This window comes from Eleutherodactylus coqui, chromosome 3 (genome assembly GCF_035609145.1).
Source record: "Eleutherodactylus coqui strain aEleCoq1 chromosome 3, aEleCoq1.hap1, whole genome shotgun sequence".
Classification (NCBI taxonomy): Eukaryota; Metazoa; Chordata; class Amphibia; order Anura; family Eleutherodactylidae; genus Eleutherodactylus; species Eleutherodactylus coqui.
Genome location: NC_089839.1, coordinates 289,440,011 through 289,498,849, shown reverse-complemented (window position 1 = coordinate 289,498,849; position 58,839 = coordinate 289,440,011). Strand labels below are relative to the sequence as shown.

The 58,839-nt window shown below is 44.3% G+C and overlaps 1 pseudogene; it reads left to right on the top strand.

Moving 5' to 3' along the window:
- The first annotated feature begins 12,279 nt into the window (after positions 1-12,279).
- On the top strand, positions 12,280-56,663 carry LOC136620317 (methylcrotonoyl-CoA carboxylase beta chain, mitochondrial-like; annotated as a pseudogene).
- Positions 56,664-58,839: the final 2,176 nt, after the last annotated feature.

The window sequence follows — 58,839 nt, the reverse complement described above, 5'->3', positions numbered from 1 at the left end:
CTGAAAAGTCCAAAAGTATTTCTGACAGTTGCAGACTCGCAGAAGATAATAAATATCCTGCCCGTTGCGGACGTGGCAGAAGGGACTGAAAAGTCCAAAAGTATTTCTGACAGTTGCGGACTTGCAGAAGAAGAAATATCCTGCCAATACTTGGCAGGAGGGCCCTCAAATATCCTGCCCCGTTGCGGACGTAGGCAGAAGGGACTTAAAAGTCCATAGTATCCTGCCAGTTGCGGACTCGGCAGTAGGGACAATAGTGGTAAATCGAGAAGTAAGTCCATAGCTAGAATGGGGTCTCAGACTTTCCTGACACCCATTGAGATAATAAGATTGGGGGAAGGGAAGGACATCTGTAGGCAAGCCTATAAAATATATAAACAGATAGGTTAAACGGCGGGAACCTTTAACTATGAGTTCTGGCAATAGTACGGGAGAAAGCAAGTTAGCCGTGGGGAGAGAATCTAGCAAGTTGTTGAGAAAAGCAGGTTAGAATTTTGGGAATCTTAGACCAACAAGTTTCGAAAAGATTCAGAGATAAGCAAAGGTTGGATAAAGTATGTTAGATAAATGAATTGAGGCACGTGTAGATACGGCAGTTATCAGAGAAAGGGAATCCTTTATAGTTTGTGTTCCTTTGGGACATAAAGCAAGTTCATGCAGAATCTGTGGATAATTATGTGTCAAATAACCAATATTGTTTGTCTTATTGTCATGTAATCTAATCTTTGTTATACGTCTTAGTCTTTTTTGTCCTTTTTTTTATGTGTTTAACTATTCCTCTGCCGTCTGGGTTTGATAGTCTGTGCAGAGAAATATACCTTTGTTGTTGCTAATGATTGGTGTTGTTTGAAGTCTGAATGTTCTGGCTGCTTTACAAAAATCTGTTTCATAAGAGAGGTAAAATTCAAAGTCATAGAAGAAAGACAGACGTTGAATATATTATGTGAATTATGTGGTTTTAAAAATAGAATATATATATAGGGATTTTAAGATATATATTTTTGCTTTTTATGTAAATGTCAGTTCCGTGATTGGTTGGACGTGTGCATGATTGCAAAATGTGTGTTCCTTTTTTCTTTTTTGGACAAACAGTTAAAGTTTGACTGATTCCAGGGGGAGGTAGGAGTGATTGAATGCATTTGTTTGCAAGATGAGGACAGTTGCATCATACGCGTTATGTCCTGTGTGAACTCTTACTAACATTTGAATGAGACTTGACCGCATGAACGAATGAGAATTAATGACCCGTGTTCAGACTGTAATGAATGTAAAATGTGTGATGTAGGCGCTGTGTGCTGATAATTTGGAAGCCTGCCAACAAGCCACAATTATACTGTTTCTGAGAGAATGTTCTGTAGAAGAAACGCGCAAACAGCCATACCTGTACTTACACCTGCTGCCAAACTCCGCACCTTTCTGGGCCTTGTTTTCATACTGCCGGCCATGGGTCCACTCTGTTTCCGCTCTTATACAACTACTCTATGACTGTCTTTCAATCATTCTTTACTCTCTCTCACCCCTGAAGCTCATTTCTCACCCTTTTACACTTTATCCTTTATTCTTTTCTGTACTGAATTTTCTGGCCAGGGGACGACAGTATTGACACAAAGGCACGGAGGACAACCACGGCCACCTGGATGCTACTCCATGAAGCTGTATCCAGTGGCTCGAGGAGCTCCCTCATGTGTTTGTGCGGTGGCAGCAGTACAGGCAATGGTTAACAAATCTTCGGAGTTGGTATTGAACCAACCCCCCCTAGTGGTCCTCACCCCCCCCCATGACATCCGGAGTATATACACGCAAGTGCAACCCAAGTATTTATTTCTGGCCCGTCAAATCCAGCTACAATGTGCTCTTGTCATTCTTCTCACTGTTGCTACTACCTTGAACTCGGTTACTCTTCCAATTAAGTACCCTAGTTCAAAGGGCGGGGGAGGGAAGATATAGGTGATCTAGGTATTGCAGGTCAGCTATTTTTAAATTTTTACAAATTTTTCTTTTTCCTTCTTGCAACAAGGTTATGATCTATTTGAAATAGAATACCAGCCTGATTGTCTAGCGGTAATCGGTGCAAGGGGTTTCAGAAGTGCCAATTCAGCTGGCAGAAACTGAACCGCTTGAGGTAATGTTTAAAGGGTCGCGATGCCTCACGCGCTTCCTTGTGCTGGAAGGTCCTGAAAGCATATTGGGAACTGACGTGATGGGACCCTTGGGATGTTGTATCAAACTTCACCCGTCCGGTGAGGCTCGTATACACCCCGGGTCTGAAAGTCACCCGACCTTCTGTCGGATGGCAGCAGACCAAGCGACACCTCTCCCTGTCCTCACTCTTACGCACGCAGAGGAACAAGCTCTTAGCCCCCTTGGTCCGTCAGTACCCCCTGGCACATGTCCAGGAAGATGCAATTGCAGACACTGTCTCTTCTTTATGTTAACTGAAAGCCCTTGTTAACAATGCATAGTTTTAGTTTTTTTGTTATAGATGGTACCAGGGGTGATTGACGACTCCACACTGGAGATGCAGTGGTCACACAACAAGATGTCCTAAAAGCAGAAGCTCTGCCTCCGCATGTTTCAGGACAAGAAGCGGAACTGAAGGCCCTCACTGAGGCGTGTAGAGTGGTAGAAGGTAAGACGGCAAACATTTACACTGACTCCCGGTATGCATTTGGCATAGCTCATGATTACGGCCCAACATTGAAGGCCAGACAGCTTGTTACCTCAGCAGGACAGCCAATTAAGAATGGTGCAGCGGTGCAGAGTCTCACGGAGGCCCTACTTACTTCTACCTGACAAAGTGGAAAGCTCACACCAATTCCTACACCAGAGAAACAAGAGGCAACGCCATCACAGACCACACAGCAAAGGCAGCGGCCCTCAAGCCATGGAAGAAAAGAAGAAAAGAAGAATTTAACAATAACTTTGGACTTTGACTAAACCTTGGACTTTGATATGAACTTGGACTTTGATAAAAAACCTTGGACTTTGATATGCTAAAGACTTTACAGTTACAAGCCAGCAAGAAAGAAAAAGACAAATGGACTAAATATGGGAGCAGCAGAAATAGGACGGCGTATGGCGAACAGTCAACAGCACTTGCCTACAGAGGTCCCTGTCCCCCATGATGGCCCAGCTGATGCACGGAAAGACACACCTATCAAAGCAGCAATGATGTCGACGCTTGAACGAGGACGGGTGGCTCCTGGGTTTTCTGTAGCTGCTGCATCATCATTTGTCCAATTTTGCATGATCTTTGTCGTAAGCAACAGGGCAGAAGTAAATTTGCCACATAACACTTGCCTAGACCACTCTACCCATTTCAGGGATTGCAAATTGACTACACTCAGCTCCCACTTGTTGGGAAGTATGAATACGTGCTTGTTTTTGTTGGTGTCTTTTCAGGTCAGAGACCTACCCTGTTACCAAAGTAAATAAGCAGGTAATCGCACAGGAGCTCATGAATGAGGTAAACTGCAGATATGGGGCACTGGAAGTGATTGACTCAAACAAAGGTACACACTTCACACCTGCAGAGTTTAGGCAAAGTTAAAAGACTAAATGGTACACTTAAGTTAAAAGAAGTGTTGTTTGGCTCTATGCCAAGATTGGGGCTGTATCATCCACAGGCCCTACAGCAGGGCTATGACATAGTAGCCGGATATGTAAAGCACCTGTGTGACCAACTAATGGTAACCCAGAATCTAGTCTTTTTCTCCCATTCCAGGCCTAGACAACTTAGAGGGATCACACTCTCTGCAACCTGGAGACTGGGTGGTCGTAAAGAGGCTTGTCCGGAAATCTCTAGAGCCCAGACTCGAGGGGCCCTATCGAGTCCTGCTGATCACACCTACTTCAGTAAAGTTGAAGGAACTGTTGCTTGTCTTGAGACTAATGAGACTTTTCACGCCCTACTTTGCCCCCCCATGAGAAGGAAAACTAAGGACATTTTGTTTATTGATGGACTTTTTGGACTCCTCACTCCATGCTTTGCCCTTGTGAGAGGGTACAAGAGGACAATGCCCAGAACCACCTTGTTAGACACCACCAAATACTGCTTGCATGGACAACTGAAAACTCAGAAACCAGGGATAGCTGGTGGGGTAACACATTTAGTTCTTTGAACCCTGCCAATTGGTTCTCTGGTTTAGGAGGGTGGTTCACGGGAATATTACAAAGTATGCTTTAAGTAGTGATGATTTTGTTCGTCATATATATATATATATATATATATTGCTTTACAGTTAATCATGTCTTGTACCACACGTTGTAGTGAAAAAGGCTTTTGCTAAACTTCAACCCAGATGGACTTTGGGACCACCACATGACTCTAGGGAATCGGTTGTAGTACCAAGCATGATGGTGGACCCTATGTCCAAACGGGGGGATGTGGGGGGGTTAATTCAGGTTTATGCCTTTAAATAGAGAATGATAAGTGTATTTCACAGAATACTTATGTGTTTATAATTTGCGTCTTCTTCTGCTAAAGGTTTAAGCTTATACGTGTAAGGGCTGACGCTTTAAAAATAGACTACAGAGACTCCATTTTGCCTCTTTGCTTGTCTGCTTTAATACATATATATATATATATCTCTATTAATTTCAACTTTCACCTAGAAATATGTTAGATCTCAGTCTGAATAATCCACCTGGAAATATTAATTGGAATATAACAAGGTTTCTGTCCTGTTCTTATCTTTAAACAACTCTAGTTGAAATTTACTAACAAGCTCATAGGAATGTACCTCCCGATTAACACCCACCTGAGGAGGACATACTGATAAGAGGCTGAGATATTTTAAATCAATATATGTGCTTATTAATTTTAATTGTATCTGGCATAAAGCCACTCGCTTCGTAGAAATGTATAAAGATTGAATACATTGTACATTAAACAGGCATTTCTTTGGTTAGCACATACGGTGTGGTGTCCATTGATCTCCTCCGAGTATACTCGCATGTTCAACTGATTGGGAAGCAGACAGCATCAGCTGACGGGTCCCCTTGTGACCCCCCTAACACAAGAGAAGTCAGTTAGTCTGGGAACTCTGAGACACAACAGAGAGGCTGCCAGGTCGGTCTTTGTGTGAAGCATGGAGGAAGCCGAGCGATTGCCTGATGCCCAGCCTGGGCCTGTTCAACCCAGGAATACTCCGTACTACTGCTGAGTACTGAGAGAATAGAACTGCTTATTAGCAAGAAGAAAGCAAACGCGAGTGTTTTGCCGGTGGAGAAAGTGATTGCCGGGAGTGAAAGAACCTGCAGAGATAACTTGGCCTGTGGATTGTTCCAATACCCCGTGAGTTCCACCGAGATATAATTCTTGTATGCTGTGATTTCTGTAACTATTATTGACTTTCTTAAGAAGTTTAAGTAAATGGACAAGATCGATCGTTCCTGGTTTTGTTCCAAAATATACTTTTCTGGTGTTGGACTATTTTATTTGTCTACAAGATTCATTCCAGGAGAAGGAACAGTTGCATCACGAGTGACAACTGGACTTAAGGTAACCCCCGGTTACTACCCTGTGATATTCCCCAGTAGTAACGAGGTTAGGTCCTGAGGTACCCTTAGGGAGGAGATGGTAGAGCCTGTGACAAGGTTAACATCTATACCCTGCTGTCTCCTCGGCTGAGGGCCTGCTCCTCAGACGCTGCAATACAAGATGTGATACTGCGGGCATGGAGGCTCTAGTACTCTGTTGTACCGCCTCTAGCTTGGATACAAGATGTGATATGGTTGGGCATGGAGGCTCTAGTAATCTGTTGTACCGCGTCTAGCTTGGGTACAAGATGTAACATGGGCGGGCACTGGCATAACTATAGGGGATGCAGTTGCACCTGGGCTCAGGAGCTTTAGGGGGCCCATAAGACCTTTCTTCTCCATATAGGGAGCCCAGTACTATGAATAAAGCATTATAGTTGGGGGCCCCATTACAGGTTTTGCATTGGGGCCCAGGAGCTTCAAATTACGCCACTGTGGGCGGGCATGGAGGCTCTAGTACTCTGTTGTATCACCTCTAGCTTGGATACAAAATGTGATACACGTGGGCATCGAGACTGGGGCAAGTTGGAGTCACTTGCCTAAGGGATTGCTGTCTTTGTCTTTTAGCAGAAATGAACACCACATGCATAAAGTTTCCAGAGTTGTGAATTTCTTTAAACCCGTCTCCTGCCAGCATGTTTTCCATATCATAGCAAACAAGTCTATAGCATACAATGCTCAGAGTTCACAACCCACAGGGTCTCCGTCACCACCCCTCATCTGAAGAGTATAGAGGCATCCTCTGTCAGACTTGGGAAGAGCTCTGACTTGGTCTTTGCAGACCTCAGGCTCCTAGTTCCTGATGCAGCATCTTCACACCACCTCTCACACCGACTCTCAGTCAACTTTCCCCTATGAGTGTGGTAGGAACTCACAGACACAGAAGGCTGTAATGATGGGGCCACCTGTCTCTGTATGCTGGACAACAAAACAGTTGGAGTTGCTCGTGCTTGTCAGGTGATGATCCTCTCTACTGGTGGTCTGTCGAGGGCGTCCTGAGCCGGGTCATCTTGTGTGCCCTCACACATCCAATAGTCCCAACACCTACTAACAGTCTGCTCAGAACAGCCCCAGTGGCGGCAATTCAGCGTTACGACCGTCCAGCTTCTCACATTCCAATAATGCGCCCCGCTCAAACTGGCTGACATCTCTTTGATTGCATTAAAAGAGCCATGTATAGTAGGCAACAAGCGGAAAAAGAAGTACATTACACACAAAGAGCCAATGAAAGACTTTTTAAAGGCCAAAGGTGGAACCACTATTAGGGCCTCCAGTGACAAGACCATTCATCTAATCACACCCCAACTCTTATCATTTGTATATCTGCCTGAGATGTTACTGCATGCCGAGTTTTGCAAGAAAACAACCACTTCTTTTAGGGATGTGATTTTTTTTTTAGACAAAAAGCGTATTAAAACAATATATTTGGGTGATACTCCACTAAGATAAGCAGAAGTAGTAAGACTTAGGTTTTGTTATAGGGGGAAAGGCAATAGAGGTGACGATTTAGGCTGGCTTCAGATGGGCGGATTCTTATTGCCGCGTCTTCTCGGAGGATTCGCAGCAAAATACATGCATTGAAAGGCACGTGAAATCAATATTGCGCTCACGGATGCGAATTGTGTATTCCACGAGTGAAGGAAATAAGCGCACCATGCTGCATTTTTCTGTGGATTCTGCACAGATGCCTGTCCAACCCGCAGCCAATATGCAATTACATTGCGTATGGGCTACGGGTACCCGCATCATCGCTAAGCAACTCGTGGGAAATACAAACATTAAAAGAAAAAAACTATACTGCACATGACCAACGGCGAGACACTGCAGTCATCCGCTATACAGAAAAATCCAGGTACACAGGGTGACCGTTATCCGCTGTGGGCCTTCCATATGAAACCGATCTTAGGAACTTTTCACATGGGACGGAATTATATATGGATTTTGTCAATTAGTGCGAATTTTGTTGTGTTTTTATTAGTGGAATGCATTTATTTGTAAAATTAGATTACTTGCATGTTAGAAATCCGCAACAACAATTCCACATGACATCCTACATTCAGAAGAAAGCTGAAATAAACGAATGAAAGGTTTCTCCCTATCCCTGGGCAGGTGTGCCCCCCAGACTTCTGATGTCCTATGTGTGTGTCAGATGGGTGATGCCTGACACTGCTCCCTATGTCAGAACGGTGGCTGATTCTCTATTCCCCTGGTTTGAAGACACTTGGACTACCTATGGTATTCCATCTGTATGCATGTGAGCTCTGGGTGGGGCTCCTGTTATATGCTGTATGCATAACCTGGTATGTTGGTGTGAACAGTGACGTGTGTGATATGTCTGTGAAGATGGCCAGACATGTGCTTTATGTGCAGTCCTGTTCTGTGTACAGTGTGTGAACAGTGTCGTGTCCTGTGGGTTTAGTGCATCTCTCCAGGTCCCTATTTAGGGAAAACCAGGTCCTAGATTAAGACAGTGGGGCTGGCCTTATCAGGACGATTACCCTGCTTTTAGGCAAGGGTGCCCAACTTTCCCTGATTAGAATGAGAGAGGAGTCCTTCAATCATTGCCTAGAGAGGTGCAAGTGGTAAGTGCAAATGCTGTGAGTGTTTGCGGTTTTAAAAGGACACAATCCGGCGCCCGTTCGGAGACGTGGTGCTTTAGTGCGCTGAGCGAACGTAACATCTGGAGTCAGTCTGATTGGAGTGAAATCTATCTATATACTGGGGATCTCTCTACATTGAAAGGGGTAAAATCTGCTGTGACAATCCAGATCAGAAATTGACATCCTACGGATTTATAAGTCCCTGTCAATTTTCGTGTGGATTTTCCATCTACAAATCCGCATAAAAAATCTGCAGCTTCTCTGCCATGAGTGCAGCTGTCCTAGAGGAACAGGAGAAAAAATAAATAAGAAGAAGAAATACATCTTGTATCTTATACATGAATAACATGTGACATCTTTACCTTCTGTCTTGATATTCTTGTTTGTTGTTGAAAGGGGAAAACTCTACCCATTGACTTGTAGCACTTGTCTTCTACGCATGCAGGACCCTGATTACACGATCTGTCAGACTGTCTGCCATGTAGAGCCACAGTTTTGCATACTAACTGGATAAGCCATAAAAGTCTAATCAGCCGCGGCCGACGACCGGGACCCCAAAGACCGGACCAAATATTGAGAACTATCTGGATTCAGCATCTGGGATGTGAAATTCTAAATGCTGTGGAGAGCTATCAGTGCATCCTCCTAGTCCAGTGCATGATGGACATGACCTAGCCCACCAAACCCCATCGACTTGTGATGCAGTTCTGGTGTCTGGAGTTTTACTGGTAAGAATGTATTCTACTACTTTCCCCACAAACTATGATGGAATCTGCAACAGAGGTGCTAACACAGATGTTAATAGAGCCCTACATGAACGTCAGAATAGTCCTAATGTTGGCATCTAGAGTAGTTCCTTGTGGAGATGCTGCAGAGAATTCCTTCCTGCCACAGATGCCCCCTGAGTTCCTGCTACAAGGATGCCACCATATAATGCCACAGATGCCACAGAGTTCCTGCTACAAGGATGCCACCATATAATGCCACAGATGCCCCCTGAGTTCCTGCTACAAGGATGCCACCATATAATGTCACAGATGCCCCCCGAAATTCCTGCTATAAAGATGTCACCATATAATGCCACACATACCCTCTGAGTTCCTGCTACAAATGTAGTTGCCCAGAGTTAATGGGACCCCTCCATAAGTCTAAATGCATTTGTCTTGTGCCTACGTGTTGTCAGTGTTTTATATGTTGCATGAATATGGTTCGTATTGCACCTCTGCAGCACTGAGTGGGTTAACTTCTGGGTTATGTCTGAAAAATGTACCATGTTGTATGTCATGTGATTGTGCTTCGTATATATGTTTGTGCAAGGTGTCTGGAAAGTGTTCTGCTTCTGACTTGCGCCACACACACAGACACCATTTGCTTTGTGTGGTCCCGAATGGAAAAGGGTGAAATGTATCCACCAGCCTGCCCTGGGCCTGCTTTGCCCAGGAGATGCCAGTTTTACCCGTAAATGCTGTGAGAGAGAGAGAGGAGCCGCCATGCATCATAGAGTGAGTCCCAGTGGGAATGAATGGGATGGAGCCGCTCCTATGTGACTGATGCACATCAGTACTTTAGTTCCAGAAAACCCCTGTCTTTCAAATGTGAGTGCTGACCGGTAGAGAGCTGGAGCGAGTGAAGGAGATTGGCCGGCAACGAAACCCCGCAGATAACGTGGACTGTGGACTCATATGTGATCCTATGAATCCTCCCTATCACACCACTTTGTGTTTTTGTAGCATTTTTCCTGCTGGCGTGTATATTTCTGTTGAACCGTTATGTTCAAGTAAAGGAGCACTGTTGACTGTTCCCGGCTTTGCTTTAACCGTTTCTCTGTATGTGGACTACTTAGTTTTCTACCATCTGGATTCAGCACAGAGGACGGAACAGTGGCGTCACGAGTGACAAAGGAACCTTCAGGTAATCCACATCTTGGGTTGCCCCCATGAAACTCCCCTAGCAGTAACTTGGACGGGTCATGTGCTACCCCCATGGAGTAGATGGTAGAGCCCCATGACAAGGCCGCAATTTACCCTGCTATCTCCTTAGCTGTGGGCCCGCTCCTCGGACGCTGCACAAAGATGCCACCATATACACTAATAGCACAGGTGCCCCCAGAGTTCCTGCTACAAAGATGCCACCATTAAATGCCACAGGTGCCCCCAGAGTTCCTGTCATAAAGATGCCACAATATAATGCCACAGATACCCCCTGAGTTCCTGCTATAAAGATGCCACAATATAATGCCACAGATACCCCCTGAGTTCCTGCTACAAAGATGCTACCATATAATGCCATAGGTGCCCTCAGGGTTCCTGCTATAAAGATGCCACCATATAACGCCACAGATGCCCCCTGAGTTCCTCTTACAGAGATGCCACCATATAGTGCCAGTGTGCCACCTCCTACCTCCAGGGTTTCTCCGTGTTTGATAGGCAGCGCTTGTAACGGCACAACTGCCATAGTAGCTGACATTGGCTCAAACATTGGTTACTTTGAGGCCCATGTCACACAAGCGCATTTGCACGTGTATTCGCACACTCAATACACAGAAAACAGAACCCATTGACTTCAATGGATTCGTTCACATGAGCGTATTTTCTGTGCACATTTCAATCCCGCAAACAAAAACAACCCAGCATGCACTATGTTCCTGAGCACTTGCACAGGAAAGGAAGACATCTTGAACTCAATAAACAAATTGCTTGTTTCAAAGGCTGAGAGCATCAGTGCGTGCGCAAAAATGTGGCGCAAATACGCATACGCTGATGAGACAAACACAATATCGGCAAAACGCCGCCGTTCTCTTGCGCAGGTTACTGCCTCTGACTGCCGTTTTTAACGCACCCCATCATTGTGATGGGTGATGAGGTGAGTTAATCGTGGTAAAATAGAGCAGACAGCACTCGAAAATTGCAGCGCCAGAAAGCACCGCGTTCGAGCGCATATCTGCGAGGCCCCATTGAAATCAATAAGAGTGTTTGACGGTAAAAAACGGATGCGTGAGAGTAGCATAAGGGTGCGTTCACATGTTGCGTAAACGCTGCAGAAGAACCGCAGCGGGACCTTTACTATTAAAGTGAAAGCGATTAAAGCTAATTCTGTTCAGATGTAGAGAAAAAAAACGCTGCAGATCTGCTGCCGTAAGGCCGCGTTCAAGATGGCGGATTGGCTGTTTTTTTTTTGTACGGAAAATCTCCAGCATTTATAGTATCAGCAAAGCGGATGAGATTTTGAAACCCGCACAAACCCCGGCGAAAATTGACATGCGGTGCAGAATTTAAATCCGCAGCCTGTTAATTTTATCGCCGTTTACGCTGCCGAAACCACGTCTTCTCAATGAGGGGGTAAATTCCGAAACCAGAATTCGCGTTAAAAACCGCATTAAAATTCCCACCAAATGTTGCGGGTTTTGATGCAGACTTTCAGCTGCAGGACGTCGGCCCCGGGTTAACACGGCCCAACGGTACCGTAACGCTAACCTGTGGTTTTGCTGTGGAGATTCTGCAGTTTAAGGCCTCTCTCACACAGGCGCTTTTTACCACGACTAACGCGGCGTTTTAAATGTCTCGTTAATCGCGGTATAACGCGCCATTGAAATCAATGGCGTCTTGCAGACATGCGCTGAACGGAGCTTTCCAGCGCCATTTTAGAGCAGAGCCTGTTCTATATTTGTGGGAGCTGCGGCCAAAAGCCAAAGTAAAATAGCGGCAAAGCACTGTTTGAAATCACAGCGCTTTGGCGCGTTCATGTGAGAGCGGCCTAATAGCAGCATTTGCGCAACATTTGAACACACCCTAAAGGGGTTTTCTGGGACTAAAGTACTGATGTTCATCGGTCACATAAGAGCGGCTCCGTCCCTTTCATGCCCATTGGGACTCACAATAAACTAGTTTGAAGCACAGCTATAGCAGTTGCCTATAGCAACCAATCAGAACGCTCCTTTCATCTCACAACCAGTCTTAGAAAAATTCAACCTGCGATCTGATTGGCTGCGAGAACATGCGCTTCGCTTTATTACTACTATTTCACGTCTCCCAGTGTGCTCGGCTCAGTGCTCCCTCTAGTGGCCACAGCGAGAACTACAACAACAATGAAATCACTCCCTGTTGTGTCGAATCTGCCGACGAGTAAGTAGTGGTGGCGAATGTGCAGCTGTGTGCCGGGGGCTGAGTGCTTGACCTTCACTGTAGACTCTGCCCAGTTGTGCAGCCGTTGGCCATGGCTGCAGTGGTGGCAGCCTGGCCTCTGCAGCCCCCAGTGCTCCCTGCTCAGTAGTCAGGCTGCAGCCTTCCCTGTCCTCCCGGGGGATGTGCTGCCCCTCCATAGACATGTATATGAAGCCAACAGTAGGAGCAGTGAGGGGTGCAGACACAGGTGAATCAGGGGTGCAGCCTCCCCTCCCCCAATGGGGGAACTTATAACTCACTCATAACTCCTTCTTCCTTGGATTCAGTGATATCCGATTATGGAAAAGCTGGGTGCCCAGCGATGAGCGCCATTCCAGGGGGTGCCCCAATTCCTGCCTCCAAGGGGTTACAGCTGGCTGCTCTGTGGTTCTGGACTCTGGGAAAGCTGGGTGATGACATGTTTTGTGCTCTTGTTCGTTACAGACAGCAATAAACTGCACCCCCATGACGCCATTTGCTCCGTAGAAGTCAATGGGGGTTGCATCAATGTCCCGGGCGCGAATAAACATGCCCTGCGGGAAAAAGAAGTACAGGAATATACATTGATACACACGCAAAAAAGCCTACATTGCGCCGAGGCGCGTGCAATTGCGCAGATTCTTAGATGAAGCCGGCCTTGGCGTATGTCCACATGGGACTGAATGTACAATGGAATCTCTGCAGCGGATCCGCGGTGCAAAATCTGTTTTCTTTTGGTGTGCAGCTCACTCCCCTCATTTGAAGAGGTGGAATCCTCTGCAGCTTATTGACACGCTGCGAATTTAAATTCCGCAAAGCCATTCCCGCACGGATTTTGTACAGATTTTCTCCACATGAGAACGAGATTTTGACAATCTCATTCGCGTTGTAGCTATTGTAAGGGCTGATTCACCCAACTGTATGCGTAAAACGCCGCATGAGTCACGTGGTCTTTTACTGGACTCATGAGCTGGTGGAGAGCATGGCAGCGAGTGCACTGCGCGTGACAAGCGTATTTCACGCACGCGGTCATGCGCAGTGTGACATTTTTTTTCATTTTTATCTCCCCTCTCTGTCTCATAGTGCGGATGTGTATGTACCGCCGCCCGTATGCGATATATTGCGCATAATAACGTTGCAAAAGAATACGGTGGCCATACAAATGTATGGGGCTCGCGCTGCATACGAAGGCAATAAATAGAAATAGAGCATGCGCCATTTACTCCTCTCGTGTATTGATACGCAGTCTCCACAGTCCATTGTCTTTGCATTGACCCTATTCATCACGCGTCCGTGCAACGCACGTTCGATACCTGGTGATATGCGGTGAAAACGCTCCTTAGCGCATGAGACCTTCAGAGTAGTAAGAGTCCCTTTAATGCGACAGAACTGAAGTATCTGTCCCTGGAATAAACCTTCCAAATCCGCTGAACCCAGCGAGTAAAGGTACCCCTGAATGTGGTAAATTGGCGTGTGCCTCATTGGCGTTTTCGTGCCTTCCTCTGGATCAACAAGGGGGGCTAAACAGACCGAACTGGATGGACATTTAAATGTCTGTTTCAGCCTTGCATACTACGTTACCCTTATGTGGGACGACTGTCGCTTCTATACGTTCACACAGGCGTGATAGTTGTTCAATGAAAGGAGCCGGAGTGCGCCAAAGACCTCTTCCGGCCGCCCACCTCTATTCACAGTGAACAGGCAGTCTTTCATAGTTGAACAACTGCCTGTTTATACTGAGCGAGAAGTCGCTTGTGAGTCGCTTAGTTCCAGTGAGCTAAACCAAAGTGCCTACTGAGCGATCTCCCGCTGTGTCGGTGGCTGCGTGTATTTGATGACTGTTGTCGAAAATCGCAGTTTCAAGTGATTATTGGAACGATAATTAGGTCCCTTAAGGGTCACCGTGGATAATAATGTGCACGTCTCAGCGATGCTATAGCAAAACCATGGAGGGAAAAAAATAGAATTTACCGTCATGTTAGGTAAAGACCTGCAATCACCCAGCTTTCCCAGATCTGTGAACGCCTTATTGGGTTGCTGTCCATTACCCGCCTCCAGGATTTGGGGTGCTAACCCCTCCAAACATTTTCATAGCAGACATTTTAGTTGTCCTTGAGCTTGCCCACGATCAGATATCTCAGATAAGCTGAGATCTCCAAAATGGTGAAGAATCTAAACATAAATGCTAATAGAAAGTTGTAGAACTTCCCATGATACAACGATTAAGACCCGCCTGTCTCTAACTGTGATTGTTTCTCCAGATACACAGAATTACTGGAAAAGGTTAAAATGGGAGGAGGTGAGAATGCGATTCTACGACACACAGAGGAACAGAAAGCTGCTGGTGCGGGAAAGACTGAAGAGGCTTCTGGATGATGAGACCTTCTTAGAACTGTCTCCATTTGCAGGACTTGGTCTGCCGTATGGTGACGTCCCAGCAGCCGGGTGCCTTTCTGGTGAGAACCTAATAGATGAAACAAGTACACTCTCTTACCAAAAGTAAGTAGATACCTGAGCAAGAATCACAAGTAGTATTTATTTTCATATGTTAATACTTAGTGGGGCTCCTTTGGCCCTAATGACATTGGATACTCTCCGTGGCATATTTTCTACTAACGTTAGCTGGTATTTCCCTCCATTCATCCTGCAAACATCTGACGAGTTCTCTCAAAGAAGATGCTGTCCATATTTCCTGACCCGATGTTTCGGATGTTTAGTAGGTTCGGGTCAGACTCTGCGGGCCAGTCGAATCGTGGAACATCCATATCCTCAAATCAACGTAAAACAGAGTTGAAATTGTGACAAGGCGCGTTGTCTTGTTGGAAGTATGGCCGACCATTCCCAGAGTATTACCACATTGTCAGCAGCACATTGTCTACAATGTCAGGGTCACCTCCATGTTTGTGGTTCTTGTCACTACAACCAATGGACCGAGACCATGCAATGCAAAACATCCCCAGACTATAATGGAACCTCTAGCAGACTTAAAGCAACCCTCCAAGACTGAAGAAACAAAGATGGCCGCACTGCCTCTCTGACTACCTGATGCACACTGTCCATTAGTACGCATTGGTAGTATAACACCCTACATACCGCTCCGGCTGACCTGCACTGCTCACATGGACAGCACTGGTCAATCAAAGCAGTTGTAGTGTCTTACACACTGTGCATTAGTATACATCATTAGTCTATCAGGTAGACAGAAAAGTGGTTCACCCATCTTTGTTTGTCCAAGCCCCGAGGATCGCTGTAGCTGTTGGCACAACACACTCGGGCAAAAAGCCTTCATCAGGCTCCTCCACACCCAGGTATGTCCATCTGATGTGAAGATGGAGTAGCGTGATTTGTTACCCCATAGGACGTTCTTCCATTGCTCGGCTGTCCAATGACGATGTTACTTGCACCATTATAGGCGAGCTGATGCATGTTATTAGAGAGAACTCGCCAGACATTTGCAGGATGAATGGAAGGAAATACCAGCTGAAGTGTATCGGATGTTAGTAGCAGTATGCTATGGAAAGTATCTGATGTCATTAGAACAAAAGCAACAACAACAAGAATTAACCTATAGATTTAGATACTGCTTGTGATTTCTGCTCCGGTGTGCAGTTACTTCTGGTAGGAGAGTCTATGGCTATGAATAATGTGCAATGACTTCTCCCAGTACACAGAAATTCTCCCATCGTTCTCTTCTTTTTAGTTTATAAAAAGTCTTCTTTGTTTCCTGTGTAACTCTGTTTCTAGGAAAGTTAAAGAAGGACCAATATGGCTGCTGTTACGGCTCCTGCACGGGTTCTCGCCAGCTATCCACATCAATCACTCTTGCATTTCTAGAGTATTCCAATTTGATGGTCATGTGATGGATTTTTTCCCCTTAATTTGGTGAAACTGTATAATGTGGTGCATGTAAGAAGTGCCTCGCCCAGTGAACATCCCCCAGTTTGCCATGTATGTTCATTCTCCTGTGCTGATTGGCCAAGAGGGATCACATGTTTATCTTTCAGACATTTATGATGCTTTCAAACTTAATTGCACATCTTCCTTCTGTCACTCAGCTGGAAGGCATTGATTAGCATATAGCCTGGGCCTTTGGATATCTCTTTGTGAATTGGGTTGTCCCACAAAATTAATCAGCTGTTACCCCCAAACTAGCTGATTGGTGGGGGTCCAACTGTTGGTACCCTTACCAGTCATGAATGAATACAACAGTGGTTGCATGTGTGCACTTCCACTCTATTCATTTCAGTAGGACTGCTGGAAATAGTCAAGCTCAAGTGCTTGCCTATATCTGGCAGTCTCATGAAAATTAATGGAGCGGTGGTGCATGTGCGTAACAGCACCTTTTAATCTCACTCTATTGATTGACTCGGGTCCGCTGCTCAGGACCCCAGTTGTTCGGGCGCCTGCTGATAGCATTGTGATACAAAGGGTCGGAGCAGAAGCTGCTGCTCCAATCCCTGTGTAGTGGCTGCAGCTTGTAACTGCAGGCTTAGCTCTCATTAAACTCAATGGCAGCTTCTGCTCTGACCCCTATGTATTGCAGCGCTGACAACTGGTGCCCAATCAGCTGGTGTCCTGAGCGACAGCCCCTAACCGATCAACTAGTGATGACCTAATTTCAAGATAGGTTATCAAAAGTATTTTCCTGGAAAGCCCCCTTAAACAAGGCATCTAATAGAATCTGTTTCTACTATAACAGATTGGGCCTCCTGTCGCAATGTGCTGTACATTTACAACACTGATGTTCTTGCCAGCGGGTGTGAGCTTTATATATCAGCTGACACATTGTTGCAATTGTATAGTCCAAGATAACTTTGATCTGTGCCTTTTACCCCCTCAGATGCTGCTGTCAGTAGCAGTACCAGTATCTAACTGGTTAACCGGATGGTTGGGGCTCCATATATAATCTCATCAGCGCCCCTTGTGATCACCGGCAGTTGATGGATTTCCATGACAAATAAGCAAGGTTTATAAAATGCCCTCAGGTCTGCCTTTCATGTATGCGGTTCAGTGATTCTGATGGGCACCATGTAATGTTTTATTACCCCTTCAATACTGAATGATGTCACTCTCGCTGTTACCCTATGATACCAACTGACTGCAGTGGTCCAGGTAGTGCACCCCCCCCCCCCATGATCCACATATGGGACTGGGACATGTTATCTATATATATAAAATTGAATGTATGTCTGTCTGCGTGCGTGCGTGTCTGTCTGTCTGCGTGTCTGTCTGTTTGTCCTTTATGCGCTACTACACCATTCATCCGATCGCCATGAAACTTTGGGAAGTTGTTGAGTACACTCCTGGGAAGATTATAGGCATAGTACAACTATCCTACGATAAATGGCGCGCGCGCGAGCGTCGTTGAAAGTTACGACCCCCCCCCCCACGTAGATCGAATAAGTAAGCCACCTGCTATTGTGATGTCATCACTGATGTCATCAACATCGGACGCCCTTGAACATGCCCCAACATGTTCTATAAAGCTGCATTGTGTTGTCATTAAGGCTCTATTATGACACGTACAGCTTGGAACCACTAGAGCACGCCAGCCAATTACCATTGGAGTTGGAAGTGGGTAAACAAGTACTAGGATATCTTCCTAAGAAGCCACAGCAGCCGGATAAATTGTATGTTCCACCCAACGGCTATTTTATTCAGCCCGCAAGGGGGAAGCAGCGGCCTACAAAATCTCATTCAGGTAGGTAGGTTCAGTTCTTGGAGGTTGGGGAATGCTTATGGGCAAGGCCTTATGTCTCATCCCAACTCGATTATTCAATTCTAAGCGCAAAAGAATTAGCGTCCAAATTTTATGTACGGAATTTAATTCTCTCACTTCCCAATGTCATAGAAACTTGAAATTTGGCATGAGCATTGATTATGTCATAAATGGGAAAAGCTAATGAGTCCCAACTTGATTATTCAATTCAAAGCACCAAAGAATTAGCGTTCAAATTTTACGTACGGAATCTAATTCTCTCATTTCCTGATGTCATAGATAGATAGATAGACTGTATGCAATAACCCTGATAGATAGATAGATAGATAGATAGACAGACTGTATGCAATGACACGTACAGCTTGGAACCATAAATACTAGAGCACGCCAGCCATTTACAGTCAGTCTCCATTGGAGTTGGAAGCGCACAAGTTATTCAGCCCGCAAGGGGGAAGCAGCGACCTACAAAATCTAATTCTCTCATTTCCTGATGTCATAGATAAATAGATAGACTGTATGCAATAACCCTGATAGATAGATAGATAGATAGATAGATAGATAGATAGACCTTGAAACCATAAATACTAGAGCACGCCAGCCATTTACAGTCAGTCTCCATTGGAGTTGGAAGTGGGCAAACATGTACTAGGCTATCTTCCCAAGAAGCCACAGCAGCCGGATAAATTGGATGTTCCACCCAACGGCTATTTTATTCAGCCTGCAAGGGGGAAGCAGCGGCCTAAAAAACCTCAGTGGTCGCTGCTGCCGTCATCTAGATATATAAAAACGAAGTATGTATGTATGTCTGTCTTCGCAGCAACGCGCGACGGGTACGCTAGTTTGTAATAAAAATTAGATCTCTGTTGCAGAGAATTATCCAAATTTGCACGTTAGGTAAGTTGTGTCTTTATTATGTTCTCTGTGTCTTTAAGGTATTGGGAAGATTTGTGGGATTTGGTGCATGTTTATAGCAAATGACACCACCGTAAAAGGGGGAACCGCTTATCCCATATCGGTAAAGAAGCAGCTGCGAGCTCAGGAGATTGCCATACAGAACCACCTGCCCACGGTGTACTTGGTGGATAGCGGAGGCGCCTTTCTTCCTCTTCAGGTATCACATCCCGCCTCATCATTTCCCTGTAGTTATAGAAGAACATCCAGGTGAGCGAGGCTGATATAGAGTATAATACGCCAATCCATCTTTTCCACTAGTCTGGCACTGCCTCCTAATCCATAGCAGATCATCAGCGGAGGTCATACGGATCTGTAGTCTTAAAAGCATATTATAGTTTTATGTAAGTAAGTTTTAACCCCTTGAGTGGCACGCCCGGAAAATTTCCGGGACGAGCTCCACTGCTCATAGCAACATAGCCCGGAAATCTTCCGGGCTATGTATCACTATGGGAGCTGCAGAGCACAATGCCACAAGCTGTGACAGTGTGCTCTGCCTGCACAGACCCACAGAGAACAAAGCAAGGGCTTTGAAAAACCAGCAGAAGATATTGCCGATATGTCGGCAATCTCCTGCTTTGTTTACAGGTCAGAAGCAAGCCGATGGTTTCTGTGGCAGGGAGAGCTTGGTGTTTGGCTGTCAGAAGACAGCTAGGTACTAGCTCTTACAGCAGAGATCAGAAAAAACCTCCGATCTCTGCTGTTAACCCTTTACATGCTGCAGTCTGTGACTGCAGCGTGTAAAGGGCTGTCACCATCGGACCCCCGGAATGTGATCAGGGACAAAAAAAAATAAAAAAGTTAAAAAATTATAAAAAAAATGATAAAAACACTTGTCTCCCTTTACTTTGTAAATAAATCAAAAATACAATCACACATGTGGTATCCATGCGTCGTAATGACCCAGAGAAGGAAGTTAATCCATTATTTAACCCCTTAATGACATGGCCCCTTTTTTTCTTTTTTCCCCATTTCTTTTTTTCCTCCCCCCTGTTTAAAAAATCACAACTTGTCCCGCAAAAAACAAGCCCTCATATGGCTGTGTGAATGGAAAAATGAAAAAGTTATGGCTCTTGAGACGCAACTGCAAAATTAGTTGAAATTCAATGATTAGACCATTTTAAAAAACCTGCCCTGGTGGGCACGACAGGGTGGTAGGAAACCCGCCACTCAAGGGGTTAAAGGGGTTGTTATGGGAACACTCTGATCCCTCTAACTTCACTGCCTGTTCCAAATTGGTCATTGTAACTGAGACTGACGCAATGCTTGTATCAAAACCAGTACACTTCTGATTTATTAAGAGCATCATGGCACATATATACTCCCAATGACGTAGCAATAGAGATACATGTCCTTAAAGTTATAAGAACTCATGATAGGCTTATTTCCCCCAGTCGTCTCCACGACAGCACCAATTGAGATTGCCTCCTCCTGATAGGACAGGAACAAACTGAGAGGTTAAAAGCTCCCCCCCTTCCCCACTTTCCTCAGTGTCTTCCTGTCCTGCCAGGAGGCAGGATCTCTGAGAGGAGCTGGTGGAGAAGCCAGCCAGGATTACTTACAGGCGGATCGGAAGGCAGTGGCTCACCCTGTCCTCCCTTCCCAGCCAGACGACTCCCGGGACGCCACATGGGGTGGTAACCCCCGGGCCAGGTTCCTCCCGCGGCGGCCCATGGGGGGTACAAAGCGGGAGCCTCAGTCCCCCTCGTCCTCCCTGCAGAAGTTACAGCGCGGCGCTCCAGGAAGCCCTCCGACGGCGGGGGGCGGGGCGCCGCGTCACGTGTCCAGCGCGATGACGTCATCGCATCTGCATCAGGAGGGGGCGGGGCTTAGCGCAGGAGCGCAAAAATTAAAAAAAAAAAATAGGAACCTGAGAGAAGCCAGAACAAACCAGCACTACAGGTCGCAGGATGTCTGCAGCACTGGTATAGTAATGAGTGCTCCAGCCCCAGAGACAGCTGAAACCTCAGCCTCAGCGGCCGTAAGTAGCCAGTGCGGCAAAAAATACAATGCAATTATCCAGTGTATTGTGTATGGAAAATTGCATATTTACCCGCAAAAAATACAATGCAGATATCCAGTGTATTGTGTATGGAAAATTGCATATGTACCCGCAAAAATACAATGCAAATATCCAGTGTATTGTGTATGGAAAATTGCATATTTACCCACAAGAAAATGCTTTATTTGTCAGGGGGATATAAAAAGACATCACCCCCAGAACAAAACTCAGAAAATGCGCGGATTGCGGGATAAAACTGCCAGCTACGTACCAGAGGCCTCTATGCAAGGCATGCGTAGCTAGGCTAGTTAAAGAGGAATCAGGAGGACGTTAGGAAGCTGGTGAAAGAAGAGGTAGATCAGCCCTAACGTCACAGCTGGCGCCGCCAGCGAAACGCCAGAAAAGGGCGTATGTTCCTGACGAGCCTTCCGACTCAGAGAGTTCCATCGGTCGGAGCAAGAGGAACAGGCGGCCGAGGAGTCCTCAGATTAGGAGGACTACAAAAAATACTTATTCCATCAGGACGACTTAATGGAATTGATTAAGTCAGTCAGGGCTACACTAAAAATGGAAGAGCCCAGAGAACCACGTACCCTACAAGATGAGATATTTGGGGGACTAGGGGAGAGGCGCAAGCATACCTTCCCTGCCCACAAGAATATCACCAAAATAATCCAAAAAGAGTGGAGGACGCCGCACAGTTAAAAGATCCCATGGATCGCAAAGCTGAGGGCCTCCTAAAGAAATCATGGGAGGCAGCGGCAAACAGACTTAGGCCAGGGATCGCAGCCACTTGTGTGGCGCGAACTCTGGGGGTACGGCTAGAACAGCTACAGCTACACCTAACCAATAAGACGCCGAGGGAACAGATCCTAAATTCCCTTCCGATCCTGCGTATGGCAACAAATTTCCTAGCAGACGCCGCGGCCGAAACTGTCAAACTCTCGGCGACAGCTACAGCCCGGTCTAACTCAGCCAGAAGAGTGTTATGGCTGAAATCGTGGTCAAAAATAAGCTATGCACCCCAAAAACCCCGGAAGAAAAGCCACAGAGAGGGAAGACCTTCTTCCGGGCCCCAAGGCAACAGCCAGAGACCTACCGAGGCAGGGGCAAGACAGGCCGCTGCAGTTACCCCAAGGGGGGCAGAGGAAGGAATATCCTCTTTTACCCCCACCAGGGGGAGCCAAATCAGAGACCCTGACGCCATCCCCGTAGGGGCAAGGCTGGAGGGCTTTGTGGATCAAGGGGCCACGATTTCCGAAGGCCCATGGATCCCAAAGATCTTACAGCAGGAATACCGGATAGAACTGGTGTCCCTCCCCAGAAGAAAATTGATTATCACGGGAGGCTCCAAACAGTTACACCTACTAAGGCAAACCGTTGGGGACCTGCAACAACTAAATGCAATATCCCCCGTACCGCAAAACGAGGAGACCCAGGGCCATTATTCCAGGCTCTTCCTAGCAGGGAAACCCTGTGGGAAACAGCGGATGATAGTGAACCTGAAACCTCTGAACACCTGCATCAGATACAGAAAATTCAAGATGGGGTCCATCTCCTCAACGATAAGGTTGATTCCCAAAGGAGCCTACAGGGCATCCATCGATTTAAAGGATGCTTATTTCCACGTACCGATCCACGAGGGGTCCCGGAAATACCTAAGGCTCGCAGTGGATATGGGCAAAGGAATAGAGCACCATCAATGCAGACGCCTGCCCTTCGGGATCTCCTCAGCACCCAGAATCTTCACCAAAATTATGGTGGAGGTAGCCGCCTACCTGAGGAAGAAGTCGGTCCAAATAATAGCAGAGTCCAGAGCCTGAGGATAGTGCTAGAACTTCCCCAATCCTTGGGACGGATCATAAACTGAGAAAAACCCAGCCTAGATCCCGACAAACAGAAAACGTTTCTGGGTATAACGCTCGACTCAGAATCGCAATGCTCCTGCCTAACCGAGGAGAGAATGCAAAAAATCCGACTGCTAGTCAAAACCTTTTTACGGAGACCATTATGCACAATTCGGGAAGCCAGGTCTCTCCTGGGAAGCTTGATTCCAGACATTCCAGGAGTGGCATGGGCCCAGGCTCACACCAGAGCCCTGCAAGCCTCAGTCCTATCCACGTGGGACAAAAAGCGGTCCTCTCTAGGGACAAGAATGTACATTCCAAGCGCGGCGAAAACATGCCTGTGTTGGTGGGCATCCCCAGAGAACCCGCAGAGAGGGGTTCATTGGCTACAAAACCCAGCCACTCGCATCACAACGGATGCAAGCGCCTGGGGATGGGGAGCGCACGTGGGGAACCAGTTCTTTCAGGGCCCATGACCTCAAAGAACAAAAGAACAGTCCTCAAATCACAGGGCGATCACGGCAACCCACTTGAAGGGGACGCTAAACCAAAAGCGGCCTTTCTCAGCAGGAGGCAAATAGACCCAGGAGAACGGTCTCTCTCCCTGAAAGCATTCAGAATCCTGATCAATCAGTGGGGGACCCCACAATTGGACCTGTTCGCAACCAGGGAAAAATGCCAAAGTAAGCAATTTCTTCTCCCTCCGGCCAGGAGATCGTCCGACAGCAGTAGACGCCCTAGGCCAAGACTGGGGAGAAGGGCTGGTGTACGCCTTCCCCCCCTATACCGTTAATCCCCAGAGTCTTACAATATTTCAGAACCCAGGTATGCACACTAATCCTGGTGACCCCCTTCTGGGCCAAAAGAAGCTGGTTCGGTCTTGTAGCAACTGAGCGTCCAGGACCCAGTCATCTTCCCTACCTGGACAGGTCTTCTATCGCAGGGCCCACTGAGCCATCTGAGCCTAGACAGGCTCCACTTAACAGCATGGCTCTTGAGGTATCCTCACCAAAAGAGAAGGGATTCTCAGAGAGAGGAGTAGAAACATTAATGTCCAGCAGAAAAAAGACTACCCACCTTATCTACCAGAAAGTTGGAGAAGGGTCTCCTCATGGAGACAGGGAAGGGATCGCGGGGATTCTATCCCGGACATCCCTCTAATCTTGGAGTTCTTGCAGAGGGGCCTAGAGACGGGCCTCTCTCCAAGCACCCTGAAGTTCCAGGTCACAGCCCTTAGCGCCAGATGTGACACAAAGTTCTCAGACAACAGATGGGTCAACAGGTTCCTAGCAGCAGCAACTAGATTACGGCCTGGGCCCATAAATCTTTTTCCAGACTGGAACCTTAACTGGGCCCTAGGGGCCATGACAACGGTACCATTCGAGCCGATCGAAGCACTACCCATAAAAATGCTTACTATTAAGACCATTTTCTTAGTAGCCATCACCTCCGCAAGACGGGCTAGCGAGCTGTAGGCCTTGTCCATTCGCCACCCGTTCCTGAAAATCTCGGCCACCGAATTAGTACTTAAAACGGACCCGGCGTTTATGCCAAAAGTAGGATCACATTTTCATAGGTCCCAGGACATAATAATCCCCTCAAATTTTAGTAAACCTAAAAACGAGGAAGAAAAAAACACTCAACTGCCTGGACGTTAGGAGAGCAGTCCTAGGCTACATAGAGGCGATAAGCCACTGGAAGCGGGACGACAACCTGTTCATCCAGTTCAGTGGCCCAAATAAAGGGAGCAAAACCGCAAAAAGCTCCATAGCCAGGTGGATCCACCTGGCCATCAGAGTCCTATAAGGCCCTCGGGAAGGAAATCCCCTTAGCTCTTAAAGCCCATTCTACAAGGGCAGTAGCATCCTCATGGGCCGAACATAGCTCAGCTTCGGTCGAGCAGATATGCAAAGCCGCAGCCTGGAAGAAACCCCACATGTTTGTTAAACACTATAGGGTAAAAGTGCAGCAGGACGAGGACAGGGCCTTCGGCCGCAAAGTCCTCTCGGCAGCAATCCCACCCTAGGGAAACTTTAGTTGGTACGTCTCAATTGGTGCTGTCGTGGAGACGACTGGGGGAAAAAATGGATTATACCTACCTGATAATCAGGTTTCCAGTAGTCTCCACGACAGCACCTGTACCTTCCCTCCCTAAATTGATAGAAAAGAAACTATATAATATAAAGAAACATATATATATATATATATATATATATATATATATATATATATATATATATATAATTTTATTAAAAAAAAAAAAATTTAAGTTGAGCTCCTACCCCGGCAATTCGTTAGAATCCACTGAGGAAAGTGGGGAAGGGGGGAGCTTTTAACCTCTCAGTTTGTTCCTGTCCTATCAGGAGGAGGCAATCTCAATTGGTGCTGTCGTGGAGACTACTGGAAACCTGATTATCAGGTAGGTATAATCCATTTTTTTCTAATGATTAACATATGTTAACGCCTTAAGGTGTGTATAACTAATAAAATATATACTTGCTGTCTTCCGTCCTCAGGCTCAGCTGTTCCCCGACAAGAAGCACGGTGGGAAGACCTTCTATAATGAAGCTATAATGTCCGCTCTAAAGATCCCTCAGGTACGAGCAGCACATCATGTACAGATCCTCATAATGTCCCTAACATTAGGGGAGATCAGGGACCACCAATCCCTTTCAAATTCTATATAATCACTAAATCGCGTGCATCTAAATCTCTATATAACTGGTCTTTCTTTATACCATTCTCCTATGATGTGGGATGTGCTGCAGGTGGCTGTGGTGTGTGGCTCCTGTACAGCAGGGGGCGCTTACATCCCAACAATGACAGAAGAGGCAATTATCGTAGACCGGATTGGGACTATATTCTTAGCTGGACCCCCACTACTTAAAGCTGCTACTGGAGAAGATGTCACTGCAGAAGACCTGGGGGGAGCAAGGATGCATTCCAGGTAAAAACGCTTTATACTTTGTGCGACTCCCTTCATAGTGAATGTTGCTATCTTTCTGATGCATGGCTCACTAATATAAATGGCGACTGTGAGTGTGGCTGCTCTATAACCCTATAAACAGAAGAGGGTGATGTTGGAATACCGATGGCCATTAGTTCCCATGTCTTAAGTATTGCGTCTCCCATTTCTGCCCAGAGTCAGCGGTTGTGTTGATCATTTTGCGCCCACCGAGCCTGAAGCGTACAGCCGCGTCCATATGATTTATTTCCACCTTAAATTTTGACCCAGAACCGGAGGGCGCAGCACAGTTTGAGGATCCTCTATACAACACTGAAGAGTTAGTGGGACTGGCGCCTCGAGATTACAGGCACACTCTGGATGTTAAACTGGTGAGTAATAAGATGGATAACCCTGGGGTCATGGGCCCTAAAAAGATGATTTTTTTTGTGTTTACTGTAAAATCTCTTTTTTGTAGCCTTCATTGGGGAACATAACCACAAGTGTGGGGGCTAGCCTTGGGATTAAGTGCTGGCTCGGGATGGACGCTCATGGTTCCTGTGCCCCCCTATAAGGCGACTGAGAAAGTAAAGGGTTAAACAGTTACAGGATAAATCTACATATAGTACTGAGTAATGATGTCATATATACTCCATTCACATGCAAACTCCACTTGTGAGTTGTCTGTACTGCAGGTTAAAAAAATTAATGTTTTTATGACCTTGCAGTACATTATGGGATCTGGTCTGTTAGGGGGTTTACCTGTCAGCATTATGATAACTGACTAGGGAGCTATGTCTGCACTACCACGCCGGGCCACTGCACAGTGTATAGCGCTGTTTGCTTTTTGCACCATACAGGGTGACAACTGGCTAGGTTAAAAACTGATCGTCTGGGGTCCTGGTTGGCAGACGCTTGCTGAACTGCTGTTGATAACCCATTCTATTGATGGGTCACTAGTTGTTTAAGAGAAAGGAAACCCCTTTGGTGTAATGACATCATCACCAACTTGTTTGCGTTCATGCAGCCTGTCCAGACGGGCAGATCATCATCAGGAATTGTGAGCTTCTCGCTCGGTGTTTCATACTCTTATGTGAAATACTGAACAGTCAGAAAACACAACGAGAAGCCAGTGTTGATTTATATGCCGGCCGAAACTGAACAAGTGCGCTATTCTCATTGGTCGTTCAGTCATTGGCTCATGTGGAAACTGAACGGTTACTGTTCATTTGAACACTTTTTGCCCTCCGCCGCAGATTGCCATGATGGAGGAAGTTGTATGCTGTATTTACTAGTGACTATTTACATGGCTGCATAACCCACTTGTTATCCATTGATATTTTGCCTGCAGATTCTCAGCCGACTGGTAGATGGCAGCAGGTTCCTACAATTCAAAGCTGACTATGGAATTATATGGTTATATTCTTGTACATAGGGGGCAGTATTATAGTAGTTATATTCTTGTACATAGGGGGCAGTATTATAGTAGTTATATTCTTGTCCATAGGGGGCAGTATTATAGTAGTTATATTCTTGTACATAGGAGGCAGTATTATAGTAGTTATATTCTTGTACATAGGAGGCAGTATTATAGTAGTTATATTCTTGTACATAGGGGGCAGTATTATAGTAGTTCTATTCTTGTACGTAGGGGGCAGTATTATAGTAGTTCTATTCTTGTACATAGGGGGCAGTATTATAGTGGTTCTTTTCTTGTACGTAGGGGGCAGTGTTATAGTGGTTCTATTCTTGTACATAGGGGGCAGTATTATAGTAGTTATATTCTTGTACATAGGGGGCAGTATTATAGTAGTTATATTCTTGTACATAAGAGGCAGTATTATAGTAGTTATATTCATGTACATAGGAGGCAGTATTTCAGTAGTTATATTCTTGTACATAGGAGCAGTATTATAGTAGTTATATTCTTGTACATAGGAGGCAGTATTATAGTAGTTCTATTCTTGTACGTAGGGGGCAGTATTATAGTAGTTATATTCTTGTACATAAGGGGCAGTATTATAGTAGTTATATTCTTGTACATAGGGGGCAGTATTATAGTGGTCCTATTCTTGTACATAGGGGGCAGTATTATAGTGGTTCTATTCTTGTACATAGGGGGCAGTATTATAGTGGTTCTATTCTTGTATATAGGAGCAGTATTATAGTAGTTATATTCTTGTACATAGGGGGCAGTATTATAGTGGTTCTATTCTTGTACATAGTGGGCAGTATTATAGTAGTTATATTCTTGTACATAGGGGGCAGTATTATAGTGGTTCTATTCTTGTACATAGGGGGCAGTATTATAGTGGTTCTATTCTTGTATATAGGAGCAGTATTATAGTAGTTATATTCTTGTACGTAGGGGGCAGTGTTATAGTGGTTCTATTCTTGTACGTAGGGGGCAGTATTATAGTAGTTCTATTCTTGTACGTAGGGGGCAGTGTTATAGTAGTTCTATTCTTGTACGTAGGGGGCAGTATTATAGTAGTTCTATTCTTGTACATAGGGGGCAGTATTATAGTGGTTCTATTCTTGTACATAGGGGGCAGTATTATAGTGGTTCTATTCTTGTATATAGGAGCAGTATTATAGTAGTTATATTCTTGTACGTAGGGGGCAGTGTTATAGTGGTTCTATTCTTGTACGTAGGGGGCAGTATTATAGTAGTTATATTCTTGTACGTAGGGGGCAGTGTTATAGTGGTTCTATTCTTGTACGTAGGGGGCAGTATTATAGTAGTTCTATTCTTGTACGTAGGGGGCAGTATTATAGTGGTTCTATTCTTGTACGTAGGGGGCAGTATTATAGTGGTTCTATTCTTGTACGTAGGGGGCAGTGTTATAGTGGTTCTATTCTTGTACGTAGGGGCTGGATGCAATATTTCTTTTGTTAATACCTTATTGTTTTCAGGTTTGCAATATATGGGTTCTGCACAGTTTGTTTTCACTTTCAGTAACTTGGTAGGAATTGTGGCTAGTAATGGAGACCTGACCCATGATGCCTCTCTGAAAGGAAGCCATTTTGTACAGCTCTGCAACCAGCGCAATATTCCTCTACTGTTTCTCCAGAACACAACTTCTCAGAGTCTCTTACCTCCAAGTGTGTCAAAGGTGAGGTCTTAGTTGGACATGTGGTAAAAACCCACTCTTTATATTCCTCAGAACATTTCCCTATTAAATCTATAACCCTTTTGTTTTACAGGCAGAACAGCTTACAAACAGATTAAAAGCTCAGGCCTCCATGATCGCTGCTGTAGCTTGTGCCACGGTTCCCAAAATTACGGTTGTGATTGGGGGTTCCCTTGGTGGAGAGAGATTTGCCATGGTATGAAAAACTACAGGGCATTATTTCTATCTTTACATTTAAATGAACTCTGTCACCACCGGATGGGAACATAAACTGTTATGGTGCTGTTTGGTGAGGTGACAGGGAGCCGAGGGATGTATTATTTTATTGAATGGTCAGCTGCACCCCTCAAAGCTGTCTTTTGAGCGATAACCGTTGTGTCCAAATGCACGGACATCGCGCAGTTTTCGTGTACGAGTCGTTCATCGCTCAGTTCTAGTTTTCGTGATTTGAGCGATGAACTGTTGTCAGCGGTGCAGGCTGTTATCACAGTCGGCAGCGCCGATAAGATTCTTTCCTGGCGATTCTGTCCCGCTGGTAGTTCACAGCTTATGCGGAACAGCTGTATTCTTCGCCAAACGTTAGTGGAGGTGTCCCGCTCCGCCTGTATGGCTCTTAAGTAGCTACTTAGCTACTATAGACTATGCAAAGATGATCGCTCAAAACTCTCACTCAAACTATCGTTTGAGCGATCATCTGTCAGTGTAAATGGGGTCTAAGCCTTTCCCTCAAACTAAATTGCGTTCCCTTATTAGCAGCTGCCCAAAACATGATTTTTCTCATTTCTTTCTAGGTTTAGTGTTTCTTTTAAAAGGGTTTCCAAGATTAGGAAAAAGAGTCTCCTTTTTTGATCCTAGAAACGGTGCCAGTCTTGTCTATGAGCGATCTGGTATTACTGCTCAGACTCTTTCAGTGACTGAGTCTGAGCTGCAGTACTGGCCAAAGCCCATAGTCAGTAGTAGTGCTGTTTCTGCTAAAAAGCCGACCGATTATTTATTTTTTATCCTTGACATCCCTTTTAAAATGTCTTCACCAAGTAACTTGCCATCATTTGCTGTGGCTGCTCAAGTTAGAGTTTTTCTTCGACTTTTACTATTGATGTTCTATCCTCACCGTAGGTCATCAATAGTTGATCGTCAGGGTCCGCTACTCAGGAGCTCCTCTCATCAGTTGATTGAATGAGTGCTGGGCCGCCTTCTCAGGCCTGTGATGTTCCATTCATTAGTTACATGGCCTGTGAGTGATTGGAACTGAGCTGCAATACTAGGCACAGCCATCTTACGATGTATGGCGCAATGCCTGGTATGGACTGCAGTGACAGTGGAGCACACCTAAATGCCGCTGTCACTTCAGTTAGCTGATCAGTGGTGATTCCTAGTGGTTTACCCATACTGATCAACTATTAATGACCTATCCTGAGGATTGGTCATCAATAGTTTTGTCCCAGCAAAGCCCTTTAAACAATCCCAGAACTGCTCGCTGTATGCAGTTTGATAAAACTTTTTGATTTTTCAACTTTTTTTACAGTGCGGGAGATCATATGAGCCAAATTTTTTGTTCCTGTGGCCAAATGCAAGAATTGGTCTTCTGGATGCCACCAGGTTGTCATGGAGTGATCAGAAAGATGAAGGTTGGACGGACGAGAAAGAATTCAGCACGCAGCTAAACAGGTATTTAAGCTTTGGGTCTTACTGTATCGTTGCATGTGGCAGCCAGTCACACTTCAGCTCTTATTCCAAAATTGGATGTTGCAAATGAAAGCACAAATCTGGCAGGTATATTAATACTTCAGTAAGAATTCTGTAATCCTGGCACCAGTTACAGAGGAAAACATCCCCTGCAGTGATATTAGTCACTGGGAAAGCAGGCTAGGGTCTAGTATGACCCTGCAGCTCTGCCATAGCAGGGAATCCCGACGGTAACATGACTGCCCCCCCCCCGTATATGTGCCGTGTATTTACTGTGCCTGTTCCCAAATGGGACTGAATCTCACTGTAGATGGGGAAATTCATTTTAGCGACATCACAGAGACCAGATCCTTTCCAGATTATCAAATATTTTAGATTAGCATGAAATCACAATATTTAGGAATTTTCTAATCGTTCTTTTGTAACTGGTCCTGTAAATCCCATATGATTTTGATGCCGATTTGAAATTGACTCAGTTCTTTTGGCAATTCTGTTGCAAAATACACATTTTGACAGTGGATTATTCTGCAGTGTCTTGCACAATATTCCGGTGTGTATCAAAACACCCTTAGGTTTCAACCTCTGCTGGAGGCCTTCTTCAGGCACAATGCTCTATATTTGGTGGAAACGCCCCCTTATGGAAGGACGTATGTTTATTTTGCTATGTGTTATGGCTCCTGAGTTGGCCTTGCTATCTACGTTTCCCGGCCCTGTGTCTAAAATTAAGAAAAACCTTCTACTCTATCCTTGCCGCGCGGCAGATTATCGCAAGTTATGGAAATCATCTACTCCCCTTCTTGGTTGATATGGGTGGAAGCCCTCATTTCCATAATGCATATGGTAGAATTTAGGACAGAAAATAACAAGTATCCCATTTTTTGTGCCACTTGGTTACTGTGTTCTCTATTTAGATCTGAGAGTCTAATGATCGCTCAGATCACAGAGTTTTGCCAGTGGACCAACTGGCATGGTTCCTCCTGGCATATGATGACTGTGGCAGCCAGTCAAAGCAAACAAAGCACGGTTGTGCCCTCCCCCTCTCTGAAGTCAGGCAGCTCATCTCATAAATAGGAAAGTTGTAAAGTAACGCAGACATAACGCGGACATATGGTAAATGTTAATCGTACCAGACAAAATACCACTGATATAAACTAAATTATGCCACCAAAATCTACTTCAGAATCACTTATAAGTAATGGTATTTCAAAGTTATTACCACATAAAGTGAAACATGTCAGGTTTTAAAAATTGGCCCTGGTCACGTAGGCCAACAGGGTCCCTCCGTGTCAGTTCAACCAACGCTCCCGGTCAGCCATCTCAGATTTCAATGAAACTTTGCACAAAGATAGACCGTGACCCTAAACTAAGATAGCCAGAATATTAGGCTTCAAAGTGCTTTGGTTCACAAGATACAGGTCTTAATCTAGGGGGTTGTCATGTGATTACAGCCTACAGGTCTTAATCTAGGGGGTTGTCATGTGATTACAGCCTACAGGTCTTAATCTAGGCGGTTGGCATGTGATTAAAGGGGCGATTTCAATCCATTCCCAAGCCAGTTCCAATGACTCTAGAGCAATGAAACTTCACACACTAGGAGAACTTTTGGTGCTGAATCCAGCTAAGCTCCTCAGACTGCCACTCTTATCATCATTCTGCCACCATTGCATGTTAAAGTAGCTGAAAAATTCTATCACGCAAAATAACTCATATTTTAAGCAGTAATAACTCATAATCAATGCAATCCAACTACGCTATGGATTTATCAATGTGTACTCCATAGAAATGGTTCTCATTATTCACATTATGGACCCAAAAGGATGCATAGCTCTTAAGATACAATGAGTCAAAAATGGCAAAAAAACACTTTTTTGCAAATTTTTCCCTTTTTCAAAGGCGAAAATCGGAATGTACTCCATTTTTATTTTTTTTTCATTTTTGTTCTATTTGGAAGAGAATTTTTTGCTCTACAAGGTTCGCATGTTTTTCTCCTCTCCTGGCTGTTAGAGCAGGGGCGCGTCGGTCAGTATTCAGCAAAGCCACTACATTCAAAAGATGTATGTGCAGGTTTAAAGCCCATTAGTGAGGTCTGTGAAAAGGTGTATTGTGGTCTCTAATGGGTTAAACATCATCATATGGTGCGATCTCCACCACTGCACTGTCTCACCCCACGGGATACAACATGACTGGTCTGACTTTGTGTTGCCTGAATTAAAGGCTGGTATCACAGAAGGGGAAATAAAAAATAATTAATTATTGTTTGTCCTCTACAAACCTTGTTTTCAGGCCTTCCCACGGAAATGTATATTGTGGAATGGGATAATATTACTAATAGTGTTCGTGGGTAATGAAGCGTATTGTTTCTCCTTAGGGAGAGCACCTAGAAAGTGGGTGAGAAGATTTGCAAGGCCATCCATGCTCCTCTGGGAAATATGCAAATAAGAAGATGGAACAATGCCTCTACAGCGCCATCTATTGGAAGGCATCATTCCTACAAGTCAATGTCAGACCTTTTAACAAGCTTTGTAACAGTGACTGGGAATTATGAGCCAAAGCCAGAATCTATCACACTTGTCAGGTGTATACCATAGTTTGATTAAGCAGGACAAACTGGAGGTCCCTTCGAACTCTACCATTCTATGACATGGGGCAAAATTGCCTGAGGACGTGGTGAAGGCAAAATATGACAGAACATTGTAAGGAGGCGGCAGAGGAATGCAGATCTGAAGGGTGAAATTAGAAAATTTCTCAGATGTACCACAATGCTGTAAATTGAGTTATCGCGATGTGCCAGTCATGTTAAGGAATGCTACATATGTACAGGATCAATGCAAAGTAATCCTATCATAAGATATGGGACTTCTAGTTGAAAGTAACTGCACCTTTATGTTGTTCCCTAGAGAGTCCAAGCCTGAAAGATTTTCTTTTCCACACTTTCCACATGGAATGCAGGTTACTGTTTGACCCTCCAATTCGCTACCTCATCCAGACTCTCTTCCCTGTTCTTTGTTCCAACACAACCATCATGATGTTGGGATGCCTGGTGCTGGAGATGCCATGTGTTCCAGATAGACTGCACCTGCACTGCACATGGGGATTCTGTGCATGCGCATGATGTTATTGAGGACAATGGACTGACATAAGTATGTGCCGATTCTCCAACTGCAACACAGGTTCACGCTGTCTAGTGAACCTGTGTTGCAGTTTTAGAATTGGTAAGATAGTGTACAGAGGGTTCAATAGTAGCACAGGGGTGTCACTGAAAACAAAATAAAGCCCACACAGGGTCTTCTAGATAAAAAAAAAACTGCACCATAGAAGACAGCAGGTGTGCTGCTTGTTTTAAAAGTGATGTCATAAAGTTTGCAAAAAACAAATTCTACCAGGTGAATAGAACAGCCAACGTAGTGGCCCAGAGTTAGTGGGGCCCCTCCATAATGTTATATGTCTGTCTCGTGCCATTGTCTTGTCAGTATTTTATGCATGGTATGGATTTGAGCCAAGTGTATTGTATCTCTGCTGGATTGAATGGGTTAATGTCTGGGTTATGTCTGGAAAATGTTTCACTTTGTGTGTAATGTGACAATTTTTATATATGTGTTTGCAAGGATGCTATGCAAGGCAGTCTAAGGCAGTTGGAAATGAGCAGAAGTTAGTGCAAGGAGTTCTGCAAGTCAGTGAGTAAACCCCATGGAAACTAATCGGTCTGTGTGTGGAGAGAATGGAGAAAGCTGAACGATTCCCTTCTGCTTGGCCTGGGGCCAATGCTACCACTAAGTATTAAGTGAGAGAGAGAAATACCGTTGCTTGGCAAGAGAAATGGCACAAGAAGCATGAGTGTTTACCGATATAAAGTAGGAGAGAGGGTTGCCAGGAGTGGCATCACACAAAGAATTTGGACTGTGGATTGTCCGGAATACCCCGAGAATCCTCCCTGTCGCACCACCCTATCTTGTTGTATCTGTGCCAGACTACTGATGTTAGTTGGAGTTTAACAAGTTACAGTAAACAGCAAGTCGATGGAGATGCTACCCTCCTGGCCTTGGAGAGACTCTGAATCCTCCCGTTTCTTGTTCATAGGAGGCAATATCACAGTAGCTGTAAAACTGCAGAAGCACAATGAACCCTTTAATGAACACCAGTGACTCTCTAAGATTTTTAAAAGATTTATTTAAAATGTTTGCAGATTACAAAATATGATGGTAAAAAATTTGATGGTACAAAATATGATGATAATGCATGATCTGCACACATTTGTATGTTTTTTGGAGTGTGGGAGGAAACCGGAGTACCCGGAGGAAACCCACGCAAGCACGGAGAGAAAGTACAAACTCCATGTAGATGTTGTCTTTGGTCCAGTTTGGATCCAGAACCACCATGCTGCCCATAATGTTGATGGTAAATAATGCATGATCCTCAGGAAGAGGTATAATATATGGTTTCCCAGAGGCACAAGAAGAGATGATGTTTCCACCTCTTCTGGGCATGGCCTTCTGGCTGCTAGTGATGCCCTGGGAACCACTTTAGTCCAGTTTGGATCCAAGACCACCGTGCTGCCCATAATGTTGATGGTAAATAATACATGATCCTCGGGAAGAGGTATAATATATGGTTTCCCAGAGGCATAAGAAGAGATGATGTTTCCTCCTCTTCTGGGCCTGGTCTTCTGGCTGCTAGTGATGCCCTGGGAACCACTTTGAGGTCTTCTATGACTGATGTTGTAGTCTTGCTCTAAGACTATTATGATGGTATTTTCTGCCAATGGTTGTTTTTGGCATTGATATTTGAATGAATATTCGCTGACTTGTTCTGAGGAGAGAAATGAACAATCCCATTAGATATCGGTCATCTGGGTTGTATTACAAGATAAGGAGAAGATACATCCAGTGGACATTACCTTTCTATCAGCAACAATGGACACTCCAATAACAGGGAGTGCTGTCTTCGCAAGGTGTGCTGCGGGACGGATGACCATTAGATGTAGATATCATTTATCTACAGATGGTTGGAATCAGAGCTTTTAGTCATCTTTCAAGCTCTGATGAAAGGTGGTTTGATATTTGGTTGTGGGAGAAGACAGATCATTGAGGAAACTGTGTTTGATGGGACATTCCTGTTTCCTGGTCACAAGACCTAATAGAGAATCAAAATTAGTGATGGAGATATTCTAAAGACATACAAACACCCAACGGGTCATCTGAGACTAAACGATATAACATGGATTATATAGGAATACACTACCTTGCTGTCTTCTCCTGAATAGCTCTATATTTGATCTTTATATTTAGTTCCTCCTATTGCCCGCTAAAGAGATGTTGCGGGCAAAGTCTCCACCAGCCAAGGGGATTCTGTAGTGAGAAAGATATTGATGTAAGACATATGATAATATTAGAGGTAACCATCCAGTGGTATAACCAGCTGCCTTAAAGTCTGAGCTTTGGTTATAACACCCCAGTCATAATGGTGGGTTATGAAAGGATCCCACCAATATCATGCAACAAAACCATACTTACTCATCTGTGCCAGGCCTGAGCCCAACTTCAAAAATGCCATATACGGGTCGATGGTCCGATGTTTTAATAATGGGGCAAGAATCATATTTAAGGACTTGCACACCTACATCATTTGGGGTTTTATAGAGCACCCTATCCGTATATGATGGAATTCTCTGCTTTTCCGAAGTGTCATAATTGTCCGTTCCAATATCAAATTTATAGGTTGGGAGGAATTCAATTGCATGTTCTCTAAACCCTCTAAATATGGAGCCGTTGTTTTTGGCCTCATTTAGGGAGTCATGCTGTATTAGACTGGACATATCTCTTCCATTGATGTTGTGCAGAAGAGATTCAACAGTTCTTCTTTCTTCTTTGAGTTGGAAATTTAAATCCCCAAACCAAAAGACACGGTCGAAACGGGTGGTGACGTCAACTGTGGAAATATATAAACAAGACACATAATTAGTCTACATGAAAGCATCAAACTGAAAGCGATAAGTCAGGTAGGCAGATAAAAGTCACTCACAGGCATTAAAGTCGGTTCTGGTCTCTATTTTTCGGGGCAGTTGAAGGCGTTCAGTTATGATTTTATAGTCCTGAAGTCTTTTGTGGACTGCTCCAACTGCAAGCAAAAATATGCATATTAGTAAATGTGGCTTCTTGGAATTCTCTGCACCAAAAACACTCATAGCACAGATCTGTTTGCATCATCCAATGTAGTTAAAGCAGTATTCTCATTTTGGCAAGTAAACCCCTATCCACAGACAAGGGGATAACTTTTAAATCTGTGAGGGTGTGATTGTTGGAACCCCTACCCATCTAAAAAATTTGTCACCAGCAGGTTTCAAATTTTTGACAGGAGGAGACCATATAGTCACACCACCACACTAGTTACTTCAATGGGACCACCTGAGATAGCTGAGTTCAAGCACTTGGTGATCTCCGGTAGTCCTAATGAAGTGAATAGGACCACCGCAGATTGCCGAGCGCTTGAACGCAGCTATCTCTGGCAGTTGGTGTTGAAGATGGGAATACTCCTATAAGTTCATCATCAAACAGTAGTGCTTTACATAGTAATGTATTAGTACCAAATACTTACATCTAAGATGTGTTGTGATGAAAAGGAATGATGTGCCAAAGATGTTAAATGCTACACCCAAGGCTCCTTTGGTCTTTATGTAGTGGAATTTTCTAGTTGTTACATGGGCATGTTCGACTTCTGTATAAAGCAATTAAACATAAGAAGATGGGTCAGTGGCGGGTTCAAGACTCTACAAGGGGTATATGAGATGTTCCAACTAACTCAGCTAAAGTTAACAGGACACTTTGACACATAATCATGTAAATGAAAGAAATAGGAAAATACCTGAACAAAACCCGATCAATTCCCTTCGTATAAACATGGTAATATATAGGACCCCATGCCCAGATGAATGGTGCATGATGTAATTGGGTCCGAGGGTCTGCTGGATTTTTTGCTCCCATTCATGTCTGCAAGAAAACACAAAATCAAATACAGATATTAATAAAGATGACATCAGATTAAGAGCCTCAAATCATCGGTCAGACGCTCTACAGTATAACCCTTGAGGTACATTGAGATAATGCAGAAGTGACCCTACAGCAAAGATTGTGGGGCGCTGGGAAAGATATTGAGTTGGTCGTCCCGCAGTCTAACAGCAGACTTGGGCCATATTCACACAGCTGAGTGCGAGGTGTGCCCAAGATTGTTGGATGCAGATTACATTGGGCTACACGTATACACTCCATCCGTGTGCTGTCTAATGTGCGGGATATTGGACAGTCACATGTACTATTCTCATTCAAGAATCGGACAAGAATAGGACAAGCAGCAATTTTTGAAACTCAGACTTTCGGTCCAAGTAAAAAATTGCTTGTTTGAATTCAAATGAATGTGTTTTTCCCATACAAGTTCTGACCCCCACCACTCTTGGGGACGAGGGTCTCGTGTGTCCCCTGTTTCGTCACTGTGAGGCTGCATGCGTGGTCGGCGCTCCATTCATTTCAATAGGGCTGATGAAATAGCTGACCGGATGCTGCTTGGCTATCTTCACAGTTTGATTGAAAGCGAATGGAGTGCTAACCTGTGGATAGGGGATAACTTATGTGAAGACTTACCTGTTGGGATATCCCTCTTGTATTCCTATAACATAAATGTCATTTCCATAATCGTCATCGGAAGGCAGCAGCAGATCTTCTAAGTTTTCTGGAAACTTCTGCTCAATATAAACACATTTTAATTAATAATGGTTACAACTAAGTGCCAACCAAATTATCATCTTCTAGATAACATACAAATAGTTGTAGCGGCTCAGTTTGGAGTTTAATATTACTTCATAGAAAGTGAGAATTGATTGTCTGCAGTCGGTACAATACTGAGGTAGACTATGGCCGGGGTTGCAGACTTTGCATCAGGGGCAGTGATGTAGGTTGATAGTTTGCAGTGGGTGTAGGAACTGTTTTGAGCCTAGGATTTTGGCTTGGGGTGGGATAAGACCTGATTATATGCAACTGCAATCCATAGAGACTTGGTTACTGGTCCAATTTACCAAACTACAGCTCGCTACGGTTATGGGGCTCAGTAATAAGTATTGTGTAGTTCTTCTCACCCTGCCTTCCATATTCCAGGTGGCAATGTAAACCTTCAGTTTGCGAGTCGGGAGATGTTTCTCGCAATCGATGACTGTATACTTCTGGAGAGCGATGTTTGGGTCATCCAGAGAGTAGATTTCTCCGCTCAGATTTTTGTTGTTATAAATCTGAGGGAGTTGATATTTTTTCGATTTCTTCCAAAACGGCATGATGACTGATTGCCGGGTGCTGTACTGCACTAGTGTCCTTTATAGAAGACTAGGGGATAGTCACGGTAAAATGGGACTGATCACCTCTAGTTCCTACGCAAGACAAATCGCTAACCGTTAAAGCAACAAAGTAATAATAAATACAGTGTTGAAACCAACAGAAAGACCTAGAATGAAGATCAAAACAACAAATGAAGAAAACCTAAAGGAAAACTTTACATGTGATGAGACTACTGTGACATTACAATGCTTCTAGCTATAACTATTGGTGAGAGTCCGACTTACCGGTCACATCCAACTGATGAGTGACAGGTCTGAACCCAACACAACATTATATACTAAGACCGATGACATCACAATAGACAATGCAGATCATAGTGACATCAGAATAGACAATGCATGCCAGAGTGACATCACTGTAGTTACAGGTTGGTTAACCAGAACCTTTACAGCTTATAGATTTCTATATAACATTTAGTGGCCTGAAATATTTTGTATATTAGTTGAAAACTAAATTCTGAATTTCACTATATAATGTAACTTTTGATGAATCTGTACAGTCCTGTATCAAACATGCATTAAACTTGCTGGCAATGTTTCTTAAGTTATCTAGGCATAATGATAAGTTTTGGTGAACCTGGACTAATATAAGGAATTACAGGCCTGTATTAAATTGATATTAAAGTTATTGGAATGCCCTTTTACAAGTGTGGAGCATAATGCTAAGTTCTCGGGGTTACAGGTAATGCAGATTTAGTGCTGCTACCCTACAAATCTATCACAGAATGCAGACTGCCGTGCTTTACATCCTGTGTTCTTCCTATGGAGAAGTCGCACAGGCTGCTATATTGATAATTATGGAGTGACTGCACTTTTTAAAAACATTTAACATCTTAGAGTGGCAAGTGAAAGGTTTTGATCAGAGGGGGTCCCACTGCTGAGACCCCTGTTGATAGCTGAAATGAAAGGGCTGCAGTGCACACCCCAGCACTGTGCCCATCCAGGTGTCTATACTGCCTATTGGCTCTTCTCTGGAGTTGATGACGGACACACAGACTTCTATAGACATCTATGCACTCATCTTCATCTCTTGAGCATTGCCGACAAACAATAATGACTGCCGAAGGGGCAAAGACCTCATGCGAACTCTGCAGCCCCTTCATTTCAGTGATTAGCGGGGTTGTCAGCAGCGAGAGCCACAGAATCAAAACTTTTGACATATCACTCTGACATGTCAAAAGTTACTCTTTATATACTACTGATATATTAATACTAATAACATATTAATACTTGACTAATAGTAATTGTAACACCTAATGAGGCCAGGGAATAATTCAAGGTATCTAACATAACAGGTTAAATAGACTGGGGATGGGGATCAATAATGATGGAGTACTTACCGGTCACATCCAACTGATGAGTGACAGGTCTGAGTCCAACATCACATTATATACCCCAAGACCGATGACATCACAATGCAGGCCTTAGTGACATCACAATAGTCAATACATTCCGCAGTGACATCACAATAGACAATGCAGACCTTAGTGACATCACAATAGTCAATACATTCAGCAGTGACATCACAATAGTCAATACATTCTGCAGTGACATCACAATAGTTACAGGTTGGTTCTTGAACCAGAACCTTCACAGCTGATAGATTTCAATATAGAATTTTTTAATAGTCTGAAATGTTTTTTCAATTAATTAAAAATTTTAATGCAGACTTTCCTTATACAGTATAATGTAAAGTAATTATTTTTTTTGCATCTAATATAAACAATTACAGTACTTGCATTGAAATATATTGGCATTGCTTCTTTACAAGTAGGGGGCACAATCACTGGTGTAACTATAGAGGTTGCAGGGGATGCAGTTGCACCCGGGCCCACAAGCCTCAGGGGGCCCATAAGGTCTCTTTTCTCCATATACGGAGTCTAGTACTATGAATAAAGCATTTTAGTTGGGGGCCCCTGTTACTGGTTTTGCATTGGGGCCCAGAAGCTTCAAGTTACACCTCTGGGCACAATGATAAGTTGTTGGAGTTAAAGTCATGCAAATTCTATGTTGCTACCCTGTACATCTAACACAGGAATATGGGCTGCCATGTCTTACATTCTCTATGTTCTTCCTACGGAGAAGCCGCATGGACTGCTGTATTGATAGTTAAGACATTTGGACTCTGCTGGACGTCTGTGAGCAGCCGATGGGTTTCCTTGGTCTATTCATCCATCCAAATCAAATTTATCCTTAATTTGCTGTTCAAGACTTTTGCAAAGCTGGACGACAACCCCTGTTGGAACTTTAATGACTGTTGTATTGTCCTGAAGGGCAAACCTGCTTAGTAATGGGGTGACCCATCCGCTGATCCCATATATCATTGCATCAGTGCATCATTGTATACTTTGCATTTTTTCCCCATATCTACCACAGACCATCATCATACTGAATTAACACTCTGTTAGAGACCCCCATATAGTATCACGGTGGTCCTGTTTTTACCTTTAGAACTGCAACAATTCATCATGGCATCCATCCAGAAGTATCACAAAATGCAGAGGGTACCAAGAAAACCTTCCCAAAACCATTACTCCACCTCCACCATCCTTAATTATTGAAGGGTCCATCAATTCATGCTTCTTGTGTCAAATTCTGACCTCTCATCAGTCCAGTGCAACAGAAATTTGGATTTATCTGACCAAGATATGTTTTTCTGTTGATCAGTGATCCATTTTTTAGGCTCTTTTGCCCGCTGGAGTCTCAACTTCCTTATGCTTAATGTCCACGGGAAGGTCGAATTCCGCATGCAGGAGCCCGCAGCAGAATACGACCCTGCCTGTGGCCGAGGTCCCTGCATACTTGTCCAAGTCTTGCATTTTCTTTACTGCCGATGTGTGTGGAAGCGACGGCCGAGGCACATGTGCAGTACTTTTTATTTTTAAACTCCTGCTCTCCCACGGAATCTGCGGTCCATCCACAATTCCATTGACTTCAACGGAAGCCGTCTGTGCAGGAACCACACTGAGATGGATCATGCTGCGATTTGATTATCACATCCAAGGATCCGCAAATCAAATCAGAATATTTCCCTATGGGTGGCTTGATTTGTGACCCTTCATGGATCCTGCAAATCAAACCCACCCGTGGACATTGGGCCTAAATCTCTAAGACACAATGGAGCTGGAACTGGTCATCTACTGTTATAGCCCATATATACTAAGGATTGTCAAGTTGTACGTTTGGATACGTTGGTTGAGCCCCAGTGTTGTATTTAGTTGCTCTTGACTGTGCAGCGCCTGTGCATCTGAGTGATTCCTGACATCCTTCTCTGACCCCTTTCAGTGGTGATTTGCTTCCATCCACAGGATCCCCTTTCACTAGATATTTTTCTCGATCACGCCATTCTCTGTATACTCGCCTCACTGCTATACGAGTAAACCCCACGTGGTTGGCAGTGAAATCCTGACCTGGCTATTCCCGCACCGATGACCAGGCCTTGCTGGAAGTCGCTCAAATCGCTGGATTTTCCCATCTAATGTGGATTTATTTATTATGTGATAGCTTTGCGATGCAAGAGTGAGTGAAAACACATGATAATGAAACCAATGATTTTCAATGGTTTCATTCTCATTTGCAATGTTTTCACTGTAATCTCGCATTGCAAAATGGAATGGGCGATATCGCCCATTGTTTGCAATGGGGCCAGCGGCAGCAGCGCTAGCCCCTTTGAAAACAATAGGGAGAGCATTGCTCTCCCCTAACACAGCTGTGACAGTTGTGGCAGGGGATTCCCTCACCCCAGCGGGGCCACGAGGATGAAGGAATCCTCTGCACAGCTGGGGCAAAAGTCCGTGATGCTTTCCCATTTCTTTCAATGGTGCTGGCACTGCTGCGGTCCCATTGAAAGCAGTGTGTTTGTAGCGATGATTTTCGGGGAAGGGCTTGAAATATAAGCCTTTCCCTGAAATTCATAGCAAGCCGTAAAAAAAAAAAAAAAAAAGATTAACTCACCTAGGAAAGCTGTCAGTCTCTTCTCTTCAACCCCAGCAGTCTTTCAATGATGGCTGGGCACTGCCTCCTATTGGCCACCGCAACCAGGCCCAGAAGCCTTAGAAGGCCCCACTTGAATGAATGGAGCGGCACTGCGCATGCGTGACTGCCGCTCCATTCAATCTCCTCTTCACTGTAGGTGGTGCAGTAAGCTCACAGTGAGAAGCAGAGGGGGACACAGGACCCCCATTCTCAGGATCGGTGGAGGTCTCAGCACTTAAACGCCCACCAATGAGACTTTATCACTTATTCTATGGCTATGGGATAAGAGTCTATCTTGCAATAACTCCTTTAAGTATCAAATTTTAAAAAAACCTAAACATCACAGCAGAGTGCCAATTAAAGAGGATATGTCATGGGAGGAAAAGCAGCTGTGCTAGCTGCATAGCACTTCAACCGCGGCCTCACGTGTATTTTTTTCCATAATCCCCTCTTTTCACTCTAAAGGGCTCTTCTTAGGTCTGGCTCTTGGTATGCTGAATCTGTCAAGTGGGCCGTCCTAAACACTCACTGTTAACAGGTGATGTTGGACTTGATTGACCGTCGATGTCACCCATTGACAGTGAGCAGTGACAACTACCCACTTGACAGACTGACAGATCTGGGAGCCAGACCTAAGCAGTACCCATGTGGGCAGACGGAGATTAGCATGGAAAATCAATGGGAATAGAGTCAGCAGGGCTGCAGCTGCAGAGCCATATAGCCAGCACCGCTGGTTTAATCCAGTGACAGATCTTCTTTAAATATCTTAGCTTTTTTAAAAATGTAGCTCTTCCTTCTCCTCCAGCCTCTGTCTCTAGATTTCTGTACAGGGTATCATGGAGAGCACCTAGAAGGTGTTTGAGGAGACTTATAAGGCCATGTAAGCTCCTCTGAGAAATATGCAAATAGGGAAGAGGGAATAATACCTCTGTAGCGCCACCTAATAGTAAAAACCCCAAAACAGCTGTCTGTGTATGGATTCTAGCTTGGTTATCAATTTGTAGTCATTGTTATAAGGTTTGCATAAAGGGTCTGACATTGACTTGCAGGCTTGCATAAAGGGTCTGACATTGACTTGCAGGAATGCTGCCTTCCAGTAGGTGGCGCTGTAAAGGTATTGTTCCAACTTTCTTATTTGGATCACTGTACTAGCACTTCCAGAATGCTGTTGCACCCTTTTGTGTCTACTTGCTTCGGCATTACAGCCGCAGTATAATACACCTTCATACATTTGTTTGAGGTTGTTTCAGAGGTGTTGTTTATACTTGTTTTCTGAATTGTACATTTACGGGTGCAGCTGTAGTGTACAGAAGTTTATGTGTTAAACTTTCTGGATGTTTCTGAGTGATCTTTGTTGTCCTGTGCTTATGTGTATTGTCAACGTGTTCCATGTGAGTCAATATGATGTGTATTGCCTAGCTGCAGCACTGAATGGATTACTGTCTGGGTTATGTCTGGAAAAGTATCTCTTTGTATGTCATGTGACCTTATTTTATGTATGTGGTTGCAAGGTGCATGAGTGAGAGATTAGTTGTTGTTTGAGTCTGTCTTGACTGGTCCTATCCACCTGTCTGTCCTGAGAGCAGCTGGTCTGCACACAGACACCTGCAGAGCTTCTACCACTAACGTTTTTTTAAATGCTGCGATATCGTTTCGTTTTTTTCAATGGGGCTTTCTAATGTTAAAATCAAATCATACAAAAATCACAAAAGCACCAACTTGTGATTTTTATGTGTGCAATTTTTAAATTAGTAAGCCCCATTGTTAGGCAAATTCAACGGTTTCCTTCATATGCTGTTGAGCTCCGAATTAAAGGGGTACTGACCGGTCAGGAGGATGCAGACACACACAGAGACGATGCTATGTGCAAAAGCATTCTAAATTTATTGCGCTATGTGCTGAATTTTATAGTATTCTGTAAAGTGAGTGGCTTTATGCCAAATAGTTTCACAGTAGCAGGATAAACACCTGGATGTCGATAATACTTGTCACAGAAAGGGTTTAGAGTGTCCCTTCTAAAACTTAGCTTTTATTAATGAAAATGTATATAAAAAGGATTTTTTGTGAATCCTAAAACAGACACAGATACAGACAACCAAAATTAGTATAACGTGACCGGCGTTATCTCCCGAAAAAATGTAAGCCAAAGTCAGGTATCTGGGGAGACGTTTTTAGGTAAAAAAGAAAACTCCCTTAGCGGATAAGTGAATCCTGTTACCCAGTACCTAAAAGGTAGTTATTGGCTGGGGATACGTTTTTGGTAAGACACATCTTAAGATAAGATAACAAGGCAGGGAACTTGGTGGTTGGCCGTTTTTGGCCCAATTAATATTTCCAGCTGCATACTCAAGGTAACATCTTGCATATATCTAGGCGAAAGTTGAAAACCATACAAATATATATGTGTTTAACTAAGTATTATAACGTGCAAGCAAAAGAGAGACATCATGGAGTCTTTTTAGGCCTACACCCTTCACAAATCCCCCATTTGAAAAAGTTCATCATGAGAAGAGTCCATATTCGTGGTATTCTAGGGTTCTGCTCCACTTAGTTATTCCTTTTTTCATTTCTTCGGGCTGGATTCCTACCGTCCTGGCTCTTTACAAGTGACTGTTTCAACGATATCGCAGCGAGAGAGACTCCAAATACTTTGCTTGTCTCTGTATTCTACAGAACATCCAAAAATTACAGATATTCAGAAAAATGAATAAAAGAAAATAAGCACAAAGTAAAATAACAGATTACATTACTACTGCTTCTGTATATAGTGCAGCTAAGAGTTTAATCAAGACTCTTTCTGGCGTGCCGAAAACATCCCATACATAGAGACATTAACAAAGGTATACATTGGCACCAACAATATACAAATGACATGTAATATTCCCACAAAAAAAGACAGCCTGTAGGTAACTTGACATGCCTAAAGTGACTAGGACTTTTTACAGTGTTGTTACATGTCCTTAAGATAAAAAGACAGGAAACTTTGTGGTTGGACGTTTTTGGCCCAATTAATATGTCCAGCTGCATTCTCAAGGTGACATCTAGCATATATCTAGGTGAAAGTTGAAAAGCATACGAATATATATATATATATGTAACTAAGTATTAGTTACACATGCAAGCAAAAGAGAGACATCATGGAGTCTTTTTAGGAATACAGACTTCACACCATTGAAAAAATGCTGCGATATCGCAGCGTAAAAAAAACAAAAACGTTAGTGGGTAAGAGGCCATCAGTATGTATGTAGAGAATATGGAAGAGGCTGAAAGGATAGCGGGCGTATGTTGTGGACCCCCTTGTTCTTCCCTATATGGAGGATTAAGAAAGTAAGAAGCCGCAAGAAGTGTGAGTTCCCATTGTGCAGCGCTGTGTGCGTTCTTCTAATCCGTGAGTGTGTACCGGTAGAGAGTCGGTGAGTGTTTGTGAGAAGGCATCCAGGAACAGAGATCCACAGAAAACTTAGCATGCGTAAGTCCCTCTGTCTTCCCGTGTTTCCCTTCTATTACCCCACGTGTTCTTCTGCACTAAGTGTATTGCCAGTGGATGTCAATTGTGCTGGACTGTATAGGATTTTATTCACGTTGTGCTCAAGTAAACGGCTCTACCAACCGTTCCTGGTTTTGCCTTTAACCTTTAACCCTGCGTGTGGGCTCTTTATTTCTTTATCAAGAATTCACCATGGAGGAAGGAACGGTGGCGTCAGAGGAGTAACTTGGAGCTCCCGGGCCCCGATGCAAAACTTGTAACGGGGCCCCCAACTATAATGCTTTACTCCCAGTACTGGGTTCCCTATATGGAGAAGAGAGGCCTTATGGGCCCCTTAAGGCTCCTGGGCCCGGGTGCAACCGCATCCCCTGCATCCTCTATAGGTACGCCCCTGGGTGGCATCACACCTGACAAACGGACTAAGGTAAACTACTCATAGGTTAACCTATTTAATAGCCTGCTCTCCGCTCCTAGGACATGTCCCTAGTTACTCCCCGAGTGGGAGACAGTAGAGACACTGTGACAAGGCCTACATGTATACCCCGCTGGAGCCTACTCCTTGGACGCTGCACAGCCGCCTACCTTTTGTACTTCCTACCCATTTTATTAAAGCCTGATTTTAATTACAGCAGAGTGATAGTTGAATCCTACCAGCTCTGTGTTCAGGAATGTATATTAAGTGGATAGGACACTTTTTTCATCTTGCATGACCCAAAGAGTATGGCTTGCTGAGAAGGGAGAGTTGCTTAGGAAAACAAAGATGTGGCTTAGGTCTTGTTCACAGAAGCGCTGCCTGCGCGCAGTATAGCCGCGTGCAAAGATCATGGCTATGCTGCATTAAAGATCGCGTGAACACGTTAATACCAGCTGCTTGAGTTAGCATATTCACATGATCGGAGGTGCGTGTTCTCCAGCTCCTATAGAAGTTTATGGAAAGACTTTAGTCACATGTCCTATGTTTGTTAGGGAATTAATCCATAGCAGGGAGAGACAGAGCAGGGCCATTGGTCTTCTACACATGAAACATTGTCCATTAACGCGATTTTTAGTGCAGTGTAGGTGCGCTTTCTTTGCGCACCTATGCTGCGCTAAAAGGGAAGGGGGGACTTGTTATTTGTATAGCACCAACTTATTCCACAGCACTTTCAGGCAATTTGTTTATTACCCCAAGCTGGGTAGTCATTTTACTGACCTTGAAAGTATGGAAGGCTGAGTCAACCTTGAACCGGCTACCTGAAATAGGAAGTCGACCCTGGTAGGTTGGTCGTACCAAGTGGCTCGTCACTTGTGGTGTTCAAGAAGAACTGCTATAATTAGGTATGCTCACTTGGGGTGTGGTGATTGCACCAGTACCAGAGTTTAGAAGTACCGCTAGTGCAGGTAGGTGGTAAGAAATTAACAAGATCTTAACCCAAACTCAATGAAGAGGAATGGGTGTCATATTTGGGATAACTATGCGATACAATAGATCAAGGAAGAGTGCTTGATCAGGATACAATTAAATCGTAGAAGGCACTCAAATATATTCAAGAAAAAGGGTTCTCAAACAAGGTACTCAAAAAACGTGCTCGATGCGTTTCCCTGTCCTTGTGGGGGACAGTTCCTCAGGAGCGAAGGCGATGATCACCCTCAACTCGTGTTTTAGAGTCATAGTGTTATAGTTATTGTAGTTATACTCTAAGACGACAGTCACCAGGGTTAGATGGCTCTGGAAACCTAATCAAGTCCCTACTGGTTTAGCGGTGGGGCCCAATAGTGGGAAGCACCACCCCGCTTTCTCTTCTCTATAGTTTGGATTGCCTGCTTGGGTATTAGAATTCAAGCTGGACACATCCCAGGCCACCTAAGGGTACTGCACACTTACAGGTTACTCCTATAGTAAACGAGTAAACTGATAGGTGCTTGGTAGTAGCCCCCCGAAAATAATTTAAAGATGAATCTCGTAGGGCAAAGAGGCGTATGCCTCTAGGTCAGTAATCCCCTAGGTCCAATCAATATAAAGATCGCACTCCAGGTTAATTAGTGTTGCAACTATGACTGCCACCAGGGGGAAAATGCCCCATACAATACAAACACCAGAGTGCGAAGAGAAGGTTCATGGAGAAGCCCCCTTCAATGTCTATCCATAGATGGATTGGACCAAATAATGCAGAGATAGAGAGAGAAAGAAGTAGTGCCTGCAGCTCTGATGGTGAGCGGCCGGCAATGAAGCTCTGGAGCTATTGACAGGGGTTATAAAGGGTATCTGGCTCCTCCCTGGAGGGAGGGGTTTGACTATTTAGCCAATCGGAGGGAATGAAACATGTCATCCATTGTGGGGGGTCCCAGGTATTACCTATGTCGGTATCTGTCACCCTAAGAACTTAAAGAATCAAAGAGGCATAGGGGGTTATGGGTGGCTATTCCCATGTAGCTGGGAGTCCATCCGATCGCGGTTAGCGGCTACCGATCAGGCCCGGCACATCGGGGCCGCTTTCTTCCGCGTTCCACGCTGAAGCGCTTATCACGCAGCGCGATGACATCCCCGCGCAGCGTCTCTCCTGATTGGGCAAAGCGCTGAGGTCTGTAAAGCGTGTGTTGTCAGGTTGTGAGCAAGAGTTTAGGACTGCATTCTGCTGCCTTAACACTCTGCACCCCACGAGGCCCCTAATTGTGAATGAGGCCTTAGGTGCGTGAATTTAATATGTCTAACATTCTTTCATGTGAATGCTTTTATAGGAAACCATTTGTTCCTAAGGGCTTCTACCCACTAGCATTTTTTTAATGCTGCGATATCGCATCGCACAAAAATCGCAAGCTTGTGCTTTTGCAATTTTTGTGCGATGCGATTTTAACATTGAAAAAAACACAGCGATATCGCAGCGTTAAGAAAAACGCTAATGGTTAGAAGCCCTAAAGAAACGCTCTCTGTGCCCGCCCATACTGAGCACAGATAGTGCTTGTCTGCATGAGGCCTTAATGTGCAACACTTTACAAGTATGTGTGTATATATATGCATGCCTCTTCGGATCTATTTCATTATGCCTGAAGAAGAACCCTGAGAGGTTTTGAAAGCTCCCAATAACATCATGTATCTTTGTTAGTCATTAAAAGATATCATATCGACCGGTGGTCGATCCCGTTCCATACAATATAGACAGCTGATGGTCTCCCGCAACAGCCTTGATCATTGCTCTTACTAATAATTGCTGTTAACCCTTTGAATGCTGCTTTAAATGCTGCTGTCAATTTGGGGATGAGATCACGGGGTGCAGTTTAGTTACCATGGCAGCTGGAGGCCTTCTGAAGGCTCCCAGAGCTGCACTTGCAAATAGATTGATAGTTTGTCGTATAATGTAATTCTATGGTGTTAAATTATACCGCAGTAGAAATCATATAATCCTAGAATGGTAGAATTGGAAGGGACCTCCAGGGTCATCGGGTCCAACCCCCTGCTCAGTGCAGGATCACTAAATCATCCCAGACAGATATTTGTCCATTCTCAGAAGACATCCATTGAAGAAGAACTCACCACTTTCCGTGGCAATCCGTTGCACTCATTGATCCCCTCGGGCTTCTTTCACACAAGCACATATCGGCCGGCCGATATACGCTATGTTAGGGGTGGCGAAAAACCTGGTAAAATCAAACATTTATGTGCCTGTTCATATGGGTAGAGGCGGGGCAGATCAGCGCTTAGCTCCGCCCCTGCCCCGCCTACTCCTATTGCACAGACAGAGCGGGGAGGAAGACAGGTAAGCCTGCACGGGGAAGGGGAGGAGAATAGAGCCACGCTGCTAAACTCCCTCCCACCTATGGCCGTTGCCATGGGCTCCCATAGGAGCCCATGCAGTGGCCGACGTATTTCGGCCCAAACATAGTTCCAGAACTATGTTTTAGGCCCGACATAAAAATGCCCGGTGCTATATTGGCCGGGCGTTTTTACGTCTCGCAAATACGCTCGTGTGAAAGAAGCCTCACTGTCAAAAAATTTTTTCTAATATCTAATCTGTGTCTCCTCCCTTTCAGTTTCATACCATTGCTTCTAGTCTTTCCTTGTACAGATGAGAATAGGGCTGATCCCTCTGCACTGTGACAGCCCTTCAGATATTTGTAGACAGCTATTAAGTCTCCTCTCAGCCTTTTATTTTGCAAGCTAAACATTCCCTGATCCTTTAACCGTTCCTCATAGGACACAATTTGCAGACCGCTCACCATCTTGGTAACTCTTCTCTGAACTGGCTCCAGTTTTTTTATGTCTTTTTCAACGCCTTAAGGACCAAGCTGTTTTGTACCTTAAGTACCAGACACCTTTTAGGGATTTTACCCATGTGGTGGTTTTACTGCCTTATTTTGTCTCCTTTAGCTACCACAATTATTTTTACTGCGTTTACTTCTTTTTCACTGCTTTAAGCCCAGGACCAGGTGCTGTATATTTACAGTGCCTGGTGCTTAATGGGTTAAAGTGGGGTGCCCAGAACTGGACACAGTATTCCAGATGAGGTCAGATTAAGGAAGAGTAGAGGGGAATAATTACCTCCCGTGATCTAGACTTTATGCTTCTCTTAATAAATTGAGTTTGCCTTTTTGGCCGCTGCATCACATTGCTGACTCATGTTCAGTCTATGATCTATTAGTATACCCAAATCTTTTTCACATGCGCTGCTGCTTAGCCCAATTCCTCCCATTCTGTATGTGCTTTTTTTATTTTTCTTGCCCAGATGTAGGACTCTGCAATTCTGTTTGTTAAATACCATTCTGTTAGTCGCTGCCCACTGTTCAAGCTTTTCTAGATCTTTTTGAATCCTCTCTCTCTTCGCTAGTGATTCCTATCCCTCCAAGCTTCTTGTCATTGGCAAATTCAACCAGTTTCCCCTCAATTCCCTCCTTCAGATCATTTATAAAAGTGTTGAAAACTGGGCCCAACACTTGTGGTAACCCACTTTACTCATTCTTCCTGTGTTTGCAGAATGCAAGTGTGGGGTGTTAATTCAGGTTTATGCCTTTAAATAGAGAATGAAAAGTGTATTTCACAGAATACTTATGTGTTTATAATTTGCGTCTTCTTCTGCTAAAGGTTTAAGCTTATACGTGTAAGGGCTGGCGCTTTAAAAATAGACTACAGAGACTCAATTTTGCCTCTTTGCTTGTCTGCTTTAATACATATATATATCAGTATTAATTTAAACTTTCACCTAGAAATATGTTAGATCTCAGTCTGAATAATCCACCTGGAAATATTAATTGGAATATAACAAGGTTTCTGTCCTGTTCTTATCTTTAAACAACTCTAGTTGAAATTTACTAACAAGCTCATAGGAATGTACCTCCCGATTAACACCCACCTGAGGAGGACATACTGATAAGAGGCTGAGATATTTTAAATCAATATATGTGCTTATTAATTTTAATTGTATCTGGCATAAAGCCACTCGCTTCGTAGAAATGTATAAAGATTGAATACATTGTACATTAAACAGGCATTTCTTTGGTTAGCACATACGGTGTGGTGTCCATTGATCTCCTCCGAGTATACTCGCATGTTCAACTGATTGGGAAGCAGACAGCATCAGCTGACGGGTCCCCTTGTGACCCCCCTAACAATACTTGGCGCTCCAACGAGGGACAGAAGTTAACTCCTTACCTGCAGCTGATACCTGACAATCCTGCCTGCTGACCAGCCGGACTAGAGGCCACGGGACCCCAGATCTACAAAACACCGGTGTAAGGTAAGCCCTTGACTTACCACTCCAGATCTGGGTTCCCCGGACTTCAAGTCACGTGTCGACAGACGGTTAGTTGCTGCATGTTTATAGGACACTTCTGCCTGTTATTTACGGTGTTCTTAGTAACCGTGCTAGACGGAAGAACCCTTGTGTATATTGCCATGCTGTCTGCTGTGTGCTGTAGAAAGTATTGCTTTTTGCCGGACTCATAATGTTAGCTGTAATTTGTAATAAGATTACTAAAAGCCGCCCAGCAAGGCAAGCCGTGGTCCTTCCTCTATCCCCGTAAGTATAGTAGTAATATATTCATAATATAGATTGCGAATATCCTGCCCGTTGCGGACGTGGCAGAAGGGACTGAAAAGTCCAAAAGTATTTCTGACAGTTGCAGACTCGCAGAAGATAATAAATATCCTGCCCGTTGCGGACGTGGCAGAAGGGACTGAAAAGTCCAAAGTATTTCTGACAGTTGCGGACTTGCAGAAGAAGAAATATCCTGCCAATACTTGGCAGGAGTGCCCTCAAATATCCTGCCCCGTTGCGGACGTAGGCAGAAGGGACTTAAAAGTCCATAGTATCCTGCCAGTTGCAGACTCGGCAGTAGGGACAATAGTGGTAAATCGAGAAGTAAGTCCATAGCTAGAATGGGGTCTCAGACTTTCCTGACACCCATTGAGATAATAAGATTGGGGGAAGGGAAGGACATCTGTAGGCAAGCCTATAAAATATATAAACAGATAGGTAAAACGGCGGGAACCTTTAACTATGAGTTCTGGCAATAGTACGGGAGAAAGCAAGTTAGCCGTGGGGAGAGAATCTAGCAAGTTGTTGAGAAAAGCAGGTTAGAATTTTGGGAATCTTAGACCAACAGGTTTCGAAAAGATTCAGAGATAAGCAAAGGCTGGATAAAGTATGTTAGATAAATGGATTGAGGCACGTGTAGATACGGCAGTTATCAGAGAAAGGGAATCCTTTATAGTTTGTGTTCCTTTGGGACATAAAGCAAGTTCATGCAGAATCTGTGGATAATTATGTGTCAAATAACCAATATTGTTTGTCTTATTGTCATGTAATCTAATCTTTGTTATACGTCTTAGTCTTCTTTGTCCTTTTTTTATGTGTTTAACTATTCCTCTGCCGTCTGGGTTTGATAGTCTGTGCAGAGAAATATACCTTTGTTGTTGCTAATGATTGGTGTTGTTTGAAGTCTGAATGTTCTGGCTGCTTTCCAAAAATCTGTTTCATAAGAGAGGTAAAATTCAAAGTCATAGAAGAAAGACAGACGTTGAATATATTATGTGAATTATGTGGTTTTAAAAATAGAATATATATATAGGGATTTTAAGATATATTTTTGCTTTTTATGTAAATGTCAGTTCCGTGATTGGTTGGACGTGTGCATGATTGCAAAATGTGTGTTCCTTTTTTCTTTTTTGGACAAACAGTTAAAGTTTGACTGATTCCAGGGGGAGGTGGGAGTGATTGAATGCATTTGTTTGCAAGATGAGGACAGTTGCATCATACGCGTTACGTCCTGTGTGAACTCTTACTAACATTTGAATGAGACTTGACCGCATGAACGGATGAGAATTAATGACCCGTGTTCAGACTGTAATGAATGTAAAATGTGTGATGTAGGCGCTGTGTGCTGATAATTTGGAAGCCTGCAAACAAGCCACAATTATACTGTTTCTGAGAGAATGTTCTATAGAAGAAACGCGCAAACAGCCATACCTGTACTTACACCTGCTGCCAAACTCCGCACCTTTCTGGGCCTTGTTTTCATACTGCCGGCCATGGGTCCACTCTGTTTCCGCTCTTATGCAACTACTCTATGACTGTCTTTCAATCATTCTTTACTCTCTCTCACCCCTGAAGCTCATTTCTCACCCTTTTACACTTTATCCTTTATTCTTTTCTGTACTGAATTTTCTGGCCAGGGGACGACAGTATTGACACAAAGGCACGGAGGACACCCACGGCCACCTGGATACTACTCCATGAAGCTGTATCCAGTGGCTCGAGGAGCTCCCTCATGTGTTTGTGCGGTGGCAGCAGTACAGGCAATGGTTAACAAATCTTCGGAGTTGGTATTGAACCAACCCCCCCTAGTGGTCCTCACCCCCCCATGACATCCGGAGCATAGACACGCAAGTGCAACCCAAGCATTTATTTCTGGCCCGTCAAATCCAGCTACAATGTGCTCTTGTCATTCTTCTCACTGTTGCTACTACCTTGAACTCGGTTACTCTTCCAATTAAGTACCCTAGTTCAAAGGGGGGGGGGGGAAGATATAGGTGATCTAGGTATTGCAGGTCAGCTATTTTTAAATTTTTTTAAAAATTTCTTTTTCCTTCTTGCAACAAGGTTATGATCTATTTGAAATAGAATACCAGCCTGATTGTCTAGCGGTAATCGGTGCAAGGGGTTTCAGAAGTGCCAATTCAGCTGGCAGAAACTGAACCGCTTGAGGTAATGTTTAAAGGGTCACGATGCCTCACGCGCTTCCTTGTGCTGGAAGGTCCTGAAAGCATATTGGGAACTGACGTGATGCGACCCTTGGGATGTTGTATCAAACTTCACCCGTCCGGTGAGGCTCGTATACACCCCGGGTCTGAAAGTCACCCGACCTTCTGTCGGATGGCAGCAGACCAAGCGACACCTCTCCCTGTCCTCACTCTTACGCACGCAGAGGAACAAGCTCTTAGCCCCCTTGGTCCGTCAGTACCCCCTGGCACATGTCCAGGAAGATGCAATTGCAGACACTGTCTCTTCTTTATGTTAACTGAAAGCCCTTGTTAACAATGCATATTTTTAGTTTTTTTGTTATAGATGGTACCAGGGGTGATTGACGACTCCACACTGGAGATGCAGTGGTCACACAAGAGGATGTCCTAAAAGCAGAAGCTCTGCCTCCGCATGTTTCAGGACAAGAAGCGGAACTGAAGGCCCTCACTGAGGCGTGTAGAGTGGTAGAAGGTAAGACGGCAAACATTTACACTGACTCCCGGTATGCATTTGGCATAGCTCATGATTACGGCTCAACATGGAAGGCCAGACAGCTTGTTACCTCAGCAGGACAGCCAATTAAGAATGGTGCAGCGGTGCAGAGTCTCACGGAGGCCCTACTTACTTCTACCTGACAAAGTGGAAAGCTCACACCAATTCCTACACCAGAGAAACAAGAGGCAACGCCATCACAGACCACACAGCAAAGGCAGCGGCCCTCAAGCCATGGAAGAAAAGAAGAAAAGAAGAATTTAACAATAACTTTGGACTCTGACTAAACCTTGGACTTTGATATGAACTTGGACTTTGATATGAACTTGGACTTTGATAAAAAAAAAACCTTGGACTTTGATATGCTAAAGACTTTACAGTTACAAGCCAGCAAGAAAGAAAAAGACAAATGGACTAAATATGGGAGCAGCAGAAATGGGACGGCGTATGGCGAACAGTCAACAGCACTTGCCTACAGAGGTCTCTGTCCCCCATGATGGCCCAGCTGATGCACGGAAAGACACACCTATCAAAGCAGCAATGATGTTGACGCTTGAACGAGGACGGGTGGCTCCTGGGTTTTCTGTAGCTGCTGCATCATCATTTGTCCAATTTTGCATGATCTTTGCCGTAAGCAACAGGGCAGAAGTAAATTTGCCACATAACACTTGCCTAGACCACTCTACCCATTTCAGGGATTGCAAATTGACTACACTCAGCTCCCACTTGTTGGGAAGTATGAATACGTGCTTGTTGTTGATGTATTTTCAGGTCGGAGACCTACCCTGTTACCAAAGTAAATAAGCAGGTAATCGCACAGGAGCTCATGAATGAGGTAACCTGCAGATATGGGGCACCGGAAGTGATTGACTCAAACAAAGGTACACACTTCACACCTGCAGAGTTTAGGCAAAGTTAAAAGACTAAATGGTACACTTAAGTTAAAAGAAGTGTTGTTTGGCTCTATGCCAAGATTGGGGCTGTATCATCCACAGGCCCTACAGCAGGGCTATGACATAGTAGCCGGATATGTAAAGCACCTGTGTGACCAACTAATGGTAACCCAGAATCTAGTCTTTTTCTCCCATTCCAGGCCTAGACAACTTAGAGGGATCACACTCTCTGCAACCTGGAGACTGGGTGGTCGTAAAGAGGCTTGTCCGGAAATCTCTAGAGCCCAGACTCGAGGGGCCCTATCGAGTCCTGCTGATCACACCTACTTCAGTAAAGTTGAAGGAACTGTTGCTTGTCTTGAGACTAATGAGACTTTTCACGCCCTACTTTGCCCCCCCATGAGAAGGAAAACAAAGGACATTTTGTTTATTGATGGACTTTTTGGACTCCTCACTCCATTCTTCGCCCTTGTGAGAGGGTACAAGAGGACAATGCCCAGAACCACCTTGTTAGACACCACCAAATACTGCTTGCATGGACAACTGAAAACTCAGAAACCAGGGATAGCTGGTGGGGTAACACATTTAGTTCTTTGAACCCTGCCAATTGGTTCTCTGGTTTAGGAGGGTGGTTCACGGGAATATTACAAAGTATGCTTTAAGTAGTGATGATTTTGTTCGTCATATATATATATATATATATATATATATATATATATATATATATATATATATTGCTTTAAAGTTAATCATGTCTTGTACCACACGTTGTAGTAAAAAGGCTTTTGCTAAACTTCAACCCAGATGGACTTTGGGACCACCACATGACTCTAGGGAATCGGTTGTAGTATCTAGCATGATGGTGGACCCTATGTCCAAACGGGGGGATGTGGGGGGTTGATTCAGGTTTATGCCTTTAAATAGAGAATGATAAGTGTATTTCACAGAATACTTATGTGTTTATAATTTGCGTCTTCTTCTGCTAAAGGTTTAAGCTTATATGTGTAAGGGCTGACGCTTTAAACATAGACAACAGAGACTCCATTTTGCCTCTTTGCTTGTCTGCTTTAATACATATATATATCTGTATTAATTTCAACTTTCACCTAGAAATATGTTAGATCTCAGTCTGAATAATCCACCTGGAAGTATTAATTGGAATATAACAAGGTTTCTGTCCTGTTCTTATCTTTAAACAACTCTAGTTGAAATTTACTAACAAGCTCATAGGAATGTACCTCCCGATTAACACCCACTTGAGGAGGACATACTGATAAGAGGCTGAGATATTTTAAATCAATATATGTGCTTATTAATTTTAATTGTATCTGGCATAAAGCCACTCGCTTCATAGAAATGTATAAAGATTGAATACATTGTACATTAAACAGGCATTTCTTTGGTTAGCACATACGGTGTGGTGTCCATTGATCTCCTCCGAGTATACTCGCATGTTCAACTGATTGGGAAGCAGACAGCATCAGCTGACGGGTCCCCTTGTGACCCCCCTAACACAAGAGAAGTCAGTTAGTCTGGGAACTCTGAGACACTACAGAGAGGCTGCCAGGTCGGTCTTTGTGTGAAGCATGGAGGAAGCCGAGCGATTGCCTGATGCCCAGCCTGGGCCTGTTCAACCCAGGAATACTCCGTACTACTGCTGAGTACTGAGAGAATAGAACTGCTTATTAGCAAGAAGAAAGCAAACGCGAGTGTTTTGCCGGTGGAGAAAGTGATTGCCGGGAGTGAAAGAACCTGCAGATAACTTGGCCTGTGGATTATTCCAATACCCCGTGAGTTCCACCGAGATATAATTCTTGTATGCTGTGATTTCTGTAACTATTATTGACTTTCTTAAGAAGTTTAAGTAAATGGACAAGATCGATCGTTCCTGGTTTTGTTCCAAAATATACTTTTCTGGTGTTGGACTATTTTATTTGTCTACAAGATTCATTCCAGGAGAAGGAACAGTTGCATCACGAGTGACAACTGGACTTAAGGTAACCCCCGGTTACTACCCTGTGATATTCCCCAGTAGTAACGAGGTTAGGTCCTGAGGTACCCTTAGGGAGGAGATGGTAGAGCCTGTGACAAGGTTAACATCTATACCCTGCTGTCTCCTCGGCTGAGGGCCTGCTCCTCAGACGCTGCAATACAAGATGTGATACTGCGGGCATGGAGGCTCTAGTACTCTGTTGTACCGCCTCTAGCTTGGATACAAGATGTGATATGGTTGGGCATGGAGGCTCTAGTAATCTGTTGTACCGCGTCTAGCTTGGGTACAAGATGTAACATGGGCGGGCACTGGCATAACTATAGGGGATGCAGTTGCACTTGGGCTCAGGAGCTTTAGGGGGCCCATAAGACCTTTCTTCTCCATATAGGGAGCCCAGTACTATGAATAAAGCATTATAGTTGGGGGCCCCATTACAGGTTTTGCATTGGGGCCCAGGAGCTTCAAATTACGCCACTGTGGGCGGGCATGGAGGCTCTAGTACTCTGTTGTATCACCTCTAGCTTGGATACAAAATGTGATACACGTGGGCATCGAGACTGGGGAAAGTTGGAGTCACTTGCCTAAGGGATTGCTGTCTTTGTCTTTTAGCAGAAATGAACACCACATGCATAAAGTTTCCAGAGTTGTGAATTTCTTTAAACCCGTCTCCTGCCAGCATGTTTTCCATATCATAGCAAACAAGTCTATAGCATACAATGCTCAGAGTTCACAACCCACAGGGTCTCCGTCACCACCCCTCATCTGAAGAGTATAGAGGCATCCTCTGTCAGACTTGGGAAGAGCTCTGACTTGGTCTTTGCAGACCTCAGGCTCCTAGTTCCTGATGCA